Source organism: Cetorhinus maximus, chromosome 14 (genome assembly GCF_964194155.1).
Source record: "Cetorhinus maximus chromosome 14, sCetMax3.hap1.1, whole genome shotgun sequence".
Taxonomy (NCBI): domain Eukaryota; kingdom Metazoa; phylum Chordata; class Chondrichthyes; order Lamniformes; family Cetorhinidae; genus Cetorhinus; species Cetorhinus maximus.
The window spans coordinates 14,757,242-14,829,330 of NC_135892.1; the positions used below are offsets into that span (position 1 = coordinate 14,757,242).

Here is a 72,089-nt window from a genome sequence, read left to right on the forward strand (position 1 = left end):
TTTCGTGTTAGAAATTTGTTAATCGCTGATTAGGTCTCAACTGGAGTATTTGGAACAATGCTGGGTTCCACACATCAGGAAAGATGTAAAGGCCTTAGAAAGGGTACAGTACAGGTTTACCAGGATGTTATGAGGGATGAGGGACTTCAGTTATGGGGAGAGGTTGGAAATGTTTGGACAGTTCTCCTTGGAACAGAGAAGGTTACAAGGTGAAACAAAAACAGAATTACCTGGAAAAACTCAGCAGGTCTGGCAGCATCGGTGGAGAAGAAAAGAGTTGACGTTTCGAGTCCACATGACCCTTCAACAGAACTGAGTGCAGTTAGGAGAGGGGTGAAATATAAGCTGGTTTAAGGTGGGGGGGCGGGGGGAGAGAAGTTGAGGGTGGGGTGGTTGTAGGGACAAGCAAGCAGTGATAGGAGCAGAAAATCAAAAGACGTCACAGACAAAAGGATCAAAGAGGTGTTGAAGGTGGTGATATTATCTAAGAAAAGTGCTAATTAAGAATGGATGGCAGGACACTCAAGGTACAGCTGTAGTGGGGGTGGGGTGGAAAGACTGACAAGGTATTAGTTGTAGACTTAAAAATAATGGAAATAGGTGGGAAAAGAAAAATCTATATAAATTATTGAAAAAAGCAAAAGGGAGGGGGAAGAAACGGGGTGGGGATGGGGGGAGGGGGAGTTTAAGATCTAAAGTTGTTGAATTTAATATTCAGCCCGGAAGGCTGTAAAGTGCCTAGTCGGAAGATGAGGTGCTGTTCCTCCAGTTTGCGTTGGGCTTCACTGGAACAATGCAGCAAGCCAAGGACAGACATGTGGGCAAGAGAACAGGGTGGAGTGTTAAAATGGCAAGCGACAGGGAGGTTTGGGTCTTTCTTGCGGACAGCCCAGTTTGCGTTTGGTCTCTCCAATGTAGAGGAGACCGCATTGGGAGCAACGAATGCAGTAGACTAAGTTAGGGGAAATGCAAGTGAAATGCTGCTTCACTTGAAAGGAGTGTTTGGGCCCTTGGACGGTGAGGAGAAAGGAAGTGAAGGGGCAGGTGTTGCATCTTCTGCGTGGGCATGGGGAGGTGCCATGGGTGGGGGTTGAGGAGTAGGGGGTGATGGAGGAGTGGACCAGGGTGCCCCAGAGGGAACGATCCCTACGGAATGCCGCCAGGGGGGGTTGAAGGGAAGATGTGTTTGGTGGTGGCATCATGCTGGAGTTGGCATTCTCTCAGTTCCTTCGCCTCCGTCGCATCTGTTCTGATGACGCTACCTTCAAAAACAGTTCCTCTGACATGTCCTCCTTCTTCTTTAACCGAGGTTTTCCACCCACGGTCGTTGACAGGGCCCTCAACCGTGTCCGGCACATTTCCCGCGCATCCGCCCTCACGCCTTCTCCTCCCTCCCAGAAACATGATAGGGTCCCCCTTGTCCTCACTTATCACCCCACCAGCCTCTGCATTCAAAGGATCATCCTCCACCATTTCCGCCAACTCCAGCATGATGCCACCATCAAACACATCTTCCCTTCACCCCCCCGGCGGCATTCCGTAGGGGTCGTTCCCTCTGGGACACCCTGGTCCACTCCTCCATCACCCCCTACTCCTCAACCCCCACCTATGGCACCTCCCCATGCCCACGCAGAAGATGCAACACCTGCCCCTTCACTTCCTCTCTCCTCACTGTCCAAGGGCCCAAACACTCCTTTCAAGTGAAGCAGCATTTCACTTGCATTTCCCCTAACTTAGTCTACTGCATTCGTTGCTCCCAATGCAGTCTCCTCTACATTGGAGAGACCAAACGCAAACTGGGCGACCGCTTTGCAGAACACCTGCGGTCTGTCCGCAAGAAAGACCCAAACCTCCCTGTCGCTTGCCATTTTAACACTCCACCCTGCTCTCTTGCCCACATGACTGTCCTTGGCTTGCTGCATTGTTCCAGTGAAGCCCAGCGCAAACTGGAGGAACAGCACCTCATCTTCCGACTAGGCACTTTACAGCCTTCCGGGCTGAATATTGAATTCAACAACTTTAGATCTTAAACTCCCTCCCCCCATCCCCACCCCGTTTCTTCCCCCTCCCTTTTGTTTTTTTCAATAATTTATATAGATTTTTTCTTTTCCCACCTATTTCCATTATTTTTAAATCTACAACTAATACCTTGTCAGTCTTTCCACCACTAGAGCTGTACCTTGAGTGTCCTGCCATCCATTCTTAATTAGCACTTTTCTTAGATAATATCACCACCTTCAACACCTCTTTGATCCTTTTGTCTGTGACATCTTTTGATTATCTGCTCCTATCACTGCTTGCCTGCCCCTACAACCACCCCACCCTCAACTTCTCTCCCCCCGCCCCCCCACCTTAAACCAGCTTATATTTCACCCCTTTCCTAACTGCACTCAGTTCTGTTGAAGGGTCATGTGGACTCGAAACGTCAACTCTTTTCTTCTCCACCGATGCTGCCAGACCTGCTGAGTTTTTCCAGGTAGTTCTGTTTCTGTTTTTGTTTTGGATTTCCAGCATCCGCAGTAGTTTTTTGTTTTTATCTATGACGGTTACAAGGTGACTTGATAGACCTTAACATAGATAGAGATAGAACAGATAGAGATAAACTATTCTTTCCAGTGAACAGGTCAATCACCAGAGATCATAAATTTAAAATACAAACATACAAACAGACGAACTAAGAACAGAAGTAGGCCACTCGGCCCCTTGAGCCTGCTCTGCTATTCAATAAGATCATGGCTGATCAACCCCGCATTCCCACCTACACCCAATAATTTTTCACCCCCTTGTTTCTGAAGAATCTATCTAGCTCTGCTTTAAAAATATTCAAAGACTCTGCTTCCTCTGCCATTTGAGGAAGAGAGTTCCAAAGATTCACTACCCTCAGAGAAAAAAATTCTCCTCATCCCTGTCTTAAATGGGTGACCTCCTATTTTTAAATAGTGACCCCTTGTTCAAGATTCTCCCACAAGAGGAAACATCCTCTCTACATCCGCCCTGTCAAGATTCCTCAGAGGAGAGGTGGTGGTATAGTGGTATTGTCACTGGACTATCATTCCAGAAGACCAGGCTAATGCTCTGGAGACCTGGGCTCAAATGCCACACTGGCAGATAGTGAAATTTTAATTCAATTTTTAAAAATCTGGAATTAAGGGCAGGATTTTTAGTTCAGTGGGTGCGCGTGATCAGCGGGCCTTAGAGCTGCCGGGGAATGGACCTCCGACCGCCAATTAACGGCAAGCCAGCATGAAAAGCACTGTCAGGGTGGGAGTGGGAGGAGGGCAAGCACTGAAGTCAGCAGGGGTGCGGGCAAGCGCTCACAGAAAGCTCCCTGAAGGCAGAGAGCTGCCTCGGAGAGCTGAAGACCTGAACAACCTAAAATAAAGTTCGCAGAAACCGGAAAAAAAAAAGTATCCAAGCTTCATAATCAGTCACCTGAAAATGTGGGTAACGAAAACGCCGTCCACAGAAAATTACTTTCACTTTAATTTATCATCGAAACCTCATCCCACCCATGGAGGAGGTTTCCTGAAAAATGCAAAGGCCGCCTGGCCGATTCGGCTGCCCCGCCCGCCAACCGTAACATTGGATGGGCAACAAAAGAAATCTGTTCATTGTGCCGTTAATGGGCTTAATTGGCCTCTAAACTCAGAAGCACGTCCACTGTCTGAAATATCGCACAAGTGGGTGATGATGTTGGGATGCTCGCCGGACGTCATCACGCCCTATTTTATACTTGAGGGGGTTGGGCGCGCACCCGCCCACTCAGTGAAAAATTCTGCCCTAAAAGTTTGATGTTGACCATGAAACCATCGCCGACTGTCATAAGAACCTATCTAGTTCACTAATGCCCTTTAGGAATGGAAATCTCCCTTCCTTACCTGATCTGGCCTACATGCGACTCCAGACCCTCTGTACAAGGGCAATTAGGGATGGGTCATAAATGCTGGCCCAGCCAGTGACACACACATCCCATAAACAAATAATTTAAAAAAAGATCTTATATGTTTCAATCAAGTTGCCTCTTGCTGTTCTAAACTCCAGTGGATACATGCCTCATAAGACAACCTGCCTATTCCTGGCATTAGCCCAGTAAACCTTCTCTGAACTGCTTTGAACACATTTACATCCTTCCTTAAATAAGGAGACCAATACAGTAGACAGTACTCCAGATGTGGTCTCACCAGTGCCCTGTATAACTGAAGCATAACCTTCCTACTTTAACCTCTCTACTTTTGTATTCAATTCTCCTCACAATAAACAATAACATTCTATTAGCTTTCCTAATTACTTGCTGTACCTGCGTACTAGCTCTTTGTGATTCATGCACTAGGACACTCAGATCCCTCTGAATCTCAGAGCTCTGCAATCTCTCATCATTTAGATAACAAGCTTCTTTTTTATTCTTCCAGCCAAAATGGACAATTTCACATTTTCCCACATTATACTCCATTTGCCAGATCTTTGCCCACTCACTTAACCTATCTATATCCCCTTGTAGCCTCTTTACACCCTCTTTACAACTTACTTTCTTACCTATCCTTGAATCATCAGCAAATTTAGCAACCATACCTTTGGTCCATTCATTCAAGCCATTTATATAAAAAGTTGAAGTTCCAGCACTGATCCCTGTGGCACACCACTCATTACATCTTGCCAACCAGAAAATGACCCATTTATTCCTATTGTAGAATCTTTGGCTCGGTGAGTGGGGGCAGGGCCCACTCGTCGAGGTGTAAAATGACGCATGGTTAGGCCAGGTGTGCATCCCAACGTCACCGCACGTCATTTAGATTTTCAGTTCGGTGGGTGTGCAGCCGAGACAGCTGTGTGCCCGCCGAACTGTCAAAGGCCTATTAAGGCCATTTGAAAAGCCAATAAAGCAATTAGCTGAGCTGTCCATCCAACCTTAAGGTTGGCGGACAGGCAAAGAGCCCCGGCGGCCTTTGCATTTTTCATGGGACCTCATCCACAGGCGGGATGAGGTTTCATGAACGTTTTTAAAGTGTTTCTGCTTTCATACCCTCATAATTGCCCTTAAGTTTAAAATGCTCGGCTTGGATCCACTCTTCTCTCCTTGAAACTATGTAAAATTCAATCATATTATGATTGTTGCTACTTAGATGCACCTTCACTATGAGGTCATTAATTAATCCTATCTCATTGTACAATACCAGATCTAGTATAACCTGCTCTCTGGTTGGCTCCAGAACCGGCTGTTCTAAGAAACTAGCCGAAAACATTATATGAACTCATCATCTAGGATATCTTTTCCCATCTGATTTTTCCAGTCTGTATGTAGAATAAAATCCTCCATGATTATTGCCATACCTTTCTGACAAGCTCCCATTATTTCTCCTTTATATCCTGTCCTACCATGGAGGTACTGATACGGGACCTGTACAAGTGAATTCTTGCCTTTATCATTTCTAATCTCTTTCCAAACTGCATCCACATCCTGGTTTCCTGAACTGAGGTCATCTCTCTCTATTGCGCTAATACCATCATTAATAAATAGAGCCCCCCTCCACCTTTTCCTAACTTCCTGTCCTTTCTAAATGTCATGTACCCTTCAATATTCAGGTCCCAATCTAAGCCATTACAGAGACATGGTTGCAGGATGACAATCAGGTCGTACTTATTTATTTCTATTTGAGCTATCAGTTCATTTGTTTTGTTTTGAATGCTACGTGCATTCAGATACAGAGCCTTTAGTTCTGACATTTTATTATTGTTGTAGCCTCTAGCTTTATCTGCTGATTTACTCTTAGATCTGTACTCTCCACCCCTTCCTCTCACGGTCTGTTTATCATTTCCCATGTTAGTAACTTCCTCTCTTGCCTTGTCTCTACTATTTGATTTACCACATCTTCTCAAATGTGCTTCCTTGCCCCCACTATTTAGTTTAAAGTCTTCTCTACTTCCCTAGTTATGCGGCTCACTAGAACACGGGTCCCAGCACGGCTCAGGCGCAGACCGTCCCAGTGGTACAGTGCCCACTTTCCCCAGTACAGCTGCCAGTGCCCCACAAACCAGAACTCACTTCACCCACACTAGTCTTTGACCCACGCATTCATCTCCCTGATCTTATTTGCCATATGCCAAATTGTACATGGCTCAGGTAATAATCCAAAAACTATTACCTTTGAGGTTCTGCTTCTTGATTTGGTGCCTAGCTCCTCATACTGACTATGTAGAATCTCTCTCCTTGTCCTGCCTATACTGTTGGTACCTACATGGACCATAGCAACTGGATCCTCCCCCTCCCACTCCAAGTTCCTTTCCAGCCCTGAGATGATGTACTGAACCCTGGCACCGGGCAGGCAACACAGTCTTCTGGACTCTTGCTCTTTGTTGCAGAGAACAGTATCAATTCACCTCACTGTACTGTCCCTTACTGCCACTACATTCCTTTTTGCTCCCCCCCCACACTTGAATGGCTTTCTGTACCACAGAGCCATGGTCAGTCAGCTCATTCACCCTGCAGCCCCCACTCTCATCTAAACAAGCAGAAAGAGCCTCAAGCTTGTTGGACAATTGCAAAGGCTGAGCCTCCTGCACTCCTGCCCTCTGGGTCCCCTTACCTGCTTCACTCGCAGTCACACCCTCCTGTCCCTGGTCACTGACCAAATCAGAAGACTGTATCTTAAGGGGTGTGACTACCTCCTGGTACAAAGTGTCCAGGTAACTTACCCCCTCCTTGATGCATCACAGTGTCTGCAGATTGGCCTCCAGTTCAATGACTCTGAGCTGCATCTCCTCAAGCTGCAAATGCATACTGCAAATGCATTTGCTCTGGATCACAGTGGCATTCAGGAGCTCCCACATGCTGCAGCTGTGACACATCACCTGTTCAACTATCCTTAATGCATTTTGATTCACTACTTAGTTATTTTATTCAATTAATTTTTTCCTTTTTAATATATTTTATTAACCTTACCACCAGTTTGTATACTATTTTAAACCTTAGGAATAGAATAGACCTTAACCAATTACCAGATACTCACTAAACAGCAAGCTTCTTCCCCTGTTGTAGAGCAAGAACTAAGTCTACAGGGTGAAAAAGTTAGTAAAGCAAAAGAGCACCTCCCTCCCCTCTTCATCTAACTCCCTCACTCAATAAACTCGCGGAACTCTTGTTCAATGTCGCACTCCATATTTATAAGTTCTGAAACGAAAGGGTTAGTTGAGCTCCAATTTAAACAATTTAAGCTAGTTTCCTTAATGAACTGACTTCAACTGCTCTCCACTGGAGAGCTTGTATATCCTTGCTTAAGCCTAGATGAAATTTAGAATTTAAACAGTGAATTTCAGTTAGATGTTAAATGTTGAATACAAACAAAATTAGATATTTAGAAAGAGATTAAGGTACCCTCACTCTCCCAAATCCCAGCACTTTTGTTCAAAGTCACACTCCAGTCATTTGCTACAGTATAATGGGGAGTCGAGGAAATGTCTTTACATTTGTTGTTGAATCTGGAACATGCTACTCAAAAAGAGGGTGGAAGCTGATCCATAAATAATTTTAAAGGTATCTGGATAGGTTATTGAGATGAGAAAATGACAGGAATACAGACCTAAACTGGGGATGTGAAACTAAACACAACTGTTCTTCCAAAGTGCCAGCACATGGATGAGGGGATGAATGGCCCCCCTTCTATGATTCCATGATGTCAGCGAATAAATAATGGAGTCGACAAGCATGGGAATCAAAAGAGATGCAAATCTCACACGAAACTCAAAAATTACAGCAGGTTTTATTGTTGGGAAACAGCAATGTATATACCATATAATTACAATGTTTCTACCGTAAGTTACAATGTATATACTGCATCATATCCCTATCATAAAAACACCCAAAAACCTCACTAACACCACAAGATGTCAAGTGAATACAAAATTACAATCGGAATCCCATGAGTTTGAAAAAGTAGTAAGAAGATACTCTGTTGTACTCTGATAACAATGATACTTACAGTACCCCACCGGGCAACAACTGCTTTGTAAATATATTAGTCTTTGTAATAATATATAATTAATATGAATATGATTTACATGCTATTATCACAAAATCACCACAATTCCCCCTTTACTTATGTGGAAGGTGACAATGTTGCTGCTCTTGAATTTTCTATTATATTACAGTGTCTCAGCTCTTATAATACTAGTGGGAACGCAGTGGTTAATACTGAGGCACAATTATACATTGCAATAACTAACCATTGTATGAGAAAATTGCCATGTTCCACTGTTTCATTGTTCTAACCCTGGCATGTTTGTGCAAAGCTATAGTTATGCTTTGTGAACAGAACGTTAGGAATTGCAGCGACTTCTGACAGTTTATTTTCACATCCAGATTCTTACATATTTGCCCTCCTCCTTCAGTTTAGTTTAAAATGAACTGTGTTGCCTAGCAACAGAAATTGTGATACCCACACAGAAATGGAATGAGCGCTTTCTAATGTGCTGTCCATTTTGTCCTTCATACACACTCAGATCTGAGGGCAACAGATGGAATGTTATAAGTTGGGAGGAATTTTGCAAAGTTTTAGGTACAGTGCACACAGATCAGATAGATCTGGATACAAATTCTCTGCAGTGCCACCAGAAATCCTGTTCACTCTCGACTTTGGCCTTCAACATGAATTGTTAATCGTCTGAACAATAATCTGCATTGAATTTAACGTGATGAGTTTCTGATTAGAAATAGTCATCTTAATGTTTGTACCATGGATATTCTAGAATGCAAATGCAGTGCTATAACTTGTGAAGCCGGAATCACAATATACAAAGACCTCCTTGTATCGTTTCTGGAACACGAGCATTATTTGATCATTCTGCGTGATCAGTTGAGGAAAACAAACTTGTTAATATTCTAGTAGCTGTCTTGTGATACAGTACACCTTCAGCTGCAATATCACATTTACCTATCCTTGTACCTTACTGCTTCAACCTTACAGCCACAACTATAAGGAAAAGGACTTGTTTGCAAAAATCTGTATAGGGATATAAAATACATACATGGGAGCGAGTCAACATTTATAATTCAGACATGGAGTTCTATTGGTCCTCATGTACTGCAATTAAATTATATGCCTGTAGCTCCCCTCAGGGTGATTATTATTCTGTGTAAATCTCTACCTTTTTCCGGTTGCTGTGGGTGTCTTCACCACTTTGCAGACACACTAATATCTGGGTTCAGTATTCTAATTGGTGTGGGTGGATTAAGTAGCATTGTCCCAGTTAGACATCTAGATTTCAAAGGCATAATCCATCTATTTCTCTTATTGATGAACATTTACATCAAATGCCAGATATATGAGAGAAGTTCTGCTCAAAATGGAAATGGCCAGAGTGATCTAAAGGGAGGGGAAGAGAGCAAGATAGAGAGAGAGAGGGAAGAGAGGGGAAAGAGAGAAAATGCAGCTGGTACGCTGACGTATAGTTATTCTGGTACATGCCCAAATAAACAGGCATGACATTCTTTCCAAAAGCAAATGACTGTGGATGAAGGAAATCTTAAGTAAAAACAGAAAATGCTCGAGGTTATTTGCCATTCAATCTCTCCTGCACACCGCCCTATCACAGCCCTTCCCTTTTGTTCTTCACCCCCGCTTCTATTCAAAACCTGTCACATCTCTTAACCTTTTCCAGTTCTGATGAAAGGTCATTGACCTGAAACATTAACTCTGTTTCTCCCTCCACAGATGCTGCCTGACTCGCATTTTCTATTTTCAGATCTAAAATTCTTCTGATGCTTGCTCACATTTAAACTCTGCATTAATAAATTAAATAAGGTTTTTATTTCAATTTAATGCAAAGCGTAGAATGAACAGTGAATTGCTATCAGTTCTAAAAATTATGTAAGAATATAACTACAAATAAAAGGCCCTACAATTGTTGTAAATAGGAGAGATTTCGGAGTAGAATTACCATATATACTCGTGTTCAGAGCTGCATTTTTGCGGCCTTTTTTTAGGCTAAAGTCAGGGGTTGACTTTTACATGGGTAATGTTTTTAACCAGTAACTTTGGCATCATCATTCCACAATAATCGTCCTAGGTATCATCAAACGAATTCAATATTCCACATTTTAGAAATGATTTGTTGACAGTATTGGGATTACGTTAATTCCGTGCATCTGTGACCCATTGACACAATGTCGATAGTGAAGGTGCTCACATCTTTCCACCCTTAGTGAATGTTTTCTCACCTTCCAGCATCCGATTGTTCCATATCTTTCGGATCCTGTCCTTGAGAGGTTTCTTTATGCACACATCCAAAAGCAGAGCAACATTGGAAAACCACAGGGAAAATTGGTGTTGGTTAATCCAGCATCCTGGACGCCATCATCGACCGGGTGGGATTTGAATATGTCCCAGATGAGCAAACCTTTTTCTTTATGTCGTCCTCCTGGTCTGAAATTCCACACTTCCTTGATCCATTTCTTGCAATCGTTTTCATCCATCCAGCCTTCCTCAGGATGACAATGTCTTTCTGAAATTTCTCTTTGGGGAGAGTTTGTGCTTGAATATCACTATTGGCTTTAATTTTGTCACATCCACCATACAAGATGGAAGCTGGGAAGAGTGTCCTGCAGTCAGCATTGCTGTGAAGCAGTCTGGGAAGAGTGTCCTGCAGTCAGCATCACAGTCTGCACTGGAGTGCTGCTTTGGGAGTTCAGTGAGGAGGGAATGAGGTGATCCTTTGAGTACTGTGAGTGCAGTCGGGTGAGTATTTACTACTTTTATCGCTTATAGTTTTTAAGGTCTTATTTTGTGGTTCATTGTTTGTAAGGGCTATATTCTGTAACAACAAGGAGCAGGGAAGAAGGGCCCTAGAGTAATTGATATTATTTGATATTAAGTATCTTCCAAAAGGTTTAATTTAATTTAAAGGGGTACATCATGGCAGGAGAGCTCAAAGCCATGGTGTGCTCCTCCTGCTCTATGTGGGAAGCTGGGAACATTTCCAGTGCCTGGGGCCAGCATGTGTGTGAGAAGTGTCTCCAGCTGCAGCTCTTGGAAGCCCGGGTTTCGGAGCTGGTGCGGCAGCTGGGGACACTGCGGAGCATCCACAAGGCAGAGAGTATCATGGATAGCACGTATAGAGAGGTGGCCACACCACAGGCTAAGAGTCCACAGGCAGGAAGGGAATGGATGACCATGAGGCAGAGCAAGAGGACTAGGCGGGCAGTGCAGGAATCTCCTGTGGCTATTCCCCTGCAAAACAGATATACCGTTTTGGATACTGTTGAGGGGAATTGTCTCTCAGGGGAAAGCAGTAACAACAGCCAAATTTGTTGCACCATGGTTTGGCTTTGCTGCACAGGGCAGGAGTAAAAAGTGTAGGAATGAAATAGTTATAGGGGATTCAATTGTAAGGGGAACAGATAGGCATTCCTGTGGCTGCAAATGAGACTCCAGGTATGTTGCCTCCATGGTGCTAGGGTCAAGGATGTCTCAGAGCAACTACAGGACATTCTGAAGGGGGAGGGTGAACAGCTAGTGGTTGTGGTACACATTGGTACAAACGACATAGGTAAAAAAAGGGATGAAGTCCTAAAAGCAGAATATAGGGAGCTAGGAAGTAAGTTGAAAAGTAGGATCTCTAAGATAGTGATCTCAGGATTACTACCAGTGCCACGTGCTAGTCAGAGTAGAAGTAGCAGGATATATCGGATGAATACGTGGCTGAAGAGATTGTGTGATGGGGAGGGTTTCAGATTCCTGAGACATTGAGGCCGGTTCTGGGAGAGGTGGGACCAGTACAAACTGGGCGGGTTACACCTGGGCAGGACCGGGACTGATGTCCTAGGAGGAATATTTTGCTAGAGTGGTTGGGGAGGGTTTAAACTAAAATGGCAGGGGATGGGAATCTATGTAAGGAATCAGAGGAGGGGGAATCAAGGACAAGAACAAAAGACAGAAAGCAGAATAAGAAAAGTGATAAGCAGAGAAATCAAGGGCAAGAATCAAACAGGGCCTCAGTGAAAAATAGTGGGAATGGGACAAGTAATGTTAAAAACGCAAGGAGCATTCACAATAAAGTGGATGAATTAACTGCGCAAATAGATGTAAACAGGTATGACATAGTCGGGATTATGGAGACATGGCTGCAGGGTGACCAGGGATGGGAACTGAACATCCAGGGGTATTTAGTATTTAGGAAGGACAGACAAAAAGGAAAAGGCGGTGGAGTTGCATTGCTGGTTAAAGAGGGATTTAACGCAATAGTGAGGAAAGATATTAGCTCCAATGATGTGGAATCTATATGGGTAGAGCTGAGAAACACTATTGGGCAAAAAACATTAGTGGGGGTTGTATATAGACCCCCAAACTATAGTGGTGATGTTGGGAATGGCATTAAACAGGAAATTAGAGATGGACGCAATAAAGGAACATCTGTAATTGTGGGTGACTTTAATATGCATATAGATCGGGCAAATCAAATTAGTAACAATACGTAGAGAAGGAATTCCTAGAGTGTATATAGGATGGTTTTCTGGACCAATATGTTGAGGAACCAACTAGAGAATAGGCCATCCTAGACTGGGTAGTGTGTAATGAGAAAGGAATAGTTGGCAATCTAGTTGTGCGAGGCCTCTTGGGGATGAGCGACCATTATATGATAGAATTTTTCATCAAGATGGAGAGTGACGTAGTTGATTCTGAGACTTGAATCTTAGTAAATGAAACTACGATGGTATGAGGTGCGAGTTGGCTATGATGGATTGGGAAACGTTACTTAAAGGGATGACGGTGGATAGGCAATGGCAAACATTCAAAGAGGACATGGGTGAACTGCAACAATTGTTTATTCCTATCTGGTGCAAAAGTAAAACAGGAAAGGTGGCCAAACCAGGGCTTACAAAGGAATTAGAGATAGTATTAGATCCAAGGAAGAGGCACACAAGTTGGTCAGAAAAAACAACAGACCTGAGGATTGGGAGCAGTTTAGAATTCAGCAAAGGAGGACCAAAGGATTGGTTAAAGGGGAAAATAGAGTACGAGAGTAAGCTTGTGGGTAACATAAAAACTGACTGTAAAAGTTTCTATAGGTATGTGAAGAGAAAAAGATTGGTGAAGACAAATGTAGGTCCCTTACAGTCAGAAACAGGGGAATTTATAATGGGGAAGAAATGGCTAACCAACTAAATACATACTTTGGTTCTGTCTTCACAAAGGAGGACACAAATAACATAACAGAAATGTTGGGGAACATAGGGTTTAGTGAGAGGGAGGAGCTGAAAGAAATCAGTATTAGTAGGGAAATGGTGTTGGAGAAATTGACGGGATTGAAGGCCGATAAATCCCCAGGGCCTGATAATCTACATCCCAGTGTACTTAAGGAAGTGGCCCTAGAAATAGTGGATGCATTGGTGGTCACCTTCCAAGATTCTATAGACTCTGGAACAGTTCCTACAGATTAAAGGGTAGCTAAAGTAACCCCACTATTTAAAAAGGGAGGCAGAGAGAAAACAAGGAATTATAGACCAGTCAGCCTGACGTCGGTAGTGGGGAAAATTCTATAGTCCATTATAAAAGATTTGATAGCTGAGCACTTGGAAAACAGTGGCAGAATCGGACAGAATCAGCATGGATTTATGAAAGGGAAATCATGCTTGACAAATCTACTGGGATTTTTTGTGGATTTAACTAGTAGAGTTGATGAGGGGAGCCAGTGGATGTGGTTTATTTGGACTTTCAGAAGGCTTTCGACAGTCCCACATAAGAGATTAGTGTGTAAAATTAGAGCGCATGGAATTGGTGGTAGTGTATTGAGATGGATAGAAAACTGGTTGGCAGACTGGAAACAAAGAGTAGGAATAAACGGGTCTTTTTCCGAATGGCAGGCAGTGACTAGTGGGGTACCGCAGGGATCGGTGCTGGGACCTCAGCTATTCACAATATATATTAATGATTTAGATGAGGGAACTAAATGTAATATCTCCAAATTTGCCGATGACACAAAGCTGGGTGGGAGGGTGAGCTGTGAGGAGGATGCAGAGATGCTTCAGTGTGATTTGGACAAGCTGAGTGAGTGGGCAAATGCATGGCAGATGCAGTATAATGTGGATAAATGTGAGGTTATCCACTTTGGCAGCAAAAACAGGAAGGCAAATTATTATCGGAATGGCTATAAATTGAGAGAGGGGAATATGCAATGAGACCTGGGTGTCCTCGTACACCAGTTGCTGAAGGTAAGCATGCAGGTGCAGCAGGCGGTAAAGAAGGCAAATGGTATGTTGGCCTTCATAGCGAGAGGATTCGAGTACAGAAGCAGGAATGTCTTGCTGCAATTATACAGAGCCTTGGTGAGACCGCACTTGGAATATTGTGTGCAGTTTTGGTCTCTTTATCTGAGAAAGGATGTTCTGGCTATAGAGGGAGTGCAGAGAAGGTTTACCAGACTGATTCCTAGGATGGAGAGATTGAGTTGGTTAGGATTATATTCACTGGAGTTCAGAAGAATGAGGGGGGATCTCATAGAAACCTATAAAATTCTAACAGGACTAGACTGGGTGGATGCAGGAAGGGTGTTCCCGATGGTGGGAGAGTCCAGAACCAGGGGTCATAGTCTGGGGATATGGGGTAGACCATTTAGGACTGAGGTGAGGAGAAATTTCTTCACCCAGAGAGTGGTGAGCCTGTGGAATTCGCTACCACAGAACGTAGTTGAGGCCAAAATATTGTATGTTTTCAAGAAGGAGTTAGATATAGCTCTTGGGGCGAAAGAGATCAAAGGAAATGGGGAGAAAGCAAGAGCAGGTTATTCAGTTGGATGATCAGCCATGATCATGATGAATGGCAGAGCAGGCTCAAAGGGCCGAATGGCCTACTCCTGCTCCTATTTTCTATGTTTCTATGAACCACTGTGAACCTTCTCTTCTCGCGGCCAGTCATCTTCATGAGGATGGTTTTTTCTTCTTGATAACAGCCTTGTTATCTGGCATGTCAAAGTTCATCAGTGTTTCATCCATATTCCCAATCCAGGCCAAATCAATACATGTTCTTCTCTCAATGTGGATGATGAATCGGTGGAATTTGGTGAAGTTATTGTTGAGTTCAGGTAGCAGATGCTTGTTTGTTTTCAGATGGAGTACTAAACGATGCCTTTTCGTGAATCTTTTGCACCATCGGCACTGACTTAGAATTCTAAAATATCATCTTTCTTCACTTCTCTGAGAGTGTACAGTCAGGCGGCTCTGTGGGTAGTAATATGACCATTTGTCGATGCTCGTTAACCCATTCTGCCAGATTTTTCTCCACTTTAAAATCAAGTTGCACACTTGTTAACCTTCCTCAAAGGCATTGTGTTAGGTCACATGGCACACAATAGTCTTGTCGATTGGCTGGGAGATTGCCGCTAGAATTGATGGGGATGGGGGAAGGGTATCTAAAGGTTCCTGAGTGCACCTTTAAATTAATGAAGTGTAGTAATTACCGGTAACTAATTAATAATCACAACGTGGTTGGATTCCTGAGAAACTTGGGTCAACTTTTACACGAGGTTTATGAAAATTACATTTATTTCATGCCAAAAGTCATGGGGTTGACTTTTACACAAGTATATGTGGCTGACTTTTACACAAGTATATGTGGCAAATATTTGAACTGCTGCAGCTTATAGCTTGTAAAGAACAGTAAAAAGATTTGTGTACAAAAATCACCAAAGCTGTTGAAAAAATGTTTCGTTCACTAACTTACATGGTCTTCACCAGATCAATTTTGAAAGCAAGGCCAGTTGAGTATTTGAAGACTTGTTAAATTCTCAAATGCCACCAAAAGAGAAAGAGGGCTAAATTGAACAAAAACAGACACAGGAACTGTGATGCATGATTAACCCATTCCTGTTCAATGTAATGTGGGCAGCACACTAATTATACTGCCCGTTTATTTGAATAATGGCTGCGGGCAGCCACCATAAACTACATCACCCACTCATCAGCAGGAGGCCAAAAATCAGAAGTTTAGCAGCATCATTTAAAGCCAGCCTGGACCTCTTAAAGGGGAGCTACATCATGGGCAGTCCAGTGGGAACTAAACCTGACCTGAGAAAGACAAGGGAATGGCTAAACATGGCCAAAAGTGGGCTCCATTGTTTTCAGAGCTTGGAAGATGTGGCGGAAAGAAGGAGAGATGTCCTGTATCCGCAGAGGCCAGAGAGACCCTCCATACATACGGTCTAAAGCAGCAGGCGCAGATAGCCATGGAAGTCAATGCCAGGTGTCAACCTGAGGACCTGGATGCCACAAGAGGTTCAAGCTTCTTACCATGCAAGTGCTATGCAAGTTCAGACTACTGCCATTATGGCTCTGAATATTAGTGTTTGAAAGGGCTTGCAGAGTGTCACAGCAGTTCAGCAATCTACGCCAGAATGTTAGGATTGTTGAGCTGCTGCCCCAGAGGAGTGACGGTGGCTCCATGGAACACAGATTTACTGTCCTGTCAGGATGACAGCATTCATCCTTCAACCACTGCTACTCCGCCAGTGCCCTTGCTGTTGTCCATCGCCCAGCGAATCCAAGCTGCTACCAAGATGGTGCAATCTGACGTTAGGCCTTCTAGGCTTAGGACCGCTCATGGCTGACCTCCAAGCCCATCTGCTGTCTCCTTCCCTGAAAGGTAGCGATATTTGGGTCCATACATTGCACCTTTTTCAACTACACAAAAGCTTGGGGGGGGTCAGCCATTCCTTGGTTCATTCCCCATGGCAATGCCTTGACCAATCAGAGTTGACCCATGGTAACGCTTTGACCAGAGTCGACCTGCCTGGTTTGAATTTAAACAAAAGCTTGGCAGTTAACTGTTCCCTGGTACATTCTCCATGGCAATGCCTCCATCAATCAAAGTCCACTTGCCAAACAATCAGCGCTGTCTTCTCATTCAGTATAAATTGTTGTTCCCTTTACAGTTGGTATTCTTGCATATCTGTCCTGATGAGTGCAAGATGGAAAGCTTCGACACCATGTCTCTTTTTCAGCAACACAAGCTCTGTACTATCAAATGACTATTTGCAGAATAGTTGTAACAATCAGAATTCAACCTGTAAGCATTTAATAATCGGTTTAAATTGCACTGCCGGGGTGTCCTTCTTGCTGCTGAGTGCACGTTCAGCTGTGCCAGGCTGAGAGAGGCCTTTGGCTAGAGTATTGAGCTCCAAAATAGCACCATTGGCACGCTGCTTGACATCATGATATCTGCCTATTCTGCATCCTTCCAGCTGCTGTTAACTGTGTGCACTAATACCTTTACTTATCTGCTACTGAATCATAGACTGGTTACATCATAGAAGTTGGCTACTTAGCCTGTCCAATCTGTGCCAGCTCTCTCTGCAGCAGCAATTTAGCTAGTCCCCCACCCTCCCATTTTCCTGTAGTTCTGCAATTTCTTCTCTTCAGGTGTTTATCCAGTTCCCTTTTGAAAGCCACAATGAATCTGTGTCCACTACAGTCTTAGGCTGTGCATTCCAGGACCTAACTACTCACTGTGTAAAATAAGTATTTTCTCTTGTCACTGATTGTCCGTTTGTCCATCACTTTAAATCTGCGTTCTCTGGTTCTTCATCCTTCTGCCAATGGGACAGTTTATCTCCATCTACTCTACGTAGATTCTGCAAAATTTTGAATGCAAATCTCAAACCTTCTCTAAGAAGAACAGCCCCAGCTTCTCCAATCTATCTCTATAACTGAAGTTCCTCATACCTGGGGAACCATTCTTGTGAATCTTTTCAGCTCCACCCCCGCCCCCCCATCCTTTTTTTAAAATTGCCTCTCTTCCTATCAAAATGTTTCACTTCACACTTCTCTGCATTACATCTTACCTGCCATGGGTCCACCCATTCCACCAGCCTCTATTACTATCCTCAAGTGCCCAGCACAATGTGCCCCCCAGGGCACATGTGTGTTGCGGACACCATTTGAACTGTAAGTGAACTCACTCTCCCCCTTGTTGACTGAGAGTTGCTAATGTCACAATGGGGCCAGGTGAGGAGCTGGACCTTAAGAACTACCTCAAATATTACCGGATGGAACGTACTCTGTTGGTGTTATTCTGCACCGCACTCTAGCTATCTCGCCAACTGACCGAACCAGCAATTATTCAACCAAAGGGTCCTTGATGCATCAAACACCTCAGCATCTGAGAGTTGGGACTGCTGTATTTAATAGTTTAGGCTTTAATATTTGTTTGTAAGGTGTGATTAAAATGTCCCACAAGCTAGAGAGAGATGAAGGCAGCCTTTCCTTCCAATCTCCAGAAACACTCTACAGTTTGGGGAGGCAGTGGCCTAGTGGTATTGTCACTGGACTGGTAACCCAGAGACCCAGGATAATGCTTTGGGGACTGGAGTTCAAATCCCATCATGGTGGACAGTGGAATTTGAATTCAATAAAAATCTGAATTTAAAAGTCTAATGATGACCATGAAACCATTGCTGATTGTTGTAAAAACCCACCTGATTCACTAATGCCCTTTAGGGAAGGAAAATCTGCTGTCCTTACCTGGTCTGGCCTACAACACAATAATTGACTGACTCTTAAATGCCTCCTGGAGATGGGCAATAAATGCTGGCCTAGCCAGTGACACCCACACCCAATGAATAAAAATGAAAGTCTCAACATTCCTGAAATGATTCCAGGATTTTGTGTCTCAGAAAGCTGCTCCAAGTGATGGTTATCATTTCCTGATATCAATCCTAAAAACTTTCCTTTCACAGTTGGAACTATAAAAGTGGCTTGTTGCCCACACCCTGTTTAACTTGGAACTATTCCAGATTGACAAAGTACTCATAACACATTGGGAAAGTGGTCTTAAAATACAGATATTGAACTCTCTAATTATCTATACAAAATAATATGCCTATATCTCAAAATTTTAGCACGAGAATGTTTATACACATTAACAGCCCAGATTCAGGCCATTCAGCCCAACTGCTCTGTGCTGGTGTTTATGCTCCACACGGGCCTCCTCCCACCCATCTTCATCTCACCCTTTCAACAAAACCTTCCATTCCTTTCTGTCATGTGTTTACCTGGATTCCCCTTAAATGCATCCATACTAATCACTCCAATCCTTTGAGGACATGGTGGCATAGTGGTAATGTTACTGAACTAGTAACCTAGAGACCCAGCATAACGTTCTGGGGATAAGGGTCCAAATTGTGCCACAGTAGCTGCTGGAATTTAAATTCAAATAAATATTCTGGAATATAAAATGAGCCTCAGTAATGGTGACCATGAGAGCTGTCGGTTGTTGTAAAAAAGAAAACCACATCTGGTTCACTAATGTCCTTTAGGGAAGGAAATCTGCTGTTCTTACCTGGTCTGGTCTACATGTGACTCCAGACCCACAGCAATGTGGTTGACTCTTAACTGCCCTCTGAAATGAACTGAGTGGCTGGCTAGGCCAAGAGCAATTAGGGATGGACAATAAATGCTGGCGTCGTCAGCGACACCCACATCCTGTGAAAGGAAATGGTAGTGAGCTTTAAATTCTCACCAATCTCTGGGTAAAGAAATGTCTCCTGAATGCCCAATTTGTATTTAATAGTAACTATTTTATCTTTAAGGCTCCAGTTCTGGTCTCCACCACAAGCTTTGTAGACATGTGTGTTTTTTTTTACTTTTCTTGAACTGTGTACTGGAGATTCCCTCATGGTCACATCTTTTCAAGGCTGCAGTCTGTTTTCATCACTCAGTCCTCTGACCCTCAATCAGTCTGATTGCTGTTCTCCGATTACTTCAGGCCCGCATTGCCTTATTGAGAGTGGTGTTCAGTTCCAGTTAATCGATGGTCTGAGTAAAACTCAGCATTTTAAACACAAGTTCCTGTGACCAACTATTTCTGTTGTTAAAGTTCAGCATTCCAGTTGATGCTACTTGAACTTTGAACCCACGCCTTTCAATATCATCCTCAGTCGCTTCAGCGTTCATGCAGAATGTAGCATTAATACTTCATACTTTTATCAGTATTACTCTCCATCTGACATCCAACACACCCACAGTCCATGCAATGTATTCTGTAACTCCTTCAGTGACTCAAATTTGGTATGTTTTCATTATCAGTAGCTTCCCTCCCTTCCCCTCCAGATTTCTATCTGTGAATCTGACCAGTTTATCCTTAAGTTCTGAATCCAAATCTACTGCAAGGGGAAATGGCGTATAAAAGTAGGGAAGTCTTGCCACAACTGTACAAGGTGTTAGTAACACCTCACCTGGAGTAGTGTGTACATTTTTGGTCCCTTTATTTAAGGAGGGACATATTTGCATTGGAAGCTATCAGAGAAGGCTCATAGCTGATTCCTTGGGTGAAGGGGTTGTTTTATGGAGGAAGGATTGAGCAGGTTGGGCCTATACTCATGGGGATTTAGAAGAATGTGATCTTATTGAAACATAAGGAATCTAGGACATTTGCAGAATAAGGGGTGTTAACAAATTGGAACGTACCTGCTTCCGGGCAGGCCAAGAACTCAATTTTCCGGCAGGCCCAAGAGTTCCAGGCTTACGCGGAGAACAGCAGGGCAACAGGCTGCACGGGCTCAGTACTAGTTCTGTTTTTTCAGTAAAAGGGCTGGCCTATCCTGAACATTGGGAATGCACCTGCAAATACAACGATCACAGGACCCAGTGTTCGTACCAGAATTAGGGCAGTTCTGGGACAAAGAGAGAGAACCCAAAGAGAGAACCCATGGTGAGGTCCTAGAGACCACTGGCAGGAATCAAAAGGGGACCTGAGCCCATGGGACTGGATGTGTTTGGAGACTGAGGCTGCTGCTCCAGGCAGTAAAAGGGCTGCTGGTGGCAGGCTCCAGATAGTAAGGGCTTGGGAGAAGCCCTGGGGAGCCGAGGAGGAGGCAGAAGGTCACTAGCTCCATGTTGGAAAGGGTTAGGGTTCAGAAGAAGCCCTGGGGGCCATTTATAGCTCAGTGCAACTGGGAGATGGGAGTTTGGAGAAACTCAGGGGCACTGCCAGCTTAGTGGGGCTATTGGCCTGTTATAGATCAGAAATTGTGCCAGTAATTCAATACTCAAGTGCAGCTTTGGAAGGCAGCCTCAGGAGAATAGTTTGAACCATTGGGAGGTGTGCTGTCGCTGAAGCAGCTCAAGTCAGAGCAGCTTTTGAGGGAATTGAGGGGCTAAATATTTGAGAGCTGCGATGCTTTGTAAGGGAGATGGAGATTTCATGAGATCATGTAACTCACCGTGGACACTGACATCTGGGTCCGGTGCTGAGAGATCCATGAAACCTGTATCGATTGCATCTTTCATTTATTGTGCGGCTTGGTGTGGTTGACTACAGTTTGCCTGTAAATTCATATTTACCTCACACTAATTCTGAACTTTAGAATAGAAGATAGGTATTATAAATGGTTTTACTTTTCTGGCTTTGTATAGTATTTTTATTTCATTTGTTTAAAACTGTGGAATCTTGTGACTTTATTCTCTTTGTAATTACCTGTGATTTCAAACTGTGTCTACTTTAAACAAAAAGTTACTGGACTCTAACAAGATCATAACATAAATTGGGGGCTCGTCTAGGATTTTGAATCCACAGACAGATACGAGTGCTGGGTTTGGTGAGATTAAGGCTAATAAATATAAAGCTTTTGCCGTGGAAATCTTATTAAAAAGCAGAATGGCTTTTCTGGACAGGGAAGACTTATCCCTGGGCGATTTGGAACAATTTAACCAAGGTTAGGTTAATTGCATTGGCAGAAGAATTAAAGTTAAGAGTTAAAAGCAGGGGCTAAGAAAACTGACATAATTGAGGTAATAACACAACATTTGGAATTAAAAGTAGAAAAACCTGACACAGGTATAACACAGTTCGAGTTAACCGGAATTCAGTTTCAGATGAAACAGCTTGAAATAGAAAAAAAAAAGAGAATTATGCAAGTTTGAAACTGAACTTGTCACAAAACTATCATATTTTTTCATAATATTGTGTGGTATTGTAAAGTAGGCTTATGTTTGTGTATGTGTGGATGGTTCTGTCTGTGTGACTGATTTAATTAAATTAGACATGGAGAGACTGTAAGGTCGAAATTATCAAAAGAGTTAGGTGTGAAAGGACATTTGAAATGCTAATGAGTGAGCTAGGTCATGTCAGCAGATAGGGGGTGAATTAAATTTGCATTTTAAGATAAGAGGTGTTCGGTTTTCAAAGAGACATGGTAGGATGTTTACAACTAACAAGATAAATAAGTCATTACATTGATTTTCCCCCAAAAGTGCTGGCCATAATGACAATATAAAAGATTTTTATATTATGGGAAAAGTAAATTCCAAAGACATCAGGGAACAATGGGATTTACAGGTTAAAGAGGAAGAAATATATTTAAAGAAGGATTGGAAGGCTATGGGTGTGTGGCCATGTAAGATCCAAAAGATACAATATGTGCAACAGGCTTGGGGGAAACCCTCTGGCCACTTTTCAGAAGTCTGCTGTTCCAGTGACCAAAGTTGTGTTAAAAGCCTTTGGAATTCCGCTGTTGAGTGGGTGCTTGTGGTAACCTTGCTGGATTATCTATATAAATTTATAATCTATTTTTGGACTGTTGCCTTAAAGGGGGTGTGTAGTTGGGAGTCTGGTTAACTAGGAATTTTGGGAATTGTTATAATATTAAGTAACCCCGTAATTGTAATCTTGTGTATGCATTTTATTATTTTCTCCTGTTAATAAATGTTTTAATTTAATTTGTAAAATATCTCAAGATGTTAGTAGACTCATTACTTCTGAATTCAGTGCACAAACCTTCTTGTAAAACTGCTGTGATATTGTGGCCAAGTTTCCCTTGTGGATTTGGTCAGCCTGGCAAATACCGCCTGCCATATCATAACAAACTCCAGTGAGGAGATAAGTTAGCAAGGGAGGAAAGTAATAAGGAAAGAGAGCTCCAAAGAGAGAAAGAAATTAAACAGTGTGAACTGGCTGGAGAAAATCTTAGGTTACATGGTTTAAGAGAAGCTGTTCCATTCAATAGAAATGCTAGTGTAGAGAATAAAATTGATGTAAATAAACTAGTGTGTTTTCATTGCTTTTATGTGCCCAGTCTTATGGCAAACTGTTGGAACTGGAACAGTAAACCAGTGGCAGTAATAGGGATGTTTCAGAAAAGACAGTACCAGTAACAGAAACAGATGTTAAAACAGTGGCAAAGTTACAATTAAAATGTATTCCCCAGAACCTACTAGAATGGGGGATATGGCTCAGAATAGTCAAAGGGATTCTTCTTTGAATACTACTGAAGTGAGTCAGGTTTCTGTAGGTTATAGAGATTTTGTCCCCAAGGGAAAAGTGTTTCCTTATTCCTCCAACAAAACAAGTAAACAAATTAATATTTTGAGAGCCACTCAGGCCATTCAGCCATTGATGGTGGCTGATGATTTGATTTGTGTTTCAGGTGGTTTGATGAAAAATTAAGTGTCAATAGGGGGGTCTTTATGGAACTTATGAACCTGTTCCCTTGAATAAAGTCAATGTGGGAAGTGGTTTAGTAAATGGAATTGTTACTGTGGCAACTGTTCCCAGGTTACCTGTGGAAGGGATAGATTTTATACTAGGCGACGATTTGGCAGGTTTGAAACTCTTAGCATCTCCAAGGGTTTCGAGAGAGCCAGGTGAGGTGAGAGAAACAAAGATTTTGCGGGAGGAACATCCTGGGCTGTTCCCCGATTCTGTAGTAGTTGGAGCCCAAGCTCGCCAGGCTAGATGGATGAAGCGGCAAAAACAACCAGCCCAGGACCAAGGAAAGTTAGTATCAGAAATACAGGAACGTCAAAGGTGGTGTGTGGGGAATTAGGCTCTGCTAAGGAAAACCTGGTCAGCGTAGAGAACCATCTTTCACGCATGAAAGATGAGTTTGCTAATGACAAACGAGAACTGGTGGGAAAACTTGAGTGTTGCTCATTGGAAGTGGAACACTGGAATGATGACTTGAAATGTTAAAATGATAAATTTGCAGAAGCAAATTCAACTAAGATACATCTTCACTTAACTTGATGAACTTCAAGTATCAGAAGTCTCCAAGAAATATCATGAAAAAGTGCCTTGTAAAGGAAAAGCAATTGCTGATGAATCAGAACAATTGGCTGAATGCTGAATTAAAAACCAAGACCAGTGAATTACTGGAACTTTTGGTTGTGCAGAGACCAATGATGTTCTTGAACTCGGATTCAATCCAGAGAATAAAAGGTGCAGTGTGGAAGGGTAAATCCTGACTTTAAAAGCAGATAAGGAAAATTTGAAGAAACAGATTGGAGGATCTAACGAGTGAATTGGAAAAGACGGAGGGGCAGTCAGTGACCATGGAGGAAAGATTCCGAAATTAACTGAATGCCAATATGAAATTGACAGCTTGTATAAAGACTCTATAGATGACTCAAGCAAAGGCAATTGAACTCTCCAGAGCAGTTGCTGAGCTGAATGAAAGGATTAATAAGCTTGGAAAAGAATTGGAAAATAAGAGTGTGAACAAATATTTGGGTGAAATTGTGAAGGAAATGGGGGTGAAGGTTCCCTGTTTCCAAGTGTCAGCTGGAAGAATATGAACGTGTGCAGAAACCTGTGGCACATCTCTCAGATAAACCAGAAAATGACTTGAGTAAAAGGGAGAAGAGCTCTCCTTGGTGCAGGTCCTTCATGTGATGTGGATCAAAACAATGAAACAGAAAAGATCTGTTATGGAAGCAGAGAGTAGGAAGATCGTTTTGAAGCTGGTTGGTAATCCGACACACAGGGTCTCCGTAGTAAATGTAAAGGACCCACTGTTCCCATTAACAGAGGAGAAGAGTAAGAAAAACCCCACATTCTTTTGGTATTAACTTTCAGAAATCTGAGTTAAAATCATGTATATCATATACCATGACTAATATGAATCCATGTGTGAAGAGGGGGAGACTGTCAGAATTGTGGTTTGCAGTTATATCGGAAAGGTTGAAAACTCTGGTACAACGTCGAGATTCAAACTGGTCCAGCTGTTTCTAAAGAAAACTTTAATGTCCCTTCACTACCTTTGGGTGACCATGAAAAGATCATGGGGGGAAAAAAAGCCATGTAATTGTTGTTTTTCTGTCCAGAGTTTAAAGAAAGGGTATAGGACAAAAGGCAGGTTCTGAGTTATGATAATTCTATGATCTTTAAATCCTGCTAATCCTACTTGTCACGCGTGCTTGCTTTTGTTTGGGTTAAACCTTTAAAACATTGTAAGTACGATATGTGTAATTGCAGGGACAGAAGTGAAAAGATCATCTGTACAGTAAGCTACATAAGCTATTTGCTGAAATTTTGAGGATAAGAACTTGCATTTTCAAAGCCATTCGGAAGAAAGCTTCACTGTGGTGAAGATGTCCTTCTCCCAAGGGAAAGGAGCGAAGAAATTGGAAGATACCTTCTTCCGGGCAGACCAAGAACTCAATTTTCTGGCAAACCCAAGAGTTCCAGGCTTACGTGGAGCACAGCAGAGTGACAGGCTACATGGGTTCAGTGCTAGTTTTTCTTTAGTAAAAGGGTTCAGCCATCTGGGACATTGGGAGTGCACCTGCAAAACCAATGATCACAGGACCCAGTTTTAGTACCCATGACAAAAGTATAATAATTTTCTGGTTATTATGCAGTAGATGGTTCTGTCTGTGTGATTTAATTATATTTGGAGTCAAGTAGACTGCAAACTTGAAATCATCAAAAGAAGCTAGGTGTAGAAATGTGCTTGACATGCTAAAGAGTAAACATGGATGCTGGCTTAGCGTGTAAGGTGTGAAAGGAATTTGTATTTTTAAACAAGGAAAGGGATTTTTGGATTTCAAAGGGATGTTAGTTTGTTTAAAACTAGCCAGATAAGCAAGGTTAAGAGGTGTGTTTATTTTTCCCAAGGGATACTGGCAACATTGACAACATGAAAGTTTTATATTGTGAGGAAGATACAGTTTCAAACACATATGGAACAACAGAATTTACATCTTAAAGAGCGAGAAACATATATATGAGAGAATGAAAGGCTATGTGAGGAGAGGGCCATGTAAGATCTAACAGGAGTGTGTGAAACAGCCTTCAAGAAGCTTCAGCCGTTTGTACATAAATCTGTTATGTAAAGTAACTGAAGTTGGAGAAAGCCATTTGGAATTCCACTGTCAAGTGGGTATTGAGTTAACTTGCTGGTTTTGTTAAAAATCTAAAATCTATTTTGGGCTGTTGCCTTAAAGGTGGTTTGGAACTGGGAATCAGATCAATTGGGAATTTCAGGAGTTGTTATAGTAGTAAGTAATTTGTAGTCTTATGTATGTGCTTGAAATCTTTTATTTTGTTAATAAATATTTTAATTTAATTTTTAAAACCTCAATGTCTTGGTGGATTCATTACTTCTGAATTCAGTGCACACATCTTCTCGTAATAAATACAAAGAGCAAAACCATTGTGATAGCGTGGCCAAGTTCCCTTGTGGATTTGTTCCACCTGGAACATTATCTGCCATGTCATAACAACCATAATTAGGGGAATTATGGGACAGAGAGGGGGAACCCAAGGAGAGGTTCCAGGGAGAGGGAGACCACCGGTAGGAATCAGAGGGGAGGTAAGCCCATGGGACTGGTTGGAAAGGGTTGGGGTTCAGAAGAAGCCCTGGGAGCCATTTATAGCACAGTGCAGCCAGGAGACAGGAGTTTGGAGAAACTCAGGGGCAGTGCCAATTTGTGAAGCTAGTGGTCTGCTATAGAGCTGAAATTGTGCCAGTAGTTAAATGCTTGAGTGTAGCTTTGTGAATCCTGTGGAAGGTAGTCTCAGGAGAAGAAATTTAACCATCAGGAGGTGTGCAGTTGCTGAGGCTGTCTAAGTCGGAGCAGCTTTTGAGGGAATTCAAAGGCTAGATCATTGAAAGTGGAGAGTTGTGACCCTTTGTGAGGGGCAGAGTTTTCATGAGATTGTGTAACTCACTGTGAACACTGACATCCGGGTGGGGTGCTGAGAAATCCATGGGATCTTCCTTGGTCACATCTGCCATTTATAGTGCAGTTTGGTGTGTTCGAACACAGTTTGCTTGTTAATTCATATTTATCTCATTTTAAGGTGAGGGGAGAGTGGCTGCCCTTGAAATCAAGGCAGCAGTCCATGTCCAAATGCAGCAAGACCTGGACAATATCCAGGCTTGGGCTGACAAGTGTCAGGCGATGACCACCTCCAACAAGAGAGAATCTAACCAGCGCCCCTTGATGTTCAATGGCATTATTACCATTGCTGAATCCCCTACTATCAATAGCCTGGGGGTTACCATTGACCAGAAACTGAACTGGACTAATCATATAAATACTGTGGCTACAAGAACAGGTCAGATACTAAGAATCTTGCAGCAAGTAACTCACCACCTGACTCCTCAAAGCTTATCCACCATCGACAAGGCACAAGTCAGGAGTGTGATGGAATACTCTCTACTTGCCTGGATGTGTGCATCCAGGACAAAGCAGCCCGCTTGATTGGCACCACATCCATCCACTCCCTCTACCACCAAGTAGCAGCAGTGTGTACCATCGACAAGATGCACTGCAGGAATTCACCAAGGTTCCTTTGACAGCACCTTCCAAACCCACAACCGCTACCATATAGAAGGACAAGGGCAGCAGATAGATGGGAACACCACCACCTGGAAGTTCCCCTCCAAGCCACACACCAACCTGACTTGGAAATACATTGCCGTTCCTTCACTGTCGCTGGGTCAAAATCCTGAAACTCCCTTCCTAACAGCACTGTGGGTGTACCTACATCACATGGACTGCAGCGGTTCAAGAAGGCAGCTCATCACTTTCTCAAGGGCAATTAAAGATAGGCAATAAATGCTGGCCCAGCCAGCGAAGCCCCCATCCCCATGAATGAATAAAAACAGTGAATAGTAAGAGTATAAAAGATGGAGTAAATTCCATTTGTTTAAAACCCCAGAATCTTGTGGCTTTATTCTCTAAGTACCTGGGATTTCGAACGTTGTCTACTTTTTGTTTAAAGTTACCGGTCCCTCAACGGATTGTAACAGTGACTTCCGTTTAAGGCAGAGATAAGGAGGGAGGAATTTCTTCCCCCAGAGTTAGTCTTTGGAATTCTTGATCCACAAGGGAGCCAAGTGTTATGGGGGAACCAGCAAGAAAGTGGAGTTGAAGCCACAATCAGATTAATCATGGTCCTTATTGAATTACAGAGCAGGTTTAAGGACTGAATGGCCTACTCCTGCTCTTATTTCTTATGTTCTATTTGTGGTTCACTGAAATAAAGCCAAACAGTCAAGTTTGGCACCAGTCAGTTGTGCAGGAAGCAGGTAAGCCATCAAAGCTGTGCTCTCAGCAGCTCATGACAAAGGGAGACTGTGGCTTCATAAAGAGCAATTGGTTGAATCCAATTTACTTGAATATTGTATTAGAGAAAGGGGAAAGTTTACAGGTGTGTGTCCTTTTAATGCTTGCAATGTTAACCACTGAACAATTTCTTAAATGATGAATGAGGCAGCTTCAATCTAACAGAGCGTCACAGGTATTATCCAAAACAGATATCAGAATCATCAAAAAGAAACAATATTTGAAGGTTGGTTGCAGAACTGAACCTTTCCATTTACATGTGTTTATTTATTTATTAACAGAGTGCAAATTTCAATAGTGTGAATATTTTTGTGGTTAAAAAAATAAATTGCTTTAAAAAAGCTCATACTGAAATTCAGTTAAGATGCAGATCTTCAGGTCTCTGGATTGTCAGAGACTGGACGATGCGAGTTGGGACCCTGTGGAAGTCCTGACGTGCAGACTTCCATGGGAATTACCCAGGAACTTTCAACTACCCCTGCTCCCCGGGACCCTCTGAACCTCCAGCTCCGAGATAAGAGTTGGAGACCGGCAGTCCCTTGGGTAGTCACTGGGATAGTTACCCAGAAAGTCTTAGACAGATTAAAACAGAGTCTAATATCTGGGTAACTCCAGAACTAACCTCCCCCAACCCTATCACTGCTCCTAATCTGACCCAACTGCCACCTCACCCACCCTACCTATTCATTCACATTCACACTGGCCATTTAAACTATGGCAGCTGGTGGTGTACAGATAGGGGGTGCCCCATCTTCCCCCTGACCCTACAATACTTTGTGATGGGAGTGTCCCAATGGAAGCTGTGCTCCTAATGCATTTCTGAGAAAGCTGGACTTGGAAGACCTGGCAAGAAATGCAGAGCAGTGTCGAGGCAGGGCAATGCTCAAGTGGAGCGACAATCCGACGATAATTGCTGCTGCTCGGATGATCAGGGCCTAAAACTTTAATTTAAAAAACCCTTCTGAAAACTTTCCTACGAGATTCGATCAGCCATTTTTCTAGTGTGGAGAATGCTGCTCTCTGCTGGTGGAGACTGGTTACTTCAGCAGCAGAATCTTTGGACCAGGTTTTGCAACAGGAAGAAAGCGTAAATTAGACGGCAACCCCTGGTGTCCAGACATGCACAATTAAACACTGAAAACAAGTGATCTTGCTCCTCCCAAAACTTTGCTCTAGTAGTATTTCATCAATAGTCTCAGCATCGAAATTCATGCAGCTGAATGAATGCAGCAGAATGAATGCAGCAGAACTTACCCATTCGCTTCCCACTGAAGGGTTTGAGTTGATCTATTCAAGTGCAATAAAACTTTTAATGGCATGATAATCTTAATAATTGCCAAACTTCAGTGAATCTCATTCCTTCAGTATTTGTTAGCAATTACTTAACTAAAAAACAACAAACTACATACATGACTTTACTTTGATTAAATAGCCTAACTTGCATTTCCTGGTATGGACTCTGCATTTTGCATCAATCTACATGTTTGAAGAGTTAACTTTAATTTCCCTGCTCACACAGACACTTTCAGATCCCCTGTAGAGGGTACAGGATTGTTTTAGATCAGTGACAGCTGCAAGTTGCACTGGAAAAGTCCCCAGAATGTCTGTGCACAATCTGCAGCCAAGTGCAAGTGCAGTGAAGAGCAAACCCCATTCCTCCAGACATTATGGCTGTGCATCTCACATTTGACGAGTATAAGCAGAATACTAGAAAGAGGAAATGGCCATCTCCAACCAGAGAATTTAAATATCATCCCTTGACATTCAATGGCATCACCATCACTGAATTCCCCACCAACATCCATTGACCAGAAACGGAACTGGACTAGTCATATAAATACTGTGGCTACAATAGCAGGTCAGAGGCTGGGAATCCTGCGATGAGTAACTCATTTCTTGACTCCCCAAAGCTTCTTCTTAAGACAGTCCCTTGGGATCAAGGATGACTTCAACTCCAGTTCAGTGAGTTCGATAATATGCAGACTCTGCCACACGTGGGGCAGGGGTGTTTGAAGGGTTGAGCAGATGAGGCATTTGGAGGTATGTGTGTTCCCTCAGACACCAACTTCACCTCTGCATGCTCCCAACAAAGTCTCTCATTGTGTTTGGTGCCTCCCTAAGTAATACTTCTCCATTTTGGTTGATCACAAGTCAGGCTCTCCCACAAGTCAGTAGGGATGTCTGATCTCTTCAGAGATGCTTCAGGACATCCCAGAAGAATTTCCACTGTCCTCCTGGGAGTCTCCTGCCTTAACTAAGTTCCGAATCGAGCAGTTGCTTCAGGAGCTGATGTCAGGCATGTGAATGACATGTCCTCTCCAGCAGAGCTGGTTTTGAGTGATTAGTGCCTTGGTCATGTCAGCTTAGGAGAGGACACTGCTGTTGGATCACTTCTCTTGCCACTGAACTTGGAGGATCTTGCAAAGGCACCTCGGGGATACTTCTCCAGAGCTTTGAGGCAAAGCCTGTCCACAAGGCATGTCAAGAGTGCGCTGGAATATTCTCCACTTGCCTGGATGAGTGCAGCTCTAACAACACTTAAGAAGCTCAACACCATCCAGGACAAAGCAGCCCACTTGATTGGCATCCCATCCACAAACATTCACTCCCTCCACCACCGACACACAGTGGCAACAGTGTGTACCATCTACAAGATGCACTGCAGGAATTAACCAAGGCTCCTTAGACAGCACCTTCCAAACCCACGACCACTACCATCGAGAAGGACAAGGGCAGCAGATAGATGGAAACACCACCACCTGGAAGTTCCCCTCCAAGCCACTCACCATCCTGACTTGGAAATATAACGCCGTCCCTTCAGTCACTGGGTCAAAATCCTGGAACTCCCTTCCTAACAGCACTGTGGGTGTACCTACACCACATGGACTGTGGCGGATCAAGACGACAGCTCACCACCACCTTCAAGGGCAACTAGGGATGGGCAATAAATGTTGACTGAGCCAGTGCGACCCAGATCCCATGAAGTATACATTTTAATTCAATAAAATACTGACAAAATATCTTCAGTGATTAAAAAAAAAATCAGCATTAGAATCTCTTCCTGCACTGTAGAACACACACTAGTGACAAACCACTGCCAAATGGAGCACTGTCAAGGAGGTGAATGAACTCCTGGTCTGCTTTTTTAAAAAAAATTTGCTAATCTAAGCCACTCTGGACAAGGTGGGAAAGAGGGAAAGATATCCTCGTTCATTCACTGCTGCTCCTCAGGATTGAATCACATCCACTGAGTTGACTGGAAGAAGATTGATATATGAGGACTAGAGGAGGAAAATATTAGAGTTTTCACTCCAGCGGGAATGGTTCTGGGGGAAGGGGTTATAAAAACAAAAAGGGAGAATGACCTGCAATTGGATGAATCCTTCCTCCAGCCACGCACTTTTAATGTTACAACAAACTTAGCCCTTGTATTAATCACAGCCACGTCGATTTTAAGTGTTGTAGAATGAGCTGTATCTATATCTAAAGGGGAAGGGCATCGTTCTGGGGTTTCTCTCCAACGCAGAATGTGAAATTCAGTTTAAAAAGCCCAACAGAACGATGCACTTTAAAGAAAGTGTGATTTTTACTTTTTTTGGATACAGTGTTCAAATATTGCGTCCAAAGCATTTTATTTCATCTTTCAAATGAATACAATTTCACAGAATTACTTGGAAGAGAGTGTAACAAAAATAATTCATCGACTAAAAACAGGTGACCGTGCAGCACTTCCATTGAACCAGACAATGAATCTTTTGAAACTTGACTCTGGCCTTTTATAAAATGAAACATATCCACAGCAGGCCGGATTTTTCACTCACGAGTCTTCCTCATCTCGTCAGAAATCAATTTCTCGTCTGTTTGGCTCTTCAGGTATTGGCTGAAATTTTGAGAATGATACATAGCTGGGGCTCTTACGAGGTATAATAAAGAGTGATTCCTCACTTTCCGATTCTTCTGGCGACGTTCTTTCAGACGGGCCGCCTGGAATTGTGTCACAAGCTCGGAAGTATTTTGTGTGGGATCTTTTAAACATCACACAGCAGAGAGTCAATGTTACTGCTGTGAGCAGGAACGCACATAAAGCAGAACCAACCAGAACTTCATACAAGCCAAACGAAGGCCAAAAACCAGAATCTGGAAGAAAAAAAAACAACTCTACATCTACTAGTTTCTTTATCCAAAAGGATGTTTTATTCTTTATTCTTTGACATTACTACCAAGTGAGTTACTAAAAAAATAAAAATGAAAACCAACCCTGTTTCAGGACGAAGTTATCAGACCAAAAATGAGCTCGAAATATTCAAATCAGCAAAAAGTAACTAATCGGAGCCTGATGTACCTAAAGGGTCAATTTCAGCTGCCAATATTCCAACGTTTTCTACATTTCAAGCCAGGGGTTAATTGTTGCAATATTTTCTACAATTTAACAGTTTGAGCTTAGAAGCCATCATGCTCCCATTTCTATAAACTTTCTGCTTGTACAATGACCTCTCTCCAGTTTATTTTTCTTCTAATAAAATTGCAGAAAGGAACATCAGTGGATAAGGTTTACCAATCCAGTTGGGATGTGCTGCCAGAGAGTAAGATCTCAGCTATGGCACACAAGACAGGCCAAATACTCCCGAGCTTTGAAATCAGCAAAGCTAGAATCAAAAAAATCCAAACAATATCAAAAGTACAAACTCACTCAGGATTCTAATTGACCGTTTGAATCTCTCCCTGACCTAACCTGAATCTCAGGGACACTCTATCAAATTAGTTCTATTTTTGAAATCCATTGTTTGAGAGCGGAGACTGATTGAAGTGAGTACTCATAACATTTCAAACACAGTCGAGCTAGACTGGAACACCGTGCGCTTGCACTTGGGCACAATCCTGCTTCTCGGAGTCCTGAGCTAGGCAAAGGAAGGAAAGGGTTTGTCTGGATGGAGCAGATTGTATCACTACTAGCCTCAAATTTGTAGCAGCAGGACAGAGACTAACCAGAATGTGGGATCTGTGTCGAACTACATTAAAAATAAATATTTCACTTTTAAACAGATGCTCATGGATATTTCTACAAAAATCCATCATGTACTACCTGCACATACTAATGTGCAAAAACATTCAAAAACATTTGCATTTTTATTGTTATTTAAGCATAATAAAGAGGATTTTTCTTCACTGCAAAAAGAATCAAAAAAAAAAGGACATATTTACCCAATTCCACTGGATCAGTACAAACTCGGCTGTGTCTCATTGAACGACCCTCCAATCCATTTTCACACTGGCAGAAATATGAGCCAATAGTGTTAAGACATTTTGTTTCCTTGCCACATGCTCCAATTTCAGATTTACATTCGTCAACATCTGCAAAAGTAAAAATACTGAGGATTTGCAAACAATAGGGAAATAGCAGTGGCAGAGAGGCTGCAGTATTTCACTGTTGTACATTAAACCTCCATTAAAACCGAACTTTAACACTGAATAGAAAAAAAAAAGTGTTCTCCCTTGAAATTGTCTTCGGTTTGCTCTAAGAGAAGTCCCACCAATGAAGCTAATGCCACTGTGGTGGAACCTGTGATTGAAGCCAAGCAGTCCACCCACATTAACTACAAGAGATCAGAGTGAGGGGACTCTATTTTGAGCAACTCTTGGTGCATCTAGAGTCTAACAGGCTGCTAGGTGATGCGCCAATGACGGCTGGTTACAGTTCTGCCAGAATATCCAGATGCCCTTCAACACAGGGAAGGCTAGGGACATGTACAAAGGGATCAAAAAGGCAACAGGTCCATCAGCAAAGAAAACGGCCCCATTCAAAGTAGGGGAGGTCATCACCGATTGCAATCAGCAGTTGGAGAGATGGGTGGAATTCTACCTTGAGTTGTACTCCAGGGAGAACAGGGTCACCGAGGAAGCTGTAGACACCATTGAGAGCCTGCCTGTCGTGGGAGAGCTGGATATAAAATCCACAGTGAAGGAGCTTAGCAAAGCTATTGGCTCATTTGCCATGGGCAAAACTCCGGGTGATGCTGCTGTACCACCTGAACTCACCAAGCATGGAAAACAGGTACTGCAGCGTCTGCACAAAGATCTGTCTCTGCGGGGGGCAATGCCCCAGGTTACAAAGGTTGTGACCCTGTATGAGAACACGGCCGAAGGCAGCGATTGCAACAACTATTGATGTAGCTCCCTGGTGTGGATCATGGGAAAAGTATTGGCCTGTGTTGCCCTTGTCAGACTGCAGATCCTGGCTGAACACGTCCATCCCGAATCAGTGTGTGGTTCCAGAACTGGAAAATCTACAACTGACATGATCTTCCCAGTTTGGCAGCTGGAAGAGAAATGTCATGAACAAAGGGACCACCATTTATTAACTTCATCGATCTCACCAAGACATGATGCTGTATGTGAGCTGAGGCAGTCTAGTTAATCTACCGGAGAAAACTGGCTGCCCACCGCAGCTGCTCAATGTGATCTCCTCTATCCATGACAGCATGATGGGTAAGGTCAGCTATGACAGGGCAACATCAGAACTCCAAGATCCACAGTGGGTTCAAACAGGGTTGTAAAAGCACAATACTGCAGATGCTGGAAATCTGAAATAAAAACAGAAAATGCAGGAAACACTCAGGTCTGACAGCATCTGTGGAGAGAGAGAAACAGTTAATGTTGAGTCCTTATGAATGCAGAGTCCTTTCCAGTTCTGAAGAAGTGTCGTACGGATTCGAAACATGTTTCTCTCCCCACAGATGCTGTCAGACCTGCTGAGATTTTCCAGCATTTTCTGCTTCTGTTTCAAACAGGATTGTGTTCTGGCGCTAGTGCTGTTTGGCACATTCTTCTTCTTTGCTGCTGTCATGTGCCTTCAGGTCGTTGACAGAGGGTGCCTACTTACAAACCAGAACTGACAGAACTGTTCAGCCTTTCTCGCCTGAAATCCAAGACAAAGGTGCACCAAGTCCTCTGTTACTCTGCACTGACGTTGTCATATTCCATACTGAGTAACACCTTCAGCGGCAAATGGACATGCTTGTAGAATTTAGTTTCATCATCAGCATCAGGAAAACAAATGTCATGGTCCAGGATGTTGCCCTCCTGTCTATCAGCATTGACAATGTGATGCTGCAGGTTGTTAGCTTCACATATCCAAGCTCCACAAGCAGCAGTTTATCTGTCACTTGATGCTGAAATCAACACATGAATTGCAAAAGCTGCAGCTGTTATTTCCAAGCTGAGTAGGAGCGTGTGGAACAACAGCAACCTGACCGAGACCACCAAACCCTGAGTCCGCCAAGCCTGCATCCTCAGTGCATTCCTTTACAGTGGTGAGACCTGGACAACATATATTAGGAAGGAGAAAAGGCTGAACAGTTTCTACCTTTTCTATCTTAGACGTATCCTTTGTAGGACAAGTTCTGAGAGATCAGAGGACTCGAAGGGTCTTGGAGCCTGCTAATTCCACACACACACGAGCTAAGTAAATGACATCAGCGCTGGCTCAGCCACATTCATTGGATGGATGATGGCCGTACACCCAAAAACCTTCCATACAGCGAATGGGCCATTGGGTTATAACCTTCTGGGTGTCCATACCTCTGCAAAAGAACACCTACAAGAGAGTGATATTAAGATGGTGGGCATTGCCACTGACATCTGGGAGAACAGTCACTGACGCCTGCGACCTCTGGAGGCTGAATGAAAAAGGGCACGAGATGAGCAGAAATGAAAAGCTCAGATGGCCGGAAGAGATCCCAGAGGGAAAAAAAGAGGGCCGAGAATCGTGCACCTTCTCGGCCGACTGTCTTCCTCTGCAGCAAACCTGGCAGAGACTGCTATGCCAAAGTGGGGTTCCTGTACCATACCAGGCAATGCTTAACAGTTGACCACCATGGCGCAAACCATTGACTCACGAGGCAGAAGGCTGCCACCTTCCTTGTTTTAGTCCAGTGCCTCAAATCCAGCTGTCCAAAAAAAGACATTTTTAGAATGTGCCATGCATCAATGTTAAGAGTCAACTAAAAACTTTAGTTGGACAATTCGTCTTGGTACTGCATTGGCAATGGTGTGACGCCTGACTAGTTATCACCTTTACCGTTTGTGCACTGGTCTATTCCTGCACCCCAACTGACCATTGACCCCACCCAATCCAACTGGACCCAAACCACCCAACCAAAATCCGGCACAGCTTTGCTCCCGCAGTTGCTGATCAAACACTACCTGTAGTTCCAAAACAGACACTGAAAATGCACCATGTGGTGATGTTAAAACATTCTAAATTATTTTTACTAATGAACACGTTTAGTGATTTCGCTACACTTTAAAAGTTAGACAAGAGGCCAATTAAGTAAACTTTTTAGAACATATTGATAGAAAGATTACTTTTAGCTTTGCAGATTCTCATTACTTGGGCAGCACAGAAATCATTGGCCAAAAACCTTGCAAAATATTTATCGCTGAACAAAATGGGGCCAGTACTCAATGTTTCATTGTTGACTGCAGCTTTCACTAAAGTCCGATTCAGAGATTTGCATCGTTTTGTCTGAAAATCATGACTTGCAATAAGGAGAGTTCCAAATTTTAACGAAATCCACCTTAAAGACACAGGAATATTTTGGATTGACGAGTGGTTTACTTTAATTCATTCACGGGGTGTGGGTGTCACTGGCTAAGCCAGCATTTATTGCCCATCCCTAGTTGCCCTTGAGAAGGTGGTGGTGAGCTGCCTTCTTGAACAGCTGGAGTCCATGTGGCATAGGTACACCCACAGTGCTGTTAGGAAGAGAGTTCCAGGATTTTTATACAGTGAAGGAATGGCCGATATATTTCCGAGTCAAGATGGTGAGTGACTTGGGGGGGAACTTCCAAGTGGTGGTGTTCCCATCTATCTGCTGCCCTTGTCCTTTTAGATGGTAGTGGTCGTGGATTTGGAAGGTGCTGTCGAAGGAGACTTGGCAAGTTGCTTGGTTTTGTTTAGAATCATTATCTAAATATTAACACCAATATGTGTAATTCCTTCTTTTATAAAGGAGTGTACTTGCATGTGGCAGAGTAGTTACTGACATTTATACAAACTTATCTAGTTGCAAATATGTTTAATTAACTCCCATTGATAATATGTTACAAACTTATTTAAATGGTTGGGCTCATTAACTGTGGCCTTCAACTAGATTTCTCCAACAAGTTAAATGTTGTGTATTTATTGGAATTGATCCAACTTTGGAGTTGTGGAATCCAAAACACTACTAACATTACAGAAATCACATTGCAATGTCATTTAGGAGGGTAGAGGAGGAGTTTTATTTTTAATACCAGAAAGTCTCAGGTCTTCACCATGACCCATCTGAAAAGGACCGCAAAATAGGTCATCAGTTTTGGCATACATAAACTTGTCATCTTCCTAGAAGGGTGATGTCATTGGGCATTGTGCTGTCAACTCGAACAGTTCCGACAATCGGAACAAATTGAACAAGGTGCTATATCTATCTTCTGTGATATAACCCAGGAAGAAATGGGCAGTGCATCCACACTCAATCTCAGTCTTTGTGGTACAAAAATAACCTAGTGGTGATCTCCAGGGTTTTGTGGTTTCAATGCTTCAGATATGGTGTAATGTCTTGTGTCCATTTGAAGATGACTTTAAAAAGCCACATCCGCACTTTCAAATAAAGTGACAAAATAAAAAAAAGACAAACGTAACAATTTTATGGGAAAAACAAAATTCCTTCAGGTTACCAAAACTAGTCAAGTCTACATGGTGAAAAATCTGAACTTCAAATGAGACTCTGGAAAGTGCCTATTAAAACTTACATTGACCAAGGGTCAAATTTGGGGTCTTTACTGGTCATGGTAGAGTTTGACTCATTGACACAAAGGAACAGAAATAGATTTCTCAGTCCATGTGAAGCTACAAAGCTGCACATTAGTAATACTATTTCACAAAATTTCAAGGGGAATCCTTTTAGCCATTCATAACCATTCTACATTTAAAACTAATGGAAAATATTTCAATTACCTCCTACTAAAATTGAAACCAAATAGACATTTCCATTTCTGAGATTAGTCACCGACTTGTTTAACAACTTATTCATCTGAATCTGTACAGAATGGCAGATGTTCTCACGATCTGGAGCAAAGTACAGCTGATAATCAAAGATAAGACCTGAAGAGCCGATCCTGCAACAAAGGGACAGTTACTATAAAACCGGAAGGAAGTTGTCTTCACTTGGCTGCCGAAATAATAAACTTTGCTACATACTAGGTTACTACTTAGAGACCCATCAATGTGGCTGTGACACCTTCATAGACTGATAGGGCAGTGAAGGAGCCAATCAGCCCATTGTGCCCGTCCCTTGAAGTACAACTCCGTTTTGTTCTCAGCTTTATGGAAATTAATTCATATTTTTCAATTAAATGTAGTTATGTGCGCACTTAAATAATTCACATCTTCATTTTCATTCAAGCTGCAGGACACAATGGAACAATATTAGTGTTTTCCCAAGTTCATAAATGATCTGCTAGATCCTTGTCTTTCTGAAATTACTGCTACAAGATGCAGCCCAACTGGACCAACTTGGGGTAATACTGAATAGAAAAGATATGGGTCAACTGTCTTTAAATGAACCAAATCGCTTTGGAGAGCAGTCTTCAAATGACTGTATATTTGTATTGTGTTGTAGGGTGGCAGAGTTGTACTGTTAGTAAGAGAGTTGAACTGGAGACACTTAAGTGGAAACATCAAGTTTATTTACAATGTACTCAGCAGCAACTACATGCATACTTTCAACTCCAACTCTATGTCTACACTGACAGCTAGAGGTAGCCTGTGCTACTCTCCTATTGGTTACTACAGATCATGTGATCTTCCCTTAAAAGTATTATTCTTAAAAAGGTCCATTATGCCTTAAATAAAACCATAATTACTACACATCGGTAAATGTAGAAAGAGGGAGTAACCCTGGCAATCAAACTACATGGTAAACTGCACTCCAGGGTCATCAGCAGCAGATGTGATCTACAAAGTCCTCTCGTACAGTTGGTATTTGCATGACTGGCAGACAGTGACATCAGACATCCTGTTTTTGACAACTGTAAATCAGTGGCTCAAAAGGTATCTACAGAGATTGACCCAGGCACACATTTGTGATGCTCTTTGTAATTTTGTAATTTTTAAAGAGCTGAATTTCATGACCCTCCATCACGGTGGATGAGTCAATATATAGTCATTTAGCTACATACTTAATTAATACCACTTCCTTTTGTGAAGAGGTGTCAGCCGTGGCTCAGTTCATAGCACCCTCGCCTTTGAATCAGAGGGTTGTGGGTTCATGTCCCACTCCTGGAAACCAAGAACTGTGATTGTACTCGAAAGAGTTGCAATCTGTGACTGTTGATAACTCGAAAGAGTTTCCTTTTGTTAACGCCAAGGATACACAGGAACAGGTTCTACAAGGTCAGGATCAGGAGACTCTGATTAGCAGGGAGGGTGAGTGGGGACTGTACATTAGCAGCAATTGGATGGACTGCTGTCAGTTCAACAACAGCCACCTCTATGCAGAACCTTTAAAAAGGTAAATGGAACATCCCATTGTGCTTCACTGGAGCAATATAAAACAAGATGAGAGAGACCCAGAAGGAGATATTAGGTCAGATGACCAAAAGCTGGGTCAGAGAGGTAGGTTTAAAGCAGCAGCTAAAAAAACAAAGGGAAAGTGAGGTAGAGGTGGAAAGAGGTTTAGGGAAGGAATTTGGGCCCAGGCAGCTGAAGGCACTAGGTGGAGCAATTAAAATCAGGGATGAGCAGGAGTTTAGAATTAGAGCCTAGATCTGAGAATTGTGGGGCTGCAGGAGATTAGAGAGATGGGGGACAATGAGAGAGCCCGTGGTCTTGCAGAGCTAGGAGAGAGCTCCAGGATGTGCAAGTTGGTGCATTGGTGGATCCTGGGGCTGGTTATAACAACTTCACTACACTCTGGTTTGCGCTACACTCAAAGCATTCAACTGATTTTCCAGGAATTAATTGCAAACACTTTCCTGCTTTGCTTTGATAAGCAAATATCCCAGCTGCATCAATAAATATACAGGTTCCCCTCTGCCCTGTCTGAATAAACTCATGGATGCTTTTATAAAGCATTTTTACTTCTTAACTAAACAAATTAAACATGAACAAACTTAAGAAATACAAATGTAAAATGCTCAGGTCTGGAAGCAGAGCTTTCAACCAATATTCTCTGTAAATGGACGGTCAGGAGTTTCCTCAAATTTTGTCCAAAAAAACCCTAACTCGCCCAATAACTGCCCAAGAGCAAATGGGTTTACAAGTGAGGCTAGTGTACAAAATGGTCAGCTGACAATGCTGATATCCTACTGCACACAAATATTATTTCATGCTTCTCCAGAAGCTGGCTCATGTGAAAGGAATGATAAAACAGAAGCGATTAAAAGTAAGAGAATGTGTTTTTCACTATGCTTGACCCTTTTAGGAAGAGAGTTTTTAGTTATAAATCAATGCCAATTCATTACTTTCATTCAGAAACTGAAACACTGTTCATGCAAAGTCAAATTCTTTTGGGCTGTTGAAAAATATGTTCACATTTCAGTTGTAAACAAAAAAAGGTGTCACAGGCACACACTCCATGTTGTTCGATTTGAAATGTGCCTCTGTACATACCCTTTTCACTGTTACTCAGTCTCCCTCATCACTCCCCAGAAAGACAACATTTCTGGTCACAAGTGCAAAAACAATTTTTTTTTTTTACCTTTTAGCACCTCTAAGGAGGATTTTCTTAAGTGGAGGAGAAAATGACGACAGATTGTCCATTATCTGTTTAATGAAAGCAAAACATGATTCACAGAAAAATATGAAAACATTTTTATTTTCTCCCTTGTCCCACAGTTGGGGGAGAGGAGGGGAGAAGAGAGAGAGAGAGAGAGAGAGAGATCGAGTGGTGAGGCAGCAACAAAAAACGTGCTTCAACTCTTACCAAAGCCTTCACCGATTGTAGAACTCTCTTTTCCAAATGCTGAAAGTTCTTGTAGACAACATTTACCAATTCCAAGCTAGCCGATACCTTCAATAAATAACCTGTGTTTTTAAGAAGATTTGGGTTTAAAAGTTTTGCAATCGTAGAACATTTGCATACTTCCCACCACATATAGTTCGATTAATTCTCAGTTACTTCTTTATCCTTAGCCTTTATTCCAAGTTCATGTAACCCAATTATTCAAAACACAATAAATCTAGGAGGTCAAGACTTCCTCATGGGCCAACTTCATTTGTCGGCCTCTCCAAACATCTTGTTCAGGATTTCTGTAGTGGCCCAAATCATTATACTTCAGTTAAAAAGAACTAAATCTAATGCCACCAGGAGCTTGTCACTCTGGGCACCCAATTCATACTAATTATGGAGATGACTTTTGATCTAATTGTACATAATATAAATAAAAGAAAAAGATTTTTTTAAATCAGATTTGAAGGTATTGACCAAAGCCCAATTTTAATTTTCCACTGGATTGTATTTAATGTGAAGTGGTATAGGTATATCAATGTGGACTGAATATTAATCCATATCATAGCAAATTAGAGTATAAATATTTTTTAAAAAGGGGCACAACTATTTCATCATTTTTAAAGATTTTTTTCCCCCAATCGCCACAGAGCCAAAAGGACACCTTTGGGCTGAAAATTGTGCATGGCTCACCATCAGAGCAGAAAAGTTTGCCAAACACCTTCTCAGGCATTATTCTTTAATATTTAAAAAAAAGGTAGAGGCAAGTTTCTTTTAGAGTGTTTTTAACGAAAGAGGCCATTGAATCCACGAGCTGTCCTGCTGCAGTGATCAGTCTCCCAACATTCTGATCACAAAGCACTGACCAGGATCCTGTGCAAATTTACTAAATACAAGAGGGATAAGAAATGGTTACTGTGCGATTTGTTCACGGTAAAGTGCACTGGTCACTATTGAGGTTACGAAGGGATGTGTGTGTGTGTGTGTGTGTGTGTGTGTCAGATGTCAGTACAAAAGCTAAAGACTGCAGTCTGTACCAATCCTAATGAAGGATCATTAACCCTTTCTTTCCACAGATGCTGCCTCATTTGAGCATTTCCAGCATTTTCTGTTTTTATTTCCGATGTCAGTGTTGGCTAGAACTAGGCTGTACACCGCTACCATTTCCATAGTGCAGGGTGGTTAGATCCAGACTAGAACAGTGTTTGTAGCCTTCACTCTAAACTCTCAAGGTTCTATTAAAAACAGCATAAAATAAAAATCACAACTAGAATTTGAAAAGCTAACCAACCAATAAATACACTTGTTAAAAACTAGCATTTTATCCCACCAAAAAAAAAGGAAACACTCACCGATATTTTCATGCAGCTTTGGTCCCAAAGTTGTCCATGTCAGAGTCTGTAAGCCTGTGGATGGTTCCACTGGATATTCAGCATCAAGAAGGATGGTTCCACCAATTGGATTTATTGTAGAATCAACATCCCACTGGGCTGCATCAAGAGATGGGCTAAAACTCATGAGCATCCATAGACTCGGTGTCTGCCACTCCACTTCATAAATCAGGGACTCATTTATGGTCATCACTCTGGGATTAGCTTTTGGCGACATGTCAACAGGGGTTGGTACAATCAGTTGTTGTTTTGTTTCAGGGGTTTGATAAGCGTTAGTCTGAATAAAGCTCTCAGCAGCGTATGAATTCTGACTTTTAGTTTTCATCCACAAGTAACTGTTCAATGAAAGTGTTAGCAACAGTGTCAACATTCCATCAAAACGGATTGGAGCAGATTCTCTCATTTCATCATTGGCAGCTCGCATTGGGTTCTCAGGCTGAGGGAGAACATGGGGTTTAATTTTGCTCTGCATTTGTCCATATAACAATGAGGTTTGGAATAGTTGGGTCCTTATATGCTTCAAATCTTCAGCTATGCCACAAATTGTTATCTGACTAGAAAGCCCATTCTCAGACAAGATGCTGTTGCTTTGCATTTCTCTCCTCCCCTCGGAGTCAAACAATCTTAACAGACTTGTCAAAATTCCAAATCTGTCCAAATGTGCAGAATTCCCTCCATACTCCATTTGGTCAGATTCCGTGGAAGGGGTAATTCCATGGCCAATATCCACAAGGACAGTGGCTGTATGCATAGGATCTGTGGATTCGTAGATTATCTGTGAATGAGATTCAGCAATAGGACTAGAATCCAAGCTCTGTCTTACTCTGTATGTGGAATAGTCTTTAACTTGCTGCTTTAGGAGAAAGTCAGTTTGGGTGGACCAAAACCCTAAAGTTGTTGAATAGCTGATTTGCCACGGGCATAGAGTACCACTAACACCACCCAATTTATCAAACTTACAAGTAACCAGATTTCTTTTAAACCTGGAAACACATCCAGCACTTGGAATATCCCCATTGCCTTCGGCAAGAGACTTTAACAATTTGGAATTACCTGAGCACGTTTGTGGATCCAAGTTTTGTTTGGGAGATGAATATTCAGGAGAATCAGGCTCAGGGACTAAAGGCCTCAAGGGACCAGACAGTCTTGTAAACTCCACTGCAGTAAAGAGAGGTGGTTCATAGGATCTGGTAGGTGGTGGTGTGAATAGGAGGTTCCACAGATGGTTACTTGCAAAGCTTGATACATAGTGTTTAGCAGGTATTTGTACTCTAGGCTCAGAAACAGGGAGGTCTTCACTCCCTGCAGCAGATTGCTGCCTGCTGCTGATCCTTGCTGTCAGTTGGGTAAATATTCGAGAATTGTCATCACGTCTCCGTTCTCTCCTGTAACGCTGCAAAATGGGTTCTGTGGCTTCACTTCGTAACCAATTCTTGGACTGAACTCTGTGCAATGAAATGTGCAATGTTTCATTAACCACAGCTTCTGTATCAACACTGGTTGTTGGGAGATAAACTTGCTGGAATATTTTGAAAGCAGACGACATCAGCACAGAGTCTGATAGAGTTTTGCTGCCCCTGCACGCCCGATATTTTACATGGAAACGTCTGGTAGAGTTGTTTAAATTTCCCTTAGAAAAGAACATGTACAGTGCCAAAGCATGAACAATATCGTGACGAGTTTTGTTGAGACAGGCTTGTAGCACATGACTGACACGTACAGACTCTTGGATGATAATTTCACCCCAATTCTGGTTACAGTCCTCCTGCGATACAAATCCGTGTATTTGTAGCTCAATTTGTTTCCATCGAGCTGCTGAAATGGTCCAGTTACACCAGATATATTTGTAATAAGCGTCAGGGTTAACAGGAGAAAACAGTTCACCAGGACAGCCCCTCCTGGTCACATGACAACTCCTCACTGGAAAAATGATCCCAGAAAAACCCTCCACTTCTGAAATGAGAAATTAAGATTTTGTATATATATATATATATATATATAATTTTTTTTTTTAAAAAAGGGTGCCTTCAAGTTGAGCAATAACACTGCTAGGGAATTAAATATTTTTCAACTTTTTATACCATCAACAAAAGAACAGCCTTTTTTTTTTATAAAACGGTTAGAAAATGGAGCAAATGTAGAATAATGATCCCTGTACTCTTTTCAACAATATCTCGAGAGTTTACGACTTTCCCAATTCGCAGAAAAGACCTGTTGCTTCGAGTGAAATGACCAACTTGCTCATATTAAATGTATTAGGTGTGGAATGATGGAACTGACCATATTTTCACAAAATGCAAGGAGAATCTCATGATGAGTAACCATTGCTAAAACTGAGGAATTCTCGTTTCTCTCTGAACCCTAACGTTAAATGTGACAAAAAAAAAATCTTGTTTTGAATTGAAACAGGGACATTTTCCAGGTCTGTAAAGAGCCAGGAGGATACACAGTTTTATCCCTACAGCTACACTAATCCAGATCAGATTTTCTAGGAGATTTGGGTACAAGGGGAGGGGATAAACAAGGACCTGTGCTTCAGATTGCACCTACCAGGAAGTGAACATTTTCCATTGCTAACCAAGAGTTAATTATACCAGGGCTAAAAAGATCCTGAAATCTGCTTCATAATCCAGATTAATGAGGAAACACGATCTTAGTTTATGGGTAATTTGATTTTCTAAACGAGCACACGGCCAGATTTAAAACAAGCTGCGTTTATATAGCATCTTTAACATAAAACATCCCAAGGTACTTCACAGGAGCATAAATCAGACAAAAATAATTACCACTGAGCCAAAAGTGATTGACCAACCTTTGGTCAGAGGTTTCAAGCAGCGAGTGAGTGGTCAAGGGGTTTAGGAAGGGATTTCCAGAGCTTAGAGCCCAGACCGCTGAGGGCACAGCCACCAATGGGCGTGGTGAAGGGAATGGGGACATTATAAGAGGCCAGAGTTGGGGGAACAAAGATTCCTAGGGTGGAGAGGCTGGAAGAAGTTACAAAAGATAGGAAAGAGGTGAGGAGATTCACACACAGGATCAGAATTTTAAAAAAGCACAACTGGACATCACTCCCAGTCCAGTTATGTACAGGGTGATGGGCAAATAGAATTTATGGAATTAAGGAATGGGCAGAATTTTGGATTAACTATTTAAAGGGTAGATGATGAGAGGCCAACCAGGAGAGCATTGTAGTCGGAGAGGTAACATCATGGGCAAGTTTCTGATAGCCTTTACCCATCTCTACCCTGCCTCAGCTCATCACCTGCTAAAAAATTAAACATCCCTTTGCAGGAACCTCCAAAACATCCTCTGCATTTGCTCCCATGAAAGCCCAGAACTTCCCAGGGCCAAATCCATACTTCAGTAAATGTCAATAGCTACAAATTCAGGCCTGCGATTGTTACCTTCATGGTTAGAGTGAGGCAAATCTCTGTTAGCATCTGAATATTCTCCTTTTATGGGAGTCCATTTTCACTGCTTATATCTACTGTTACATTGTGATTCAATCAATCATTCTTCACCCATACACCTACCTCAATTTTTCCCAAGACAGACCATGAAAACTTGGACAGACATGATTGAGACAATTACGATCAGTTCCACTTATTCACAGAATCAGAATTGTTATGGTGCAGGAGGCCATTCAGGCCATCATGTCTGCACCAGCTCTCCAAATGAGCATCATAGCCCAATGCCAATCTCCTGCCTTTCCCCTGTAGCCCTGCACACATTGTTCCTATTTAAATAATCATCCAATGCCCTCTTGAAGCCTCCAACACTTCCAGGGATTGCATTCCAAACCCAAACTACTTGCTGTGTGAAAAAGCTCTCTTTCTCTCACTTCTTTCACAAAGCACTTTAAATGCACCCCTCATTCTTGATTCTTTATGAATGAGAACAATTTCACCACATTTATTCTGTCCAGCCCCGTCATGATTTTGAGCACTTCTAAATCTCCTCAGCCTACTCTCCAAGAACAGTCCCAACCCCTCCAATCTTTCCTCACAACTGAGGTGTCTCATCCCTGGGACCATTTTTGTAAAACCTCTCCTGCACTCTCTCCAATGCATTCACATTCTTCCATATTGCGTACAATTCTGGGTGCCACACTATGCAGCTGAGTTCTAACCAGCATCTTATACAAAAGTTCAGCATAATATCCTTGCTCTTGTACTCTAGGCTTTACTGAGACAGTTAAATATACAAACTATAGGTGAAGGAGTCAGTCAGCAACAATCTCTCCAGCTCAGATTTCCTAAAAAAAAGTTTAGAACCAGTGATTTTTAATATTTCAATTTAAAAGGCTTCCTCCTCCATCTCTACCCATTAAAATATACCCAACATGGACAGATGAAACTAAATGGGACAACAGAGTAAGAGCGAGAGAGATTGAAACACTCCAGATCAGGGATGCACAACCATTGGGACAACTTACTCAAAAGGAAAAAAAAGTGCACTGCATGATTCACTAACCCAAGCTTGGATACACAAAAACCAAAGCCCCTCTCCCCTTCAGGCCACAATAGAGCTTCAGATAAACATAAAGCTTTTGGATCAGTTTGCACTCCCATCCTCCTTACTCCCTCCATCCCACACCTGCACCTCCTCATTAAGTGAGGAAAGCTAAGACGGGATAAATCCTACTCCGGAATCCACTCGGTCCAAACTCAACACAAGTTACATTTCAGAGGCGAGCAGAGGGCAAATGCTCAACAGGATTCAATTGAATGTGACAGTGAACCTTAGCAAACCTAAAAGTCATTGGGGAAAACCTCTTCAGGTGACTGAAAAAGATACTTGTTGCAGGTCAATCATTGACCAGGACATCACGGCAGGAATTCCTCAGGGCAGGATCTTGGAACCAATTATCTGCAGCTGCTTCATCAGTGACCTGCATTCCAGCAGGAGTGGGGACATTCATGCAGCGCTCAGTTCCATTCTTTAATGTGGCCGCATACAACAAAATCTAGATAGTATTCAAGCTTCAGCTGAAAATGACACATTGCTTTGTACTTGGGTGGTATGAATGCTATGACCACCTTCAACAAGAGAAAGTTCATCCAAAATCAGAGGCTTGAAATTCTGGGTGAGTAACTTGCCTCCTGACTTCCCAATGCCTGTCCACCATTGACAAGGCACAAGTCAGGAGTGTGATGGAATACTCTCCGCTTGCCTCGTTGAGTGCAGCTCCAACAACACTAAGCTTCTTGGTCTAATCATTCATTCCTTCCACCACTGATGCACAATGGTAGCAGTGTGTAACCATTTACAAGATGCACTGCAGGTATTCACCAAGCCTCCTTAGACAGCACCTTCCAAACCCACAACCTCTACCACCCAGAAGAACAAGGGGAGCAGGCACGTGGGAACACCACCACCTTCTACAAGTTCCCCTCCAAGCCACACGCCATCCTGACTTGGAACTATATCGCTGTTCCTGCACTGTTGCTGGGTGCTGGATCTCCCTTGCTAACAGCACTGTGGGTGTTCCTATAACACAGATCGCGGTTCAAGGCAGCAGCTCACCATGACCTGCAAGGACATCCAGGAGATAATCAATAAATATTGGCCTTGCCATCAATGCCCACATCCCAAAATCAGTTAAAAACTCCAGCTGGTCTTCAATTCCATTCAAGTTAAACAGTTGCTGAACCCAGTTTAGTGCCAGAGGATCATTGCAGGACAGATGAATGATGTTTAGGGACCAATTACTCAACGATGCCCAACCTAGTCTCAGGCACAGGGAAGGACATCACCTGCTAAAGTAACTAGCCAGAGTGAGGATATGAAGAACGGACTAATTTACCTTTGAATCCTGAAATATTAAGACAATAAAAAAAGGAACCATAAGATAATCATGAGTTTTACATGAGGTGTCGGATCCTTAACCAAACCAAATTTCAAAAAGCAGAGACGGGCTTCCTCAAAGCAAAATGACAATTTCTAAATCCTGCTACAATTTGGGGGAACAGGGCAGGGGAGAGAAACAAAAAAAAAAGGGCTACTTTTGTCAGTGAGCTCATTTAGAGACCAATGCCAACATTATAGACCCAAAATCTGGAGAGCAGTAATTTGAATATTGCCACTGTCATAGGATCTGTATTGCAGCAGGGCAGACATGGGAGAGACATTAAAAAGATCAAATTAGACTTTGCTTTGCATAAATGTAAATTATTGACAAAAAGGTAATCTGCTTGGGCCCTGATGCAGCTCAGCTCAGCCTGGTTAATAAACAGCTTAGGAGAGAGAGTCAGGTCTGAGAGAATTCTGCCAGATGCACAAGTTGTAGAGAACACTTTTTATTGAGTGTTCATAACAGTGACCATGAAAATTCATTTACTGAAGAATTACAGGGCGGGTGGGGGAGGCAGTGGGATAGGCTGACAGTTTGGTTTTATACAATGGCTGAAGTGGCTTGGTACATCCTGAGGATGTAAAAGGCAATGAATTACTTCAAGTGCAGTCATTGTTGTAACATAGGAAAACATGGCAGCCACCCATGCACAGCAAGATCAAAAGACCAGAAGCAGTTTCAGTGATGTTGCTGGAGGGGTAATTACTGGTTAGGACACCCAGATTTCTGCTCCTCTTTGACTAGTGCTGTAGAATCTCAATTCCACCCAAAGCAGGAGATGAGGCTCTTGTGTACAGTTGGAAGTCAAGTCCGTGGTCCCTCAGACTACATAACCTTAGACAATGTAAAGTGGTATGTCAAAATATTCACCTTTATCTGATGCAGATTGCATCGAATAAAGGTCTTGGTCAGGAACTGGACTTCAACTACAATTAGCTGTAATTCTAATTCCATCAATGTTATCCACAATTAAAAACTGTACTTTTTCGTATGTCTGATGTGATGCATAATCAAATTTTTAAAAAGTAAATTACCAGAATTGCAGAGGCGATTGTAAAGACTGTACTGAGCACCCAACCACATTCCACATACCTTAAATGCTCAACTTAAAAAAAAACACTTGTTCAACAGAAGCTTAGGTACAATGCCTTTCATTATTCTGCAAATAAACAGTTATACTAATGAATACACCAAATCTCTGCACAGACACAGCTGATTAATAAAATAGATACAAAACATTTTCCCTGCAGACAGGGTATAAATCTACAAAACCAGAATACTCTAGCACAGATTTAAATTCAAGAGAAAAACAATCAAGTATTTTAAAGGAACCATCATTTATTTTCACTTTGAGATTGCATTTTAAAGAAACATTTGGGAGGAGTTAATACAAAGTGTGCTGTTTAAACATAATCCAGGAAATATACTCATCTCAAAACAAGAAATATTTTAACTCTTAGCTGAGGACAGAATGAATTGAATAGTCCCACATACAATAACACTACACAAAGATCTCCTATATTTTAGGGACCTTTATCCTTGCAAGTAGAAGCACCCAATGATAGTGAACCCTTGTGCAGATCAATAACCTCATAAAGCTTCAAATTATTAAATCACACGAATTGGAATATTTAAGTTCACAGATTTCTATTATAACATGACTTTATTTCGTGCCTTTGAAAGAAAATGGTTTCAAGTAGGTTACTAAATAATGAACTAAATATTAAAAGTTTTATTTGAACAGTTGAACCAACATATTCTTCTCCCAATGGTTTTTTGGTTTTTCACCAGCTAACATTAGGCCTTGACCAGCTCAGGTCATGACTTGTATTAAGTCCTCCATCCAAACACTGGAGACTAGCAACAGCCCACAATTTAATCCCCAACTCCCAAAATCACTCTCACCTTTAACCCTATTCACAGGGCGTCAGGTCTAAAGAAAAAACAGAATGTTGATAAAGATACAAAATACACTGGCTAAAATGGTGTCTTGGAATAGTTAGAAGCAATGAAATCTGCAGCCACTTCTACTGACAAATTTAACAGATTATGCAGGTTGCTAGAATGTGAAGGAATGCCAGTGTTATATATAGAATCTCAGCATTGCAAACCTTAATTCAAATACTTTTTCTAACTTGAGTATCTGCAGTAACAATGAGTGAGCCAATTACTTTGCAATCCTAACCCATTGTTGTCTAAACATGAAATCACTACAAGCCAATTGTTTTTGCACTGTGCTGAACTGTAAGTTGCTGTCCAGTCATATCATCCAGTGGCTCAAATGAGTTTTTTGTTTTCACAAGATAAATAATCCTTTCTTCCTTAATTCTTCTCGAGTAAGTGAAGGTTGATAGCTTGCCGTGAACTATCTGAATCCTGCTTGCTAGCAAAGACCCTCTTATTTTGTCTTTTACTCATCACAAAAAGGAGGGTTAAGATTATGGTCAGGATCAAAACAGCGCACAGGATAATAGCAGCTAGGACTTCATGAAAACCAGGTGAAGGCCCCAAGCCAGATTCTGTAAGAAGAAAAATAGCTACATGATTTTCTAGGAACACTTTGTTCTAATTTACTATTCATTTCCAAAATACGAAATGTTGCTTTTACTACCTTCCCCTTTCAATAACAACTGGTATTAAAAAAAAAAAAATTCTTGTATTGCAGAGGGAGATTTGACCGTTGTAATACGTTTGCAGGTTCAGAGAAAGTTCCATGACAACAGTATCATTGCTGAAACGAAGGGTAACTGTATTTGACATTCTGAACAATGAGCCAAGGTAGAGGAATTCAATTCTGCAGCCTCAGACCAACAGATAGAGCAGAACACCACTTGGTTCAAAAAAACACCAGAAAAATCTCAGCCAAAATTATTTCCCCATCAACAAACCCTGTAAACCCTGTCCTTGATCTTTAGCTTTTGCTCCTCTTCTAAAAAAATATCCAAAGACTCAGGAATTATAAATTCAAAAAGGATGTATTGTTGCTCAATTAAAGGGGAAGCCACCAGGGACTTCAATTTGAGTTTGATATAGTAGAGAAGAAATTGGAGTTCTGCAGGCTAACCGTGACAAAGATCTAACTTTTAAACCCCAAATTAAAAGTTGGAAAGGGAGACCTGTTCAGGATTATGATGAAACCAGATTTTTAATATTCATGGTGGGGAGTGAGGTACCATGTTGCACCTTTCAAGAATAGATTTCTCATTTTATCTCCATTTCCTGTCTGAAGATTTCCAATATAAATGGATATTCTTGTCACTTTGCACACATTCTGCCTTTAGAAAGAAAGATCTATAAAACAGGAGGAGATGTTATAGGGGAAATGACAAAATATATCAAAGCTTTTAAAAACAAGATGAGAACTAGCTTGAAACAATTAACACAGACTCCTGTTAGTCTTCAGTTCCATAGGGGATTCTTAGAACATGTTCTGCTTGGATTGGCCATGCAAATTAGTGGGGAAACATGGACACTTAAAATAGTTAAGTAGTCTTAAATTGATTGTATGAAATTGGTCTTCAAGTAGCAAAATGTTTTTGTAGCATTTAAACTAGACGAGGCAGCTGGGACCCATTTTAATTCTTGCACATAGCCATTAATTCATAAATACCTGATTTCACATTCTTAACACAATTGGTGCCAGAAGCATTGGGAGAATGGTCCTCAAATCCCTCTGCACATTGACAAGAATAGAAACCAAAAGCATTGAAACAGTTGGCTGCAGGGTCACACACCGAAAGCCCAGAGGAACACTCATCCACATCTGCAGAACAGGAGGAATGATTCAAGTGGTCAACAATCTCTGTCAATTCAAATCAATTAGGGGCTCACCTTCAGTGAAACATTATTAATGTTGACCCGTATTAAATAGCTCATAGCTTGAAATAGGGAATATAGTTGAAAAAAAAAGTGTTAGTGAGTTACCTTTAATTGATTTTGAAAACAATATGGCTTTCCCATGTCTTAGATTAGCTACATTCTTTTTCAACAGTTGGTTTATCTGAGTCTCGAGTGGAATGTAGATGTTCTCTCCACTAGGATTGAAATAAAGCCAATAGGTGAAGAACAGACCTGGAGCATCGATCCTAAGGTTGAGGGATAAGAGTAGAATTACAGGAAATTCTCTGAATCCACCACATTGAAGTGGATATTAAGCCGTGCAGAGTTTATGGAATTACGATTCAATTGTTGTTCTATATTCACATTCCTAATAATTTAAGAGCATAAAAGCGTCCAATCCTGTGGGAGCAACCCCCTCCCCTCACCAAACACCACTAAAGTTAAAAATAGGACCTTGTACCTTGTACATAAAAGGTAAACTGGGACCCAGACTGCAGGTGAACAACATACCTATCCTATACTAACTAGGAACACATTTAAAATATGGATCGTTGTTCAAATCACTCTGAGAGAATGTCTCAGGCTGCAAACTGATTTATGAAATGAACACACGTAGAAGCAGATTGCACTAAATTACAAAACAATAAACATCTCTCACAAGTGAGCAGTTTAAATTTGCACCAACACCTGAAGGTTACATGTAAAAAAAAATCAGAGCCTTGCTATAACCCCAGCTACTCAGTGAAGACTTTTATATAGCATCATTTACAACCCCTGGACACAGTTTTCACCCTCCTCCCCAAAATGCCTTACACAATTATATGGAAACCATTTGGAATTTACCTCTCAACAGCTCGAAGGAGTAATTTCTTAAGTGAAGGAGAAAATGTTGAAAGCTTTTGTGTAATCTGGGAAAGAGAGCGAGAGTTTTATTAAAAAAATTAAATTTCCACTGACCCCTCAGCATAAAGAATGCACTCAATAACTCACCAGAGTTTCAATAGACCTTGCAACTCTTTTCTCTATTCCTTCAAATTCCTTGAAATTGCCACCTTCAAACTTCACTCCAATCAAAACTTCAAATAAGTAATCTGTGGTAACGTGAATACATTTTAGATGGTTTGGTGTTTTAAAAGTGAAGGAACATAACCAACGTTTGACAGGAAACCATTTAGCCAGTGCCAACTCAGTTAACTACCTTCCCCCACCTCACCCCACCCACCACCCCCCGAGTCCTTTGTCCATGCACTTCAAAATATTTATCCACTTACCTTATAAAAAAGATCATGGATCCCATTTCCAGGACAGGAACTACCTCAACAACCTATTACATTAAGAAAAATACTCCCAGATGTCCCCAGCTAACATAAATACTGCACACAGATTTACTACATCAAAACTACAGATTTTGATCATCTCTATTAAAGCTCTTAGCTACTTTTGGTCTAATGACCGAAGCCCTAAACTCCCTTCACAACTAAAGCCCCACCACTAGGAACATCAAGAGAATCTCACTCTATAGCCTCAGCGTCTGGCCTGAAATTAACTGTGGGTGAAATACAAAATGGGTGATCATAAATCGTCCACACTCTCAAATTGAGAGGACAGTTGGGCAAGAAAAATTTGTTCGTGGTCTAAAGATTAACTGCCAAATCACCAGAATTAAACAAGCAACACAGCCCAAGAGCAATTTCACTCATTGGTGTTCACCTTTTAGTATTCCCGGTGTCCCATTTTGCAATATCACTTGGTTTTCATTTTCTACAAATCCTAACGGATGAAAAGAAACCCAGATTTTTATTTTAAACAAAAAAAAACACACACACTTGGGTTCGTCAGCTTGTCCTCCCACTTTAAAAGATTTACCTATTGGATTGTGACCACACCCAGTAGCCCCAAGAAGACAGGGGTCATTTCAGGTGACACTGTGGGATTGGAGCCACATGGTCCTAACCAGGGAGGGATGAGGAAACCATTTGGGTTATGATAATCCAGATGTTCCATGATTTTTAAAGAAATATTAGCCCACAGTTAACTAGATTACAGAATTTAATTTCATTATTTGCCATTTCAACTTCTGACATCTAGAATCATTAATATATTGGCACTGCAACTACAGACATTTTGTAATTTCTGGAAACTTCCACTGAACCTCATCTTGAATTAGAAGTTTCAAAACTTTACCCCCAGGATAGATCTTTAGTGGATCAGATAATTCATAAACGACAGGTACATCTGCAAAGGAGACAAAAGTCACAATTCCTCAGAATGATGTCAAGTAATGGCGATTTTAAGCAGCATAGTTTTGAGAATGAAAATTACATACCAGCTGAACAAGATAGTGCATTGGAGCCAGCTTTGATCCAACAGTATTTAAACACAGACTTTATATTAGGAGCTGTAAAATGTTAAGTCTTTCCAGACAGTTACAAGGTATGAAGTAATATTCTTTGGCAAATATACTGAACATTCATTTGCTCAGTACAATATATTAAAAAAAAGAGCATGAAAACTAGCCGTTGAATGTTGTAATAAAACACTTCAGGCAAATTCCCTCAAGAACCCCACAGCCAGGTCCAGAATCAGTGTATGCTGTCATACAGCAAGTTTATGGATTAATCATTCACCTTTAACAATAATGTGATTTCTCTAATGTAGTGGCAATGAAAAAAACATTTACAACTTTAGGGAAGTTTTAAAGCGTCTAGAAAAAACGTTACAAATGGACAGAGCCAAATCCATTCATCTTTCAGCAGCAGCTTCATTTTTGTAAAATGTAAATGCTGGGGCAGAAATGGTCTTCAAGGCTTAAGCTAAATTCATTCACACATCTCCCAATTACTCAAATCTCATTAAATGATGCAACAAGTCCAAAGAGAGTTGCTCAAATACATCAAAGCAAAAGGGCAAGATTTTGCTTTGAAAGCTTTTTTAAAAATTATAAGAGGAGCTGGACTACAACAGTCCTGATGACTCCTCGTTATTGACCTGAAATGAATTCATTTGACACCAGTTGCATGGCTTGGTGTATTTCCAGTACTGTTTTTATTTATTTCTAGTATCTGCAGTATTTTGTCATCATTTCTTCAGATGAAAACGAAAATGTTCTGCAGTACACATGGCAGAAAGGAATGAATGATTGAGAGCACCTAGTTCTGGTTAGACACCTGTCCTCTCTCAAAGGAACTGGAAAGATGCATTTCTGGAGTTCCTGCTTTCCTTGTTGTAGATATAAGTGAAACCAATGCACCGTTACCTGGTGCAATGACATATATAGAGTGGACATTGACACTGAACAAATCGATCGAGATAGAATGTTGCTTTGAATTCCAGCTGATGTGACTTCTTTGCTGGTCCATGGTTTTTCTGACCATGGTCTTAACATCCAATAATCCCCAAACAACTAGATCCTGTGAAGTTCTGGGGAGTTTGTATGTACAGTCTTCAGCTGACCTGTAGCCAGCATTGGACTTTGTCATGACCAGGTGACACTAAGTGAGTTGCTTCTATTCAGCCCCTTGTTAGTTGCAAAGGTTTTAAAATTTCTTTTCCCTGTATATGCCTTTTCCAATCCAAAGTTTTTGTTAATAAAGGAACCAATCAAACCCGGTTTGAGTTAAAGAAAAAGGTTTTAGCTACTAAACAAAAAGGAGAAAAAAAAAGACAATGGCACACACAGATAAGAAAGTTGGAGTCCAATTTCAAGTTAAAAGAATATACAATTAAGTCCTTGGCTTGTCTTCGATGAGTAGGTTATTGAATGTTGCAGCCATTTGAAATTAGATGGTTCTGTGCAGAATTCCAGAGTTGACTTCGTTCAAGTCTGCACTTTATTGAAGACACCCTTTTAGTTTCAAGAGCAAGCGGGCTGACCGAAAGGAGAGAAATCTTTCCTGCTCTTTTACAAGAGTACTTTAAGATGACTGTCATGTTTCTTTCTCCTGTTTGTTCTTGGATTCTGCTTGGCAGAATTGGTTTTTAAACTCCTGTCTGTATATTCTGGAAGGGAATTCAATTAGCAAGTCTTGCATTCACCATTGGAGATCAAGTAATCCCATTTTTTGATCTTTGCATCTCCAAAACCTTTGACATTTCAAGATATAAAATCAACAGAATACACAGGTTATTTTGTCCTCCACAGGCATTTTGAACGTCTGATGAGTATCTGATCAAAATCCAGCACTTAGCATCTTTAATGCCTCCCTTTCAAGAATGTCCCTGTTTGAAGAGGACATTGACATCCCCAGGTGTGAAATTCTATGCAACAGCTCTGCAATTTATAGTTTCCAGAAAAAAAGGGTCACCTTTAAAGTATCAGGTCAGGTGACTTATGGCAGCCATTTTAGATCAGTGTCTTTTCATGTTTTTTTTTGAAAGCAGATCTCCTTTAAAAAGTTCAAAATGTCTGATTAGCTGAAGATGTAGGTAGCTTTCACTCAGTTTCCTGTTGACTAAAATAAAGTGTCATGACATGTTGCTGACTTCAGTAATGTTATCAAAGTAATGAAGCTTTTTAAAGACAGGTGCAGGATCAAGGGATGTTTTATCTTCATGCATGTAATACTTGACTGGAAAATGTTGGTTGGAGTGGTTAAGATTAGTCCTCAAAATGATCTCTGGTGCCCAAGTTTCAAAACAGTGATAGGTTTAATTAAAGCAAGCTTGTATCATATGACTTATTTCCACAGGTGCCTTACTAATGAAAATTTCATCCTGATTCTACTGTTCTCTTGATAAAAATGCATTTATTTTCACTTGAACCTGCTTCTATTTAACAAGTTCAATTAAACCAGGCATCCTCTAGTTAAGTGCTGGGGTAATTGGGAGAAGAGCTCAGCAGAGTCTCCTCTATTGATCATGTGACAGCTCTTGAAAGCATGAAGTAGCCAAAGTGTTTATTTCGAACATAAAAATAAAAAAAAGTCAACATCTTCAGCTTTTCACCATTAGTTTGTTTGTGATTAAAATTAAATCCTGTGCTACAGAATTCACACATTTTCCTGCATTCTAGGTCACCCTGAATATATCCAGTCAATAGACCAGCTACACATTTGGGCAAGAGGGGGACAGCAGGCAAGAGAAAATGTAGATGGAAAATATAGTACATGGCCTACATTAATGATTTCTGCATCATAACAAAGGCATTATTGATCAGTGGCTGCAGAGAACCAATTCCTATTTTCTGTAGTTGTGCACAAGACCCTAAAGTTAATCAAATTGCAAGTCAAATTTTAATGCCTTCTGAACCAGTTCAAATGAATCTACAAGAGGCAATAGGACATTTATTTTCTAAAATAACATTTTCGTTAGCAACACAACTCAAATCACCATAAATTATAGCTAGTGAAGTTAAACTACAAGGTTAACTTGTCTTCCAGCTTGAGATGGATGAATGAAAGCTCATTCATTGCGTCACACTTCCCTCTCCTGCCCTCTGTATCTCAGAATCTATGGGCCCAGGAGGACAAAATGTACCTTTGCAATTCCAACAGACAAAGCTCATTAAACTATTGTTGATCCCTTTCCTTAACAGCAGTATTTTTTTAAAAAAAAAAATCAATTTCTAAATGGAAGCTTTTTCCTTCTAGTACAGATGAATATGAATGTTAACAGAAATCCAACACATTGCCCAGCTATGGGAAGCCTCAGGCCACACAAACTGCTTACACTCAGCTTTTCAACAGCAATAGTGAAACCTAAACTGACTTTAGTCTGAAGTTCAGGCGGTCAGGAACCCCAGTTCCTGATGAACCTCGGGGTCTCCCGCACATGTGCACTACTCCCTTTTCAGATTCCTCGGGCTGAGAGCTGGACCTGCAAGGCGGAAGCGGTTGGTGTCCTGATTCACAGTGCCATTATCCAATAGGTATCCCAGTGAGCAGGATATGGGAAGGAGACAGGAAGAGATCCCAAAAGAAAGTCCCAGGCAAGGGATAAAAGACGGGACAGAAATAGGTCCTGTTAAGTCAAGTTAAAAGAAAAGGAGCAGAAAAGCAGGCTCCAAATTAAATGAAAGAGCTGCATGGAGCAGGCTTTAAGCCAAGTGGGTACGAGAGAAGCCCTGAAGGTCTCAGAGGCAGCCAAAAGTTGGTGACTCCTTGCAGCAGGCCTTTGGGGCAAAGGTACCCCTTTTTGGCAGTGATGTTCTGATTGTGATGGCCAAAGATCTGAGATTGTGCTTGGAAGGTGAAGCTTCAGTGTACTGAAATCCAAGGGAAGGAATCTTGGAAGGTGAGATTGAAACCCTACGAGCTGGGTCATTGTTGAAGCTGCCCAAGTGGGAATGACAGAGAATTTCAAGGTGAGATTTTCAGATGTGGAGATTGTCTTTCTCACAAGGGTTTCCAAAGTTTCAATGAGATTGGGTGGCACACAATGTGAGAGACATCAGGGTGGGCTGTTGAGAAATCCATAGAATCTGGTTTGGTCACTGTCATGAAAGTACAACACTTTTCATATTGTTGTGATTTATTGTAAAAGTGGGGTTTGGATTAGTTTGCATGAGCGTGTGGGACTTAATTGAATTGGAAACAGCTGGTCTGGACTTAGAGCTCACAACAAGCAGCTAGGTTTGAAATGCTAAATACATAAACATGGCTGAAGTTTTAGAATGAGGTGCAAGGAAAATTTGCATTTAGATAAATTAGGTTAGTTTGAATTTCAAAGGGAAGGTAAGATGTCACACCTAGCCAGAAGAAGCTAAGCCAAACTGTGTTTATTTTTCCCCAAACATTACTGATAAAATTAGTACTATGAAAGATTTCTACAATAAGTTGCAACGACATATTGGAACAATGGAATTTGCATTAAAAAGGGAGAAACATGTACAAAAGGAAGTGAGGCTGCGTGTTAGAGAAGGCATTCTAAGGTTAACACCTGTGAAAAGCCTCCTGCCTCTGCATCAGGGTTGCTGTTTGCAGGAACCAAAGCGGAGAAAACTCACTTTGAATTCCACTGTCCCGGGTATTGTGTTACTTTGCCTGGGTCTATTTAAATCTATTTGTTTTTACTGTTGCCTTAACAGAGGGGTAACTGGGAGCCAGGTTATTAAAAGGTTTTAGGAGTTATTATAATAGTAATTTGTAGACTTGTGCTTGAAATCTTTTCTTTCGTTAATAACTTTTTAAATTTAGTTTTCTAAAAACCTCTGAAGTCACAGTAGTCTTATTACTTCTGAATTCAAGACACACATCTCGAAATAAAATACAAATTGCAAAACAGTTGTGACTGCGTGATCAAGTTTCCCTCATGGATTTGATCTGCCTCACACATCATCTGTCACATCATAACAGTCGCATCTATCATCTAGTATGTAGTGTGTCTGATAATTCACATGTGCCTTATACTTATCCTTAATGTTAGAGTACAAGATAGATACTGTAAATTGTTTTTATCTTCCTGAACTTGTATAATAAAGTTTACTTTTTGTTTGTTCAAAACCCATGGAATCTCAGTTTTATTCACTTAGTAAGCGTCTTGAATCTCAGACTTAATCTACTTTAAACAAAAAGTTATTGGTCCCAAACTGGATCTCCCCCCGCCCCCCCCCACCATGACCTAGAGTCTGGCCAAGAATCTTAACAAAACAGATTTATTGATTTGCAAAAGTTGAACTGTAGAGTTGAACAAGTGGTTTAACGGTATATTACCATGGTGAATATACCCTATTGCTCCAAGTTTACTTCCAATCATTATTACAACATAAAAAGCCAGAAAGATCACATAAAAGAAAAGGGTTTAGTCCCAGACAGGTGTATATTGGGCTTACCCACTACAAACAACCCCAATTGGCAAAGTGAATGCAGCCATCACTCCATGAGAAATTGCAACCCTCCCCACAAATATGGAAACGTCAATTGGAATAGTAATGCAATAAGGCAGCCAAAAGGCCCACACAGCCCAGCAATATCTTACTTTGCACAAAGCAAAAGGAAACCAATTTGGAAGTGTGGGTATAAGGCAAAAAATATCTTCCATGTTTCTTGGGCCCAAAATTCCCAGAAAAAAAGCAATGACTAGAGGAGCAGGATCCTTGAAAGACACCCAAGTCGGATGAATGTTGTCAAGTTACCCTGACCACCAGAAGCATCCAGTTATCAGTATCATTGAACGGCACAACAATACCTTCTCCTGTAGTCCGCTAGGAACAATATCAAACTGCAACCAAAGTGTCCACAAAGTGCCCACCTGTTCTTTATCCTGATGTTAAACAAAGGCAAACTGATGACTGATAAAGGGCGTGCGCACAACTTGCAGCCATCGCCAAAACAAATGTCAGTTTAGTGAAAAAAAACAGAATTCTTTTTGGAGAACTTTAAAGCAGTGATGTTAATGGGGAGAATGTATCAAAGAACTGGTTCCAGAATCTGTATTCTGCTGGAATGATGGAAAGTCAAGCTTCAAATTGTACACCTGCTGTAAAATAAGTGGACCGCACCACTCAATAGGATAAAGAATGTCAACATTCACTCTCAGGTTTTGTTCCAAAGATTAAGCTCCATTATAATTGATGACACCTGTTGAAACACAAAAATATAATTCACAATTCAAAAGGATGTCCTTAAAGATTAGGCTGTAATTTTGGTGGCAAGACTCTGTTACTGGAGGGACAAACTTATTTTTTCACACCTGTGAAGAAAAACAAAACAGCAACAGGAAGGTTATTAAAGCTTGTACGAAATCTTACCTTGCCTTGATTTTTCAATTTGATCACTCAGACTTTTCTATATATAAAAAGGTTTAAAGAAAAAAAAAATCAGCATTAAAAAAAAATCCATTTACCCCAGAAGTCAGCTGATATTGCTATTTAAATTCATGTCTATAAATAGTCAGTCAATCGTTGAGAGTTTCAGCATAGGCCTCTGTACTGCTCCACTTAATAGTCTCGAGAATAAATTTCAGTACAGCAATTGTTAGATTATAAAAGTAAACTATTGCCTCTAGTTACATTACCATCCAGGAGAACTGATGATCATAGCTAGTTCAATTCAGTGACATTCACAGAGGCAGATTCCCACCTCAGCCCAAATGTCTCCATTTTATTTATGGTGTCAGAAGAATTTTCAAATACACCAGCTATTTCAGGCCCAGATGATTCTGAACCAGTTCATATTGTTTACAATATTTATAGCAGATTGCTGGCAAGTTGTGACTGCAGGTGATCAATTTTTCCTCCATTCAAGTATTTAAAAAAGTACTTTTCAACTAAAATGAAGTCAATGTGCTGTCTGCGAGAGAGAGGGGGGGGGGTGCGGGATGAGAGCCGGGGGTGGTGGTGGGGGGAGGTGGGGGGGGAGAGAAAGAGTTGGGGGAGAGGGAAGAGTGGGGGGTAGAGGGGGTGGGGAGCGAGGAGGGGGAGGAAGAGAGCGAGCGAGAACCTTTCAATCGTGGTGTTGCTTAACCAGGAGTCAACGTAGATGAAGCGAGCACAGGTACAAACAGGCGAATGCGACTTTGGAGACTGGCAGCAGTGCTGGCCGACTGCAAGTTCAAGTAGGTTGGGAGTTGGAGGCTGGTCAGTTGTGCTAGTATAGTCAAGTCTAAAAAGTAACAGAGGCATGGATGAGGGTTTCAGAAGCAGATGAGACAAGGCAAAGGTACCAAGGTGGAAATAGGCAGTCTTATAACACAAACGTAAGAAAGGTTCAGCCTCAGACAGTTGTCAGGGAGAGGGATGGAGTTGGTGACTGGGGAACAGAGTTTGGAGCACAGACCGAAAACCATGCTTTCAGTCTCCCCAATATTTAATTGGAGATAATTTCTGCTTATCCAGTACTAAATGCTGGACAAGTAGTTTGACAACTTCGCAACAAACGGGGGCCAAGAGAGGTGGTGGTGAGGTGAGCTGGGTGCTGTGAAAACTAACACTGTGCTTTTGGATAATGTCACTGAGGAGCAGCATGTAGATAAGAAATAGAAGGGGCCAAGGATCGATCATTGAAGGTAAAGGTGCAGGAAAAGAAGCCATTGCACTCCCTCCCTAACAGCACTGTCGGTGTACTTACATCAAAGACTACAGCAGTTCAAGCAGGCAACTCACCACCACCTTCTCAAGGGCAATTAGGGATGGGCAATAAGTGCTGGCCAAGCCAGCGACACTCCTACCCCATGAGCAACCATATATCAAAAAAGTGATACTCCAGCTATGACTGGATCAATAAAATGGAAATAGTTGAGAGCAGTCCTAGCCAGCTGGATGATAACGAAGGTGCACTGGAGGATGATCATGTGGTCAATTACGTCAGAGGCTACAGACAGATCGAGAAGGGAAAGTTTAGTTTCGTCAGTCACATCGGATGTTACTTGTGGCTTTGACAAGAACAGTTTTGGTCTAGGTGCAGAAACCTGATCGGGGGATTCAAACAGAGATCTGGGAAATGTGGACAGGAGTTTTAGTAGGCAACATGAGGGATTGAAGAGAAAAGAGCTCTCTCCTGAGTTTGCCATTGCTTTTATTAGTGACTATTATATTGATGACCTCTAGTTGAGTTCCCTCATCATGGAAACATTTTCTGTACATTTATCGTAGATCAAACTCTAAAATCACTTTAAAAGAATCTCTATTAGTATATCCCTCAGGCTCCACGTTTCTAGAGTGAGAGCCCAGTCTATTCAATCTTTTCAGAAGTCTTTAATTCTGGTATCATCCTTATGAATTTTTTTAATACCCACTCCAGCACCTCTCTATACTTTTAATAATAGGGGAACTAGAACAGACATTGTACTCCATGTGCAGTCCAAACCAGGTTCAACACAAGTGTAATGTAACTTTACTTAAAACTCAAACTTACAGGACAATTTTAACTTTTAAAAAAACAGAACTGACCAGCATTACAATTTAACTGGCATCAAGGTCAATGTCTAGAGTTTGCAACATATAGACTACAGATTTGGTTTAATCTAATTAAATGCAGACATCTTCACTGCTTCCAAACATTAATGCACTTATGGAAACAAAGGCAACATAATTAATGACAAGCTTTCATGAACTCTTCCAGCTTGTTGGAAGTACAGAGTTGATCAATTTTAGAAAATCAAAAAGGCAAATTTACCAGAGTTTTTTTTGTTTTTCCTCACTACAACCCGACTAAATAAAAAGATACGTGCACAAACTCCAGTCCCAGATTGTAAAGACCATGAGGAGCAATGTGCTGCTGAATCAAACAATGCATTGATATCAGATTGATAGCCAGCTAACAGTTTGCAGAGAGAATAAACACAATAGGAAAAGCAGAGAATGTTTATGGAAATATTTCTACAATTGTTTTATTCTTTACAATTTCTAAGTAGGAATAACTTGTTTAAAAATTAACCCCTTTTTTCCAAATATGGACAATCGAGAGCAAAACCAGGGTTAACAAGATCTTCGAATGATTTAAAAGATGATCTGTAAAGACAAAGCTCAAGAAACAGAACTTCATGCAGAATCTCAAAAAAAAACCCTAATAAAAACAGATACCTTCCTTCAAAAATCTCAATTCACTTTTTTTTTACATAAACAAACTTGGGACTTTTTAAGAAAATTTAGAAAGCTCTCTCACTCACGTCTTCATTTTCTGTTCCACCAGTCCAAATATCTGCAGATGTGTGAAAAATTACACACAACACAAACAGTTTCTTAAAGTTCAAAAATACCAAACCCCCCATCCTGGCACTTTGAGAAACCAAACACAAGCCTTTACTCCAAGGCCTAAAAATGTCTAATAACAGCTGGACAATTAGCACTGGTTTATTTGAGTGATTTCCCATAAGACAATTTAACTAATTGTTAAATTAGATCAGACAGCAGGAACTAATTCAGAGGAATGATGGTCATTCAATATTAACCATTTGTTGGTAGGAGGAGCTTTGAGAGGCCAGAGAGACCATGTGGAAACCTGTTCTTTGTCCTGTGAAATCAACACAAACAACATCCAACAAATTGCCCCCTTTTTAACTAATAAACTAAACTTTTCAACTAGTAAAACCCAAAACGATTTTAAAAACAACTATCAAGTTAAATAATAACAAGAATCCCGGTGTCCATCACACACAACAGCAGGTCAGCAAGTGTGCAAAGGACAGACACGTCAATTCTCAGGGTGTAAAACTTCACCAAAATGGATACAACCTTATACGGTAAGGTTACAGACATCTCTCCACGTACTGTCTGGCCAGCAGTGACTGACTCACAGAGTGACTGACCAACAGTGTAACTGACCAGCCGAATAACTGACTGACAGAGTCACCGACCAGCAGAGTAACAGAATGACAGATTCACTGACCGGCAGAGTAACTGACTGACAGTCACTGACTGACAGAGTCACTGACCAGCCGAGTAACTGACTGACAGTTATTGACTGGCAGAGGGGTTCTCGCAGAACGAATGACCAGCAGAATGATTGGCCAGCAGATTGAATGACCAGCCAAGTAACTGAGCAGCAGACTGACCAGCAGAGTCACTGACTGACAGAGTGAGAGACCAGCAAAGTGACTGGCCGACAGTGTCTTCAGCAGAGTGGAGTTATTAACACTTGTAACTATTCTAAGCTGTACAGCATATTTCCTCAGTAACTGCATGGCTGGAGTTGTTAAAGAGTTTAGCATCCAATGTGTTGGTGAATGACCAAGAGGCAAAACAATGGCAACTGATTTTTCAAATGTCAAACTTTTATTGATAATCAGCAACACCAAAAAATAATCAATTAGTTGTAATGTATTTGTAAACAGACTGAGAATGAACAAGAACAAAAACAAAAATTGCTTGAAAAACTTAGCAGCATCTGTGGAGAGGAAGACAAAGTTAACCCTTCGAGTCTGTATGACTCTTCATCAGAACTGAAGAGGAATAGAAATGTGGTGAAACATATACGATTTCCAGCATCCGCAGTATTTTGCTTTTATATGAGAGTGAGCAGGATTTTGAATAAATACAGGATCTTTTCTTTCATACTCTGAGGTGGTCTGCAAAACAGAGATGTTGGGGTGGTGGATGGACTCTGTGATGGACTCCCAGATATTAAACACCCTCCAATAACTTCAAGAAGTGTTGGTGTTAATCTGGCAAGCAACCTCCCTGCGGACTTAAAGCTTTGTTTCAGCAACTCAAAACAGCTCTTCAGTCTTCTGTAACTCCACCATCATTTCCTGATCCACTCAGTGTGAGACAGCAGTGTGAAGCATTCAATGCTTCCTCGAGTGCTTGCTAACTTGCTAACAGACCCACAGTCTTCCCTTTCTGGAACGAGTATATCTGTGACAGTGTTTGCCACTGAAGACAGTGCCAAGCACTCGGTAGAAGCTGCTGTCAGCAGTTCCATCACCTTGTTTGGGGCACCGGATGGAGCTGTGCAGAATATACTTTACAACGCTTAACCTGCCAAGTGTCTTGCAACACTGGCATTCCGCAACGTGGGCCTGTACATGAGCGGGTGAGTGAGTTGAATAAATTAAGAGATAAACAATTGAAAAACAATAAGCTTTGGTAAATGACTGCAAATTCACTCTCCTCCACATCAAGAATCTGAACATCTTTCTTCACAAACTCCAGTTACATGAAGCCTTCTCCAGCATTAAGATATAAAAGAGGATTCTGATTGATTATCAGTTCCACCAAAGTCATGGGCTGAATGATCTCTTTCTATGCCAGAATGGCTCGAAGTCCCAAGACATGGTACATGATTCTGGAGAACTTACCTCCTGCTCAGACCAATAGAAAGTGTTCCAATAACTGTTTCACAGAGATGGTGTCTCACTAAGGTCTGGGCACTTTTAAAAATTCATTCATTCACAGGGTGTAGGTATCGCTGGCTAGGCCAGCATATATTGCCCATCCTAATTGCCCTTGAGAGGGTGATGGTGAGCTGCCTTCTTGAACCGCTGCAGTCCATGTGGTGTAGGTACATCGACAGTGCTGTTAGGGTGGGAGTTCCAGGATTTTGACTCAGCGACAGTGAAGGAACGGTGATACATTTCCAAGTCAGGGTGGTGAGTGACTTGGAGGGGAACTTCCAGGTGGTGGTGTTCCCATCTATCTGCTGCCATTGTCCTTCTAGGTGTAGATTTCCTTCTGTTAAATTATATTGAACCACCTGGTAATCTTGCAATATTAAGCCTGACACCTTGAAAGACCCAGGTACTGACATACCACAATGGAGCTGTGTTTGACAGAATGAATTTGAGACTCTGAGATTCAAAGGTCTGGCTACCAAGTGCCTTGAACCCAGGGACAAATCAATGACCTGTCTCCCAGGGGAAATTCATCAACCCATCTACCAGGTGCAGATCATTGACCCACCTCACCTGGCTCCCAATGCGATCTACGGTCTTCCCTAGATGTGTGTTTAGGATTGGGCTCTTTGTCCATTAGATCGCCCACAACAAACGAGACTCACCTGTCAATTTAACAAGAGACTCTGTCAGTGATGTAGTAACTAAGTGATTTTACTAATCTGTGTCTCAAAACACATTACTATACCCTCCTTAGTTGAATTTAAGTAAATTAGTGATTTTCATTTATTCATTGCTTGTGGCCTCTTTTTGTAACATGAAATATTGTTATGACACCAACTGTTGTTTCCAGTTAGAATACTGATAGATTCATACTTAATTTGGCTAAATTACTTTAGTGATTCATTCCTGACTCAAAGTTTCAGTGTGATCAGTGATGCTGCAACCTGACGGAAGAATTTGCAAAGTTTGGCAATGTCAAACCTGAAGCTGCTCAGAAGAAGTTTCCTCTTTGCTGGATTGCAATGGGTAAAATTTGAAAAATAACCTGTCCCCGGTATTTCACAATCTTTCTGATGCAGCTTGAGCCTTTTGATTATAGATCAGAATCCTCAACAAATATTCTCTGATATTGTTGCAGAAATCAATAATTTGATATGTAAATAACCCCAGGATTTAATTATATTTTAAGGTGTTCCTCGTAATTGTTAATTTTTCTCATTGGGCTATAAAGCTGAGAAAAATGCTTCTGAATGTTATTTGCAGCAGTAAGTTCCCTCACGTGACCAGCTGATTTCTACATCTTTATGCCTTTGAACAAGAAGATACAACCACATGGGTAAATCCCCCATTGGATCCTGGCCAGTCTGCTGTTGTGGAAAGTTTGAAATATTGCTGTCAGGCAGAGAATGAGATCATGACATTTTCTTGGGGCTGTGGAATCTTACAAAAAGATCCACGTTACTATGTAAGGGAATTTCCTTCCTGCGGGGGCTCCCTGAGGTTAATTTGGATGAGACAGAGATTCCCTTGATCAGGTCTGACACTCTAATTTTGTAATTTATTTTCTAATGAGGGTTGTCGAAATTGTTATAAACAAGTTAAAGATTCCCCCAGATTTTGGACTAAAAATAGAGAAAGCAACCCTGGAAAAATAGTAAGTGTGTGCTCTTCCAAAATGGAAGGTTTAATAATAGATGTGCAGCATTTAGCAGGGTCGCTGCAGACAAGCGCTATTCTGGAAATATAATTAGACTGTGGGATTTTGGGCTCCAACAAGGGTGTGCATGTTTGCAAAGGATCAATTCAATTATTGATGTCATGGGTTAATTTATGAATGGATGTGTATAGAGATGAGGGGGGGGGAAGTGAGTGCTGGGTTTTGATGGAAAGTAAGCGGGGAATGGAAAAAAGTAATAAGCTTATAACCAAATAACTTACTGTCTAATTGTAGGGTGTGTCAAGCCTCAATTTGTCTCTGTTCCTGACAGTGTTTGCTGCAAATCACAGCTGCTGCTGGATCAGACCACTTCCTGACTCAATCGGGCTGATTTCTGTCCTGCTATTTTCCTGCTTAAGCCTGTGAACAGGATAGCAAAGGGATGAAAATTGGAGAAAAAAAAAGGAAATTTACAGAAAGAGATCAATTTGTTGTGATATTCAGGGGTCAATTTAGATTGCCCTGAGTGCTCCCAAATGCAAGCAGACAAGGAGAAGGGGGATGCAGGGAAATCTCCATCATGATTTTGAGGATATGAAATGGAATTGCCCCCAATATCCCCTCAACTCACCCACAAACCAAGTGTGTTACAGGTCAACAGTTAACCATTACTTAATTGATTTATAACGCTGTGAAGTTTTCAGATACACTTTGCTCATAACTTATGATAAAGTTTAGCATGTTACACAATTTTAAATTCCTTGCAGTTGCTGAACAATCTGCTGAAATCTTAAAGGGAATGGATAGAAAGAAACATGGAACAGGAGGAGGCCATTCAGCCCCTCACCCTGTTCCACCATTCAATTAGATCATGGCTGATCTGTGATCTAACTCCATCTTCTCTCCTTGGTTCTGTCACCATTAATACCATTCTCTGACAAAAATAAACCGATAATGCACTTTCTTTGAAATGGTCCATTCTTCTAGCAATCTTCTGGCTGGACATGGAGCAGTGTCCTGGTCAGTGGAACACTGAGATCACCACACATTCTCTGGTTGACTGCAGGATATTGATATCATATTTAAGAACCCCATGCAGGTTCGTAGTGACATGGCAGCCGTGTTCCCTGGCAGGCTGTCCAATACATTCAGTAATTATTGATGCACAGAAAGCACTTTTGTGTTGAAGTCTGTGCTGGCTCTAAAGCTGCATCTCTGTCCTCTTCAGCAGAGATAGAAGCCACCTTAAGCCTCTGGGTAAGTAATCTCCTGGAAAGGGAAGGGTAACCAGTATTGGAACTAATGTCTGGTGTTGCAAGGCTGTGCAGAGATTAAGAAACAAGTGAAGAGAAGTATTATCTTGGCAATCCAGGTAACGTCATTAAAGTCCCTCCTTCACTAGGAGCTGGACACTGGCCTGCCCAGATGCCTTTCTCCACTGCTCCTTGCTATTTTTCCAAAGCAACCATCTGAAGAAAAGAGGAAATCTTCCTGGACCTTACTTATTCCAGGAGGACCTCCAGAATCACTGCCTGACCTGGGCCATAAACAAAAATCAGCCCAAGTGTTTTTGATTTTCGATGCACTGTGTCCTTATCTTTCAAGTGTTTCCTTGTCTCATTTCTGTGCTTCCAACTGCCTGTTTTTTGTGCTTCACACTCGAACATGTTTCACTGTGCTCTCTATTCCCCTTGTAATTTCAATACCCATTCCCCTTTTGAACACCAAATTCCAGAAGAGATGGATTTCAGTGGAAAACAAAAACACTTTGATATTTGCTGTCATTGGGTTGAAGTACTTACCCAGGCCACTGCACTCTATATAGATTCCCACAATTATTACACAGAGTGTGATGGAATCCTTGGTTTCAAAGCTTGTATTTTTTAAGACAGACCCCAATTGAAAAGAGAAACTAAAAAGGAAAAGTGACCCTTCCAGTTTCTAAGGAAACGAAGACTGAAACTGAGATTGCAAACCAAATTTCTGGATGAAACTATGGAAAAGAAGTCAGAGCCATTAAGCTCAGTTGATGTAGATGAGTTCAGTGGTGCAGTACAGGCAGGCTGAAGAAGATAGACGCTAGATCCAGAAACTGAGAATAAGCAACAATATAATTGCTGCAGCTGTTTCTATAACTTGCAGTTAACATCGGTGAATCTACGCCAACCAGACCGTCGTAAACAGAGTTGAGAAGCTTCTGCACCATTCCTGGTGAAGACTGTGCCTGTGGAACTCGGGTTGGTTGTGCACTGCTGTTGGCTGAGGATCAAGTTAAATCTTATAAGAGGAACTGAAGTGAGGAACTGTGAGGAAGACAGAGTTTTGAAGGACTTTGAGATGGAGATTGATGACATATATGCTGGATGGACTGCAAGCCAATTCATAAGATCTGTCCTATTTGTATCTGCCATTTAATGTGTAATTTATAATCGACAGCAATTTGTCTGTTAATTCATGTTTAACTTTTGTTGATTCTGAGTTTTAAAGTAAAGGGGGTTAGCTAAGATAGTATTTAATGTTTGCCTCTTGTATAGGGACATAGAAAATAGGAGCAGGAGTAGGCCATTCAGCCTCTCAAGCCTGCTCTGTCATTCAACCAGATCATCGCTGATCTTCTACCTCAACCCCATTTTCCCGCTCTATCCCCATATCCCTTGATATCTTTAATATGTAGAAAGCAATCGATTTCTGTCTTGAACTTATTCAACGACTGAGCCTCCACAGCCCTCTGGGGTAGAGAATTTCAAATATTCCCCACCTTCCAAGTGAAGAAATTCCTCCTCATCTCAGTGCTAAATGATCTGCCCCTTTTTCTGAGACTGTGTCCCCTGGTTCTAGGCACCCCAGGTAGGGAAACATCCTTCCTGCATCTACCCTATCACGCCCTGTAAGAATTTTATACACTTCAATGAGATGATGTCTCATTCTTCTAAACTCTAGAGAATATAGGCCCAGTCTCCTTAATCCCTCCTCATACGACAACACTGCCATCCCAGGAATCGGACTGGTGCACCTTCGTTGCACGCCCTCCATGACAAGTTAAGTAAAAGCACAGTAAAAGTTTTTTTGTTTAAACTGCGGGATCTTGTGGTTGAATTCTTTCAGTAAATAACTGGGACTTTGGATTTCTTTTTTTAAAAAGTTATTGGTCTCATCTGAGAACATAACAAGAAGAATGAGACTCAATAGGAAAAGATGGATGGAAGGAGAAATTGAAGAGGAGAAAGAGGTGAGAAACATGCTGCAGAATTCAGGTGACAGCTCTTGATCCGTTTCACATTTTCACAATTGGGAAGAGAGTGAGAAATACAGTTTCTATTACCTGTATGAAGCTTTCAATATCACTGAAGAAACCTTACATTTTTCAGTTATATTTATGAAATTATAACTCTTCATTTTTTCTTATGAACCTAGAAATAAATCAACAGGTTGCAAAGTTTAAAATTTGCAGTTTCCTGAACAGCATTCTTCCTTCAAACCCCACTAAACAAAGACTAACTTATTCATCTCACTACCCTTCATGAGATCTGCAAAAAAAGGTCGTCATTAATGTCTACATAATAACAGTCTCATCAATTTAAAATAAGTATGTTTATGCAAAACACTCAGAGACGTTTCCAGCAAACATTATAAATACAAATCTTTTCTTTCCAAGGGTACATAAAAGAGGGGAGGAGAAAATGAGGTTAAAGCTTCTTGACGTGACCATGGGGTTCCATAAGATGGCAGCCTCCTCCTACAACAGTAAGAGAATACCAACCGCTAGTTCCCAATTCAGGGCAGATGTCAAAATGTTCACTAATTCAGCTCAAACTTCTTTCAGACTGAGCTGTGGCTCTACAACAGTAAAAGCTACATCAGTTTTGACACACGTGCACATTATTAAATGAGGTGTGTCCTTCCTTCCTTCATTTAAGCAAAAGGAGAACATGGAATAGTTTTAAATAGAATACGACCTTTGTACAGCATTACAACATGACATAAAGCAATAACAATCCAGTATATATATTTACTGGGTGTTGCTGCTGCATTGATTTTTTTCCACATTTAAAAAAACCCTCCTCTCCTGAAGCTTTGTGACTCATACTGGATTGTGTTATGTACCATGAAGGAGAGAACATCTACAATAGTGAATTTATTGAAAACTTTGTTAATCATGAAGGCTCCTTTGTTTCCCTACATCTTGAATACTGCATCTTTCCAGCTATACCTTGGATTAAAAATACAAGGCCCATTAAGCTTGATCACTATTGATTAGTACTTGAGATTTGTTGTATTCGATCTCCATATTCTCCCCTGCTACAAGGTTATACAAGCT

General features: G+C 41.4%; 1 protein-coding gene across 1 annotated transcript; it reads right to left on the reverse strand.

Moving 5' to 3' along the window:
* Positions 1–31,956: 31,956 nt before the first annotated feature.
* LOC144689449 (uncharacterized) lies at positions 31,957–53,588 on the reverse strand. Its single transcript, XM_078556542.1, has 9 exons — positions 53,395–53,588; positions 53,248–53,312; positions 52,489–52,649; positions 42,672–44,663; positions 41,296–41,396; positions 41,071–41,135; positions 38,328–38,488; positions 33,533–33,682; positions 31,957–32,467 (listed from the first exon to the last, which is right to left on the reverse strand). The coding sequence occupies exons 4-9, from the start codon at positions 44,353–44,355 to the stop codon at positions 32,169–32,171; spliced, it is 2,460 nt and encodes an 819-aa protein (XP_078412668.1). The 5' UTR covers positions 44,356–44,663; positions 52,489–52,649; positions 53,248–53,312; positions 53,395–53,588; the 3' UTR covers positions 31,957–32,168.
* Between the last annotated feature and the right edge of the window lie 18,501 nt (positions 53,589–72,089).

Bases quoted from the DNA above. Each gene is read 5' to 3' on its own strand.
- LOC144689449 (XM_078556542.1), bottom strand. From the start codon at position 44,355: ATGTTCTTTTCTAAGGGAAATTTAAACAACTCTACCAGACGTTTCCAT. The intron at 38,489-41,070 runs GTAAAAAAAAAA...CCTTTGTTGCAG, and splicing joins CTCCTTAGAGGTGCTAAAAG to GATCGGCTCTTCAGGTCTTA. The intron at 32,468-33,532 runs GTAAATATGTCC...TTTTTCTTCCAG, and splicing joins TACTGATCCAGTGGAATTGG to ATTCTGGTTTTTGGCCTTCG.